The 72,089-nt window shown below is 41.7% G+C and overlaps 2 protein-coding genes across 2 annotated transcripts; both read right to left on the bottom strand.

The window, feature by feature from the left end:
* Nucleotides 1-31,355: 31,355 nt before the first annotated feature.
* Nucleotides 31,356-52,894, bottom strand: pdgfra (platelet-derived growth factor receptor, alpha polypeptide). Its single transcript, XM_078259715.1, has 29 exons — nt 52,692-52,894; nt 50,228-50,303; nt 49,847-50,137; nt 48,988-49,248; nt 48,326-48,465; nt 47,090-47,252; nt 46,460-46,652; nt 45,827-45,942; nt 45,410-45,706; nt 44,835-45,101; nt 44,555-44,685; nt 44,263-44,431; nt 43,965-44,154; nt 43,700-43,815; nt 42,817-42,943; nt 42,494-42,690; nt 41,148-41,242; nt 40,663-40,795; nt 40,221-40,325; nt 38,782-38,892; nt 38,188-38,341; nt 36,716-36,864; nt 36,291-36,406; nt 35,598-35,720; nt 35,372-35,483; nt 35,183-35,282; nt 34,858-34,963; nt 33,037-33,272; nt 31,356-32,777 (listed from the first exon to the last, which is right to left on the bottom strand). The coding sequence occupies exons 2-29, from the start codon at nt 50,283-50,285 to the stop codon at nt 32,630-32,632; spliced, it is 4,404 nt and encodes a 1,467-aa protein (XP_078115841.1). The 5' UTR covers nt 50,286-50,303; nt 52,692-52,894; the 3' UTR covers nt 31,356-32,629.
* A 5,017-nt stretch (nt 52,895-57,911) lies between these two features.
* gsx2 (GS homeobox 2) lies at nt 57,912-59,295 on the bottom strand. The gene is made up of 2 exons (XM_078258210.1): nt 58,895-59,295; nt 57,912-58,682 (listed from the first exon to the last, which is right to left on the bottom strand). The coding sequence occupies exons 1-2, from the start codon at nt 59,262-59,264 to the stop codon at nt 58,342-58,344; spliced, it is 711 nt and encodes a 236-aa protein (XP_078114336.1). The 5' UTR covers nt 59,265-59,295; the 3' UTR covers nt 57,912-58,341.
* Nucleotides 59,296-72,089: the final 12,794 nt, after the last annotated feature.

Genomic DNA, 72,089 nt, shown 5'->3' on the forward strand with positions numbered 1-72,089 from the left:
CAATTAAAACTTTAAATAATGTTGCTTGAGGCTGCAGGGGATTTGCAATAGCTGCATGATATAACGCATATAGGGTTGTGTGTTGGTCGCTCTTGTAGCTGTTTGTGAAAAATGAGCAATAGATTGTGGCTGTGATGTGCTTCAGTCTGGCTACATTTCACTTTGTTTAAGTTGTTTTTTTATTGTAAGTATATGTCAGCTGTATGATAAAACAATATGTCAAGTGTTATGTGTGAAGCATTTGAACTCAAGGCAGATATCCCTCTGGGGACAATAAAGTTACACATGCAAAGTGGTCGCCATGATATGTAAAAATGAAAACGTCATCGTAGGACTATAGCAAACACATCGTTGGAAAGGTCTCAACCTGGAGAGTAACATATGTCAGTCTGAAGAAGATACATCCCTCCTGCTTTGAAATATTGACCTCTGAACCTTGAACCCAGTACATGTTTGAAGGCTCGTCATTTAGCAACAGAAGGTGCTACACACATAGCACCAGCTGTTTTCAATCAATCAATTTCTATGATTTTCATAATTGGATGTGGCCTTTTCTGTTGGTACATACAGGCAGAGTCCAATCCACATCCAATGTTTGGATGCACATGCAAATGACTTTAGCTGTTGGTGTGGCCTCAAACCAACCCCAGACCCAAACACTGTGTGTGAGTAATGTCATACTTGGTCTACAAACAACTTTGCGGTGACACTTTAAGCCAGAGGCCATGAATGTTACCACTAACTCATTTAAACAAATGTGAAATTTCAGATGCATTCTTTGGTAACTAGTAATCCCTCACTATCCAACAATGTGGCTCAAATGACACGGGCTGGATGCATGTACAGTAACTTCATGTGTGTTTTTAGCTAAACTACTAATCTGCTCAGTAAATACTTATTACCTGCTCATTCAGTATAGTTTATGTATATTTTGGTCATGAATGCTACAAGCACTTGAAGCACAGAAGCGCTGCAGGCTGCTGTACTAATATATTTATTTAACACAAGACTCCTGCCATCTGACAAGGTTTCCCTAGAGGAGAGTTTGAAATAACAAGCTCCTTTCATTCTGTGTGCAACAACTCAGTTTTGGACCCATACGCAGTACATTTGAAAAAAAACATGCTTGGTATAAAAATGTCTTAACACCATTGAAGGTATGAACAATCATTTCAAGCCTTAATAGATTCTTTCTGTCATTTAATATCTTCAACAATCATTTCTCATATAGCGTGAGTACCACGGACCACTCTTAAAGGCTCTAATGGCCTACACACTGAAACCAAATCTCTAATTTAACTTCCTCGAAGCATTAACTCCTGTAAAAGATCCGTCATTTATCACACATTGATTTTTCCATTCACGTAAATGTCTTTTAGGATAACAGAAAATGATTTTTGTCTGATCAACATGTGAAAATACATGTAACATTTGGACTTGTTGTCCAATCAATGAGAGCATGTTGTGAATCCGAAAGCCTGGTTATTGAATGGGGAACTTAAACCCCATATGATTTACAAGTTGCTTTCAAGATTCTCAACATAGATAATGCACAAAAACAAAGCTAAACTCTGTCTAGTTTCTCTTAAGCCAGAACACTATCTCTAAGCACAAAAAACATTGTTTTGTCTATTCTGTGCTCAGTCTCCTCTCTAAAACTCAATAACAATGTTTTTTACTATGTGTCTGTCCAAAACATTTCCTCTGATGGGTTTGGTGCAAAAGAGTAAGGGAAGGCAAGGGCATACTGGGAGACGGAAGTAGGAACACGATGCTTATCTTTATACTAAATCTGTGTGTTTTTAGTCCGTACCCGCCAACAGACTCTGCATGGTTACAGTACTGGCTGTCAGTTTTGATAAAATTGTCAGACAACTTTACTTTAACCACTTCTGTGACTGTGACATAAAGTTGCATGCAGACATATACATATCTACATAAGCACAAACAATGAGGCTTTTTTCTGGTAAAAACATTTTAAATATTTCTTTTCTTTTAAATGTGGAGATGTATACTGTAGATGTAGGGGTGATGCATGGAAGAGGGACTTGGTTACGGAGCCTTCAACTTCAGAGACTCTGACCCCAGCGCTCTTTGCTCCTTGTTTATAGGGTTAAAATAATAATACATTTTATTTATGGCCGCCTTTCTTGATATTCAAGGACACCTTACATGAACAAATAGTAAAAGATAAAAACAGATGCACAAGAAAGACCATACAGAATTACAAAGCAATGAACAACAGACAAATGCTCTGAAATTACACTGACTATGCCAGTTCAAATTCCGCCGGATGTCTTTTATTTTGGCCGGATGTCCATTACCTTCCGCTTTCTTTGTGTTTGTCGGTCGTTGGATCGATTCATTGCATTTGCATTTCTCTGAACTTGAACACCATTATACACATGACGCTGCTTACTCCTTGCAAGTCAAAGTATCTTCACAATGTCCTAAAAGTGAAGAAGTTTTACCAGGATTGGTCCCGGACTAGTCTATATCCACCATGATTCATTTCCATGATTGTTCCGGTGCCGCCGGAAGATCCCTCACCTTCCGGCTGATTTGTGAGGACTATGGTTAACTGCTCCTCAGATCTCTGCAGGGTAAATCCAGACAGCTAGCTAGACTATCTGTCCAATCTGAGTTTTCTGTGTGTGACCCATCAGAATGTTACTTTAGCTCCGTCTACCTGCTGCAAATCATTGTGACTTTGTGGGAAAAATCAAACCCGGGCAGAGGCCTTACTGAAAGCTATATAAAAATGGCGTTCTTTTCACTTTCAGTCTTGTTTGCTGTTACAAGTCATTTAAGATCATTGTATGAAAAATGACAGTTTCAGAATCATTAAAAAGTTACAAATAATCACTTTAATGTACCATTTGATTCTCTACTGTTTCTGTGTTGTTTTCCCTCATACCTTTTTAGATTTAGACAAAGTGCACTGGTTAGAGTTAGAAGTCACTTCTGATAAGCAAAAGGCACCGTGGAGGAATGCTTCTATGCTGCTCAAAATGGGCAACAAATTGCCAGAAGAGCTTAGACTTGAGACAATGCTGAATACTTTAAAAGTCTGGGCTAAAGACCCACCTTTTTACCATTGTTTTAAATTCATTTTCCATGTTTCTTTTTTTTCTGTGGGCATTTGACTGTTTCTTTTGTTTTGTTTTTGGATTTACTCTGTGTAATCAGTAAAAAGCAATGTGTTGCCTTTAGGTATGAAATGTGCTATATAAAAATGCTTTGCCTTCATGTGCTGCTTGATGTGTTTATTGACTGTTTGGAAATGTCGTGAATAAGGTGAACATTGTGCTCAATAATGCTTTTTGTCACGAATCTGAGGCAGAGCAGACAATAGACAAGCTGGTAAGAAGATAAGATTTTTTTTTCATGTAACAGGCAGGAATGATCAGATGGTGGCAGGGAGGAGTTTGGGCTGGAAAATAATATGCAATACACCCTTGAGGAATCAAAAACAAAATCATACCTGGGTACCCCAGGTCTCACATAACACATACTCAAATTCATACACACACACACACACACCTAAGGATAGGCTAACATTGTTTTCAGTCTGTGCTGAGGTGTTTGGGTTCATGATTTAGGTATGTGTTTACAGCGCCCACAATAACTTAAACTTAACACCTCCAGCATGAGTTTTAACACCGCTTCAGGAATGAAGGTATTTCAAGCCTTTTTTATGGTCTTGCCGAAGCCTACGTAAGTGGCCTGATGTTTAAACTTGTACGTTGGTGTGTGCGTCAAGCCAGCAAGTGTGTGTGTGTGGGGGGAGTGGGTGATAGAGGAGGGAGAAGTGAGAGAGTGATGGCTATTAGCTTCAGAGCAAGTAGCGACTCTAGAGTCATAGTGAGAGAAACAAAGTGTCTCTCCTGTTCTTTCTGACCACGGTGAAATCTGGAGCAGGAGAAGTTAACCCTCTCCTTGATTTCATGTTGTTGATGGAGAAGGAGAACCAGGAAATGAGTCGGGGGAAATGCAACGCTACCAAGCCACGTACATCGCTGCGACGTGTAGTTAAATTTTTGCAAGGTGCACGTCAGGCAACGGCGTAGGGTCCGGCGTAGGTCCATGTCTCCACGTAGCTATGTACGTAGCAACGTCATAGATTTTATGCATAAGTATAAGTTATTAAAGTCTCCCGAACTTACGAATAAAAGACCAATAGTTTACGACTACACAGATGTTTTGTTTGCAAGTTTTAAGTTTTGCTTGAATTAGTGATTTTTATTTGATACTTGTGAAGTTTTGCTTGAAATTAAATAATCCCATAGTTTTTATGGACCAGAATGATAACAATGATAAGCATTATTGCAAACATGTTAGAGGTCATTGTCAAATAAGTCTGTATACCAAAGTAGCTATTCTCACACAGGCTACGTCTCACAAATGCAATAATAGTGAATCATTGTTTTTTTTACTAGGGTAGTATTTTGGTGGTTGCCAAGACGACACAGACTCAGAGTGACTGCTGCTTTTAAAAAGAGTCCAGAATGAAATATGAGCTTTTATCACTTGAAGTACTCTATGGTGTAAATTGTCAACTTTGCACTTCCTTCAATTTTATGCATATGACATGAACTTGTTGCAACCCGTTCCCACTATAATGCTTTGTTTGTTATGAGCCATGAACCTATCAACGTGATGCCAATGAAACTCTGAGAGTTACAAGGGAGGAAGTAGCAGGTCTGACACAGCTATACTTTAATATTGTCTAGACTCCACTTGTACAGCGGGGAGGCCCAGCTGTCAGTTATCAGCCTGTGACATCAAATACAGTTTCCCAGAGAGGGAAGGCTGTTTTTTGCTTGAGTTGAGCAGTGCTGTAATGTAACGAAGTACAAATACTCCATTACTGCACTTTAAGTTGCAGTAGGTAAGTCTTATAAAACTACCTTTCTGTCATATTTGCTGAAACTGACCCTATGTTCCAGTAGAACTACATGAAGCAGGTCATTAAAACAATCCAGCTCCTCTGGCTCCACCTACAGCCTGGAGTGGGATTTGCAAAAATCCACTGCTCCCTGTTCAGATGGACCAATCAGGGCCAGGGAGGGGGGGCGGTGTCTAACTGCAAGTCAATCACTGCTCATGCACACGCATTCATTCTCCCTTGTGGGGGAGGGGCTTAGGGAGACCGTTTTGGGCTTTAGCGGAAAGGGGGGGGAGGGACTGAGAAGTTGTTCTTTTTGGCTAGGGTCCTGGATCTTCACAATCCTACCTACAGCACCTTAAAGTAGAATTTTCTCGTATCTGAACTTACTTTTTTTGAATTACTTCGTTATTTATATTATTGGAAACTTGTACTTTTACTCCACTATCTAATCTTTGCTCTCAGAGTACAACACTTACTTAACATGTAAAGAATAAAAACAGAAAGGACAGTAAGAAATATAAAAACAATACTGTTAAGTATAAAGTATAACAATACAATAGAATTTACAAATTTACAAGAAATATACAATAATAATTGAAGAGGGAAGGAATAGTGCAATATCAGTATAACCACAATAAAGTTCATTATCAAAGTTTTTCTTTACTTTCACTTTTACTTCTAATAGTTAAGTACATTTAATATAAGAACATTAGTTTTGATACTCAAGTACAGTAAATGTCAGACACTGTAAGACTTAATAGTAGTAATAGTCTAAAAGGTGACTTTAACTTCTACCAAAATCATTTTCTGGTAAGATATTTGTACTTTTACTCAAGTATTGCTTTCAAATACTTTATACAAGTCTGGATTTAAGACACATTTACGACATAGACATGACTGGATATTGCAGCTTTGAGAGAAAAGATGCTTTGGTAACACTTTACTTGAAGGTATCTACATGAGAGTGACATGACACTGTCATGAACACATGACACTGTTATGATACATGAACCCTAACCCCTAACCCCCTAACCCCCTAACCCCTAACCCCTAACCCCTAACTCTAACCCTAACCCTAACTTGTCATGACAAAAACCGAATGACACTGTCTGACAGAAGCATTACATCATAAACATTTATGACTTGTTTATAATGTTTATGACACGTTCATGACTGTGTCATGTCACTCGTATGTAGATACCTTCAAGTAAAGTGTAACCGGCGCTTTTATGTTAGCTTGATTTTTGACTCCACCAAGGTTGGTGAGATATTTTACTCAAGAAAGTTTGCTTGGATGTGAATCATAATTGGACAAAAATGTAATGTGAAAGATCTATTTGAGTTCTGGGTTTAAAGTCAGAATTCTGAGTTTACAGTTAGAATTCTGAGGAAGAAAAGTCAGCATTCTAAAATTAAAGTCAGAAAAAAATGAGTTTAAATCAGAATTCAGACTTTTTGGCCCCAATCCTCTTCCGCTAATTCCCTCCATAGCCATTTGTTTAAGTTTCTGTCTTTAATAGCACTTGTTCTGTCTTACCTGTGTCTCATTAAACCAGTCGTACACACAGTACTGTCCAACTTCTATCAGTGGACATGTTGCTGTGGTGTTTGCATGCACAAAATATAGTGTAATGCGTTGTTATCAACTGGTATTGCTAACAATGGCTAACCTGGCTAGAGCTAACATTCTGACTTGTTGTACTAGAATGCGATCAACTCGGGTGTGACATCATTCCCAGCTTCACGGCTTCCCACTCCCAAGGTAAATGGAATGCAGCATACAGTACATCTTGTAACACCTCGACTCCCCAGGGCCATACGCAAGGATCCTGTTTGTGGACTTTAGCTTGGTGTGCAACACCATCATCCCAGAAATCCTTCACACCAAACTCAGCCAGCTCACTGTCCCAACCTGTCCCAACCTGTCAGTGAATCACAGTCTTCCTGACGTTCCGGGGGCAACAGGTGAAGCTGGTGAACATCTCATCCAGCACCTGGACCATCCAGTTTTGGTACCCCCCAGGGATGTGTGCTCTCCCCATTGCTCTTCTCTCCTCTACACCAACAACTGCACCTCAGGAGACCCTGCCTCTTAAACTCCTCAAATTTGCAGACAGCTGACCCTCTGGTGTGGTCAGAACAAACTAGAGCTGAAATGCTCTCAAAACTGTTGAGATGACGGTGGACTTCAGGATGAGTCCCCCATCACTCATCACCGAGCTGGCTACTTCTGGTTTAGCAGTCTGCTAACTAATAATAATAATAATAATAGTAATTTATACTTTATTAATCCCGCAAGGGCAATTACAATGTTTTCACTCTGTTGTTATTATACACATTAAGGCGCTGACACACCAACCCGATAATCGGCCGTTGGACAGTCTGGCGAGGTCAGTGACTTGAGTCTGTTCGGTGTGTTCTGTGCCGTCATCCGTCCGAGGAGCTGTCGGCCTTCATTTGGGCCGATTTGACATGTTGGCGGGCAGTCGGACTCAATGACCAATCTGATTGGTGGAGTGCTAACCCTGAAATAACGAGCTGCATGAACCTGATGAACGCATCTCAAAACTGGACGAAAATCTTTTAAACTGACCTTTGTCGATCTGAAATGAACTGCACGGCCTATTTCTCGCTTAAAAGCCGCCATTATGGTCGCCATAACCACGTGATGCGTCCAATCAGCTGCCGGTTTTCATTTTTTGGGCGACAATACAGATTAGCGCCGCCTGCTGTTATGGAGACATATTAGGTGTCACGCACACGCAGAACGTGCGCTCAAGTCGGCGTCGCTTCGGTGTGTTCCGAGGAACTTTTTTGACCTACTCAGTCAGTCCAACTGCCTTTTCTGCCGAAGGTCAGTCGTCGGGTTGGTGTGTCAGAGCCTTTACACACAGGCCTGAATTACACACACATGCTCAGTACCTATACATGCACTAATGGAGAGATGGCAGAGTGGGGGGGCTGCCCACGGAAAGGCACCCTGAGCAGTTGGAGGTTCGGTGCCTTGCCCAAGAGCACATTGGCAGTGCCCAGGAGGTGAACTAGCATCTCTCCAGCGACCAGTCCACCACCATACTTTGGTCCAAATGGGGACTTGAACCAGCAACCCTCCAGTTCTCAACCCAAGTCCCGACGAACTGAGCTGCTGCCACCCCCACTTAAATTATTTTATCTAGACTTTTTGAATCTGACCGAGTGGATCAAATTCTGATGGTTAGACGAATCATTTTGGGGGGGTTAGATGAATCATTTTTTTAGCTTTTGAAGCTTTTCCATGGGAAAAAGTATTTTTCGGCCTGATGGCATCACGTGACAGAGACGGAAGAAGTTGTAATCCCACTGTTTGGCCGTTATGTAGAATTGCCTTTAAAGGCCGGTGCACTTCCTGGGGGACTGAGACACCATCAAGAAAAAGGCCCAGCAGAGGATGTGTGTTAGATTCCAGACTGTGGACTTGAATTTAAATTATTATCCTGACTCTACTAAATTGTGACTCTGCAAAAATTACTTCAATAATAACAAAGCTCTGAGAAAACACACCCCAAGGCAAGCAAGAAGGAACTTGTCTAAAGCAAACAGGATACAACAGACTACAACCTCATAAGTAAAAAAAATCTAATGCAAATGCAGTATCTATAAAACTATTTATTTCATGTTTGAATAGAAAAAAGACATGAAAGTCAGAAATAAAAAATAAAAACTTATTTACAGCTTGCAATTGTTAGTAACAGCCTGACTAGTAAATCACCGTGGATAATTACTGTAGATTCGATTTCTTGGTTTGGGGGGCAACATTCTTTTTCTCTTTGTCTTAAGTCTTTGTGATCTTAGGGGATATGAGTGTAAACTTTAAACCACATAAAAATCAGGGCGCCAGGTTCTTGTACACGTGACAGTAAGTTTGATGCATGCAGAAATTGTCCTTAGAACGTGATTCACAGTTGTATTTCTGTGTATTTACATTTCCAATTGCACCATGGGACATGTACCTATGCTTTGACAACTAACGTAGTTAACATAGCTATTCACAAAGCCATTATCCTAAATTATTAACCAGAAAAGCATGAGTCAAAAGTGCCAAAAAAAGTGTTTAAAGCGTTGAAAAAAAGAGTCATAGGGTCAAAGTGTTAAAAAAAACAAGCATTAAAAAAAGGCTTTAAATTAATTAAAGAACAGATTTAATTTCAGAAGAATACTAACTGAGCAGCTTTGTATGAGAGAGTTTTAAATAACTTTTACTGTTGATACAATTTGGATTTAATTACGGGACAAAGTCCGGGTAATGAGCTGCTGGTACTTGTTTGTTATGTGCGGGTGTGGGTGTGTAAAAACAAGTGTAGTAATTAAAGTGTGAAATATATTTATTGTCTAGTCATCCAGTTTGGCTGTATGTTGGATCTGTCATGTTTCATCCCTGTGTCAAGTTGTGGTTTTGAGTTTGTATTACATTTTCTGTTTTGTTGTCCACTTCCTGTTTTATCTTGAAGGTTTTCTGTTCTCACTGGCGTTGTCTTGTTTTACTTCCTGTTAGTTTTTTCCCGCTTATGTGATTACCTGTCCCCGCCCTAATGTGTTGCACCTGTGTCTAATTAGTTGTGTATTTAAGTTCGGTCTTCCCCTTTCCCCAGTGTGAGATTGTCTGGTTCCCATGTGTACAGAGTTTGAGTGGGTTTCCCATGTTCCTGTTGCGTGAGTATTTTTGGATTTCCTTGGATTTTGATCTTTGCCTGTTTTCTGGATTTTTCCCTTGCCTGTTGATTTTTGGACACTGTTGCTGAGTTTATTTAAATTGTTAAATAAAATATTTGTATTTTACATTTTTTGAGTCATGCTTTTGTGGGTCCATTATCTGTCAGCCTGATAGGATTGGTGAAATTGCAGTTTTTAAAAGATCTGTCCAACCAGCTGAGCAGCTCCTAATCCCTCCGTGATCCACAAACCGATTAGTTCCCCTCCCAAACACACATGTTTTCCTCATGCCCTATTGTAGAGTCTTTTACCAATCAAGCCATGAGGTGGGATCAGGGGAGAACTTGCTTGGATGCGTGTTCTGCTTGCCAATAGTCAATGTCCAAAATCTGTCTGCATTTTGGTGCTGTGACCCATTTATTCTCCTGACAGCCTGCTCACTGTCGCACACATATAAAAAAACAAAATGGTGTAATGGCTCCAACACCTATCTTGTACAAGGCAGCCATCACTGATATATGCCAGCAAGCATTCTGTGTTTTACAGCATTACACATGTTGCAGTTCAAGGGACGCTGGTCAACACATGTTTCCAATTTATGATTGATTTAGTACGATGAGATCACAGAGCCTAACTCTATAAACTGTAACAGATGGGGAAATATCACGGACATTACTGCCTTTATCAATAATGTGAATGATGGCTCTACAATAGGGAATGATGTCTTTAGTGTCCGTAAGCCAAAAAACTAATTTTTAAACATTTTTAAATATATTATTTATTAGTCTCAACATTCATTTTCACTACAAGATAGGTTCAACAGAGGTTCCAACAGTATTTTTTATACCTAGGTTGTTACACCTTGCCATCAAACCGTCTGTATGTCAATATTGGCTCGAGCAAACAAGGCCTGCAGGGACAGCTGCAGGAGTGCCGCTCAAGATTATTCTCAGTCTATATTTTTCACCTGCCTGCTTCCAAGTTTTAGTTTTGCTCAACTAAAACAAATGGCTATGGAGGGAATTTTAAGGAAGAGGATTAGGGCCACTTGTGAAACATTTATTTGAGTTCACAGTCTAACCCTCTTGTTGTCCTCCCAGGTCAAAACTCAAAATGAACACTTTTTTTTTTAATGCTTTTTTCAACATTTCCTTTGCTTTTTTTCACTACCATCAGTATACCGTGCACACCACTTACACCAACTTATTACCACTAGTTTTACACTTATTTTTTCAAATTCATGGTCAAAAAACCTGATTTATATGAAGGTACATCTAATTTTTGTGTTAGAAAAGCTAAAACTAATAGTTAAGATCAGAGGAAGAGTCAAAGTTTACTTTCAGGATACTGTTTAAACCATTTAAACTGCTTTTTTTTCTTCTTCAAATGCTATAAAATTGGAAGAGAGAAACGCCCATAATTCAATGAAAGTAGTTAACTGATCCTTATTTTTACATGCGAAGAGCATTGTATGGAACATCCATGTTATTTTTGGGCAATTTGGTTGAAAGAAACCCAAATTTATGACATAGGAACTTTGAAAACAGGGTCAAATTAGACTCGAGGACAACAGGAGGGTTAACCCTTGTGTTGTCTTTGGGTCAAATTCGACCCATTTTTAAAAGTTCTATACCAGAAATATGGGTTTCTTTTTAACTACCTAATTTTAATTGCCCAAAAATAACATGGATGATTCCATACAATGCGCTTCGCAGGTACAACAAATGATCAGATCTGTTTTTTCATTGAATATTGGGTGTTTTATTATTTATTTTTTTATGTTTCAAAACAGTATCCCGGCTGAATGTCGACATATACCAGTGTGTGATTATCCTTCCTTTAATATTAGTCTAAATTCATAATTTCTGCTTCTTTAACTCAAGGATTAGGTATAAGTTCCTATAAATTAGGTTTATTGACGACAACACCAGGGTTTAACTGTATATTACTACAGCTTTCGCTACTGTTGATGCACGGAGCAGCCATGTAGGATTGTGAGGTTGGCTTTGCTCAGGGTACTGTGAGATCAGAAATCAGAATTCAGGGGGGCGTACCATTTGAAATTTTTGATTTGGAACTAGGAAATTCAGACTGACTGAACACACCAGTAGTGCAGTCCTATGCCGACTGCGTGATCCACTGACCTGTTTGCCCGGTAGGCAAACTACAGGGGGTCCAGCAGGGGTCCTGTGATGTCCTTCACAGTCTTACCCCCGTTCTCAAGATGCTTCTCCAGAGCTGCTACACGTCGGCGCGGGAGAGCTGCAGCCCAGCGGTGGCGGCAACTCAACATTGTCATCATCACGGTCGTTGATGGCAGACAGTTCTATAAAAAAAATAACAAGACGACAGTGCTTTAAATAAATATTGTCCATTACACTTTACACACTGTTCTGTGATACTTTATACAATGAAATCACAGATAATACAATCCTAGCTAGCCACATTGCAAACACTGAAGTAAGAAATTAGAACCTCACTAAACAGCTAAGAAACATGCTAGGAACAAGTAAACTAATGTAAAAACAGAACTTACCAGGATCGGTGAAACTTTGCTGCAGTGAATCATCCACCATTGACTCGAGCATTATTGTTGCCGAGTTCAGCGCCCCGGTCACCTGGTATGCCGGCCTATCGCCGAGAACAGACTCGAGAACGTCGAAATGTGGGTTTCCGCTTCGACCGAGGTCCTTTTTTTGGTCCCTGTAGACCTTCTTTAGTTTTTTAGTTTGTTGCTTATCTGTATGAGGTTCCGGTCGAACCCCGCTACAGCCATCTCTTGCTGAATTTGCTGCAAAACTGGTTTCGTCTAACTTACTCTGGACTTCTGAAGAGGACCATAGTGCAAGAAAGTAGCTTATTTCCTCCTCTGACCACAGCTGTTTTTGTTTAGTCGCGTCCATCGTGTCTGCTAATTCAAAAATGGCGGTCACAAGTTTCTGTTTGTCTTGTTGGTCACGGTAACCCCGCCCCCAGCCGCTGACGTAAGCGGTTCTTACTTCTAGACCAGCAATGATTTGGTGCTACTTAAGAACCACTTTTACTGGTTCGGAGCTGGTGCTTTGGTCGAAAAACAAAGAACCGATTTGAAACTAGGCTCTGGCTCCGAACCAGCACCAGCTCTGCCTTGGTGGAAAAGGGGTACAGGTAGCTCAACACCAGCCTCTCAAAGGATTTCATGACATGTCAGTTAGGGGGGTGGCAGGAGGTGCAGATGGTTGTTTGATATCGGAGCGGGTGTGGGGTGTGAATGTAAGCGTATCAAACCTGCAGTAAAACCCATTAAGGTCGTCTACCAGTTGGTGGGTCTCTACACTGTGGGGGGATGGTCTCCTGTAGTTGGAGATGTACTGCAGGCAGCGCCACACAGACACAGAGTGTCGGCTGAGAACTTGTTTTCTAGCTTTTCAGAGTACCTTCTCTTTGCTACTCCTTTCTTTTTATATTGCTACAGCTTTCACTACTGTTGATGCACAGAGCAGCCATGTTGGATTTCAAGGTTGGCTTGCTCGGGGTACTGCAAGGTTCTCGGACTTCCCAAGTCGGAAATCCGACTTCAGGGGGGTGTGTTTTCCGACTTAGAACTTGGAAATTCTGACTTCCGAGTACAAATGGAATGCACCATCTGTCCCCACTTGTGCAGGCTATCTGAGTTTCACTGTGAACCAGTGATTACTGTGTGTTTTAGTTGGCGCACACATATCATGTCTTCACAAAAACTGACATAAGATGTCACAGTGTCAGTTAATCCACCCAGACCCATAACTGCAGCCTTAAAAACCCTTCAATCAGCAGTCAAAGCAGGCCTGTAACTCCAGCTTTGCTTCGTTGGTCCATCTCCTCACAGCCTTGACCACAGACTAGCAGATTTTAGTTTCTGCATGTATGTGGGGAGAAGATGAACCAAAATAGAAAAGAATAGAGAAAAATATAGTCATTGTACATGTACACAAAACGTTTTCATTTAAAAACAAATATATTTTGCTACGTTTATGCCTCTAGTCCACACTACTCCGGCGTTTCCGAGCCCCTAAACTGGAGCCTGTTTAAGTTTAAAAACGACACACGTCAGGTCTTATCGGTTAGGTAGGCTTACAAACCTGTCAGTAACAGTTCCACCTCGTCGTCGGTCGAAGCAAATAAATCCCTGGTTTTACTTTCCGCCATTGTTGTTCTTTCTCCAAAGTATTTTTCAGTATTTTCAATTTATACGTCCATGATTTTCAACCGCATAGTTACATCAGATAATCTGCTTCCTGTTTACACCGGCACGCACGTGCCCAGTGGATGCGAATGGTCAAGTGATATGTGTTGTCAGACGTGTTAATATGGACGGAGATAAGTTCCGCTACAGAGCTGAAACTGAAACTCAGTTTTGTTTCGAAATGCCATTTAAAAATGAAAACCTAGTAGTGTGGATGGAACACAGGTCTGAGGTGGGATGTACACATCCACCAGAATAAAGAAGGAAAACTCCCGCTGTGAGTGCATGGCTAGTACAGAATGTTTAGAATAACTTAATGTCCAATTATGTCTCGTGAGTCACTTGTAACTCACTCATTCGTGTACAACATATATACATATATACAAAAACTGAAATTGTGTGTCTGAAGTTTTACTTTGGTTAGTCGAAATAAACTTTTGACTGTATGTACCTAATTCCAGCAATAGTTGCAGTAAAGATCTGTAATGTAACTAGCCTGCAGTATACAGATTTACACATTTAGAGATCTGTAATTATATCTCTGTAGTAAGAATTTTAATTGTGAATTTGACCATAGTCAAAGTAGAGTATTTATGATTTTCTTTTCTGCTCATTCTAATTCTTTCTAATTCATTCATTCATATTCCAGCTTGAATTAAATGAAATGATGACAAGTAAGCCTGAATAATGTTATGAAAAGTTGTCCATTATCCTTCTGACAAGCCTCAACTGCTGGCAAATTGAAATCACACCACAGAGGTCTGAACAATTTCATGGAGTTTTCCACTGTAGCTGAACCATTATGATTGCTTCGGGCATCTGCAGATCTGCTGTTGCTGCTCTGTTAGTCATCGCAGATTTCTTCTCATACTGTATGGGTTATCACCGCTCATGTGGACAATAAGACAATTATGATTTGCAAAGACAGTCAGAGCAAAACAATCAATAGTTCAGCTGCAGCTGTGACCTGCCAATCGTTCATTTCAAAGGTTGCGATCCACACATGGAGTTGATTTGTGGTCGGTATTTTGAACGCTGAACCATGTTATGATGTATTTTGTTCAAACCAAAAGGTTTTTAACTGCCGTGGCCCTGAGTGGTCAACACACTGCAAGTTAGAAAACACAAGCAAATTGACAAACAAAGAACACATTTAGAAAAGGAACGCTGCAAGGGAAGAAAACTGGTTGGTTGTGTATTCTGTAGTAAACAAGAAACAGTAAATAGTTTTGTTCAAATCAGGCATCAACTTTTGCTTTTCTTTTTTTTACACTTTTCACAATTCATAGAAATATTCCCATTCCCCATTCCCAACGCATTCCCATGAAAGAGTTTGTATGATATCGCATGAAAACTAATGCACACCAATTCGTTTGATAGCCTACAAAAATGACGCGACCGTCGGCTGGTTACGTGACGACCGTCACATGACAGTTAAAGGTGCAGTAGGTAAGTCTTCTAAAACTACCTTTCTGTCATATTTGCTGAAACTGACCCTATGTTCCAGTAGAACTACATGAAGCAGGTCATTAAAAAAATAATCCAGCTCCTCTGGCTCCACCTACAGGCTGTAGTGGGATTTACAAAAATCCACCGCTCCCTGTTCAGATGGACCAATCAGGGCCAGGGAGGGGGGGGTGTCTAACTGTGTGTCAATCACTGCTCATGCACACGCATTCATTCTCCCTTGTGGGGGGAGGGGCTTAGGAGACTGTTTTGGGCTTTAGCGGAAAGGGGGGAGGGACTGAGAAGTTGTTGAAGTTCAATTGTTTTGGCTAAGTCCTGGATCTTCACAATCCTACCTACAGCACCTTTAAGTTTAGGTGTCTTTACAGTTAAATTAAGCAGAGAAAAAGTTACTGTGAGCTGGGTACCGGTCACCGTGAGTTGCCAGTCGTTTCAGAGGCCGAGGTAGTTGAGTTTAGCTGACATAATGTGACTGCATGCTGCGACAACAGTTAAGTTTAGGCACCAAAACAACTAGTTAAGATTAGAAAAAAAGATTGTGGTTTGCTTTAAAACGCTTGTCCCCTTTAGTAGTGCTTCTGTCCTGGGACACGACATGCGTTTCCTGTGTTTCCCAAGAACACAAACTCTGTTCCCCTGCTTGAAAGCCCCACACGTCTACCCCGACCTCCTCCCTACGCAGACCAAAGAAGCCAACCTGGAGCATACAGAAAATACCTGGAATACAGACAAATAGCAGTACATAACATTACTTTTCATAGCTTTATGTACGAATGGTTTATGAAAACAGCCTGCATAGAAATATTACATTTCACAATAAAAAACATTCCTTTATGAAATAACCACATTAAAGTTGGTGTCACTGTATACCCATCACCACTGGGAAATACAGGACCAAGAGCTGAGACTCCTTATTGTTAGAAAATGTTGAGAAATAAGACAGCCTCAGTGTGAGTGTGTTGTCTGCCAGTGTGTACAGCTGTATTAACTCTGATAGACCACTGCATGATTCAAACCATCTCCATAAGATCAGTTTGAAAATTGCCTTCAGCACATGAGACAAATATGTGTATTTATGGGTTTAGAATTCAAATATGTTTGCTATATTGTGGGCATTCTTTAAAACAGTTTGGGAGACAGATGGCCTTTGGTGACTTTAGAGAGTTTATTTCTATCAGTCTGGCATATAAAAAGAGTATATTTGTCCCAGATAAGCCTGAGGCTCCTACAGAGTACCAGCATAGCCCACTGTCACTGATCACATGAGTGGAAGGGTGTCATCCCCAGGCACAAAGGCCACAAGTCGCAAAGCACATGACTACTACATTTTCTCAGTAGCACGCAAGTGTACATGCACCCCACACACCAAAGCGCACACACACACACACACACACACACACACACACACACACACACACACACACACTCAGAAGACACTGTTAGATACAAAAACAGTTTTATGCAAAAACAAGCCCTTACAAGTTGCAAAAACAAGCTACACACACTGTTGCTTTGAGATACTGTAGCCTAAAACATGGTTGTATCCAGCCCAAGCAACAAGGCAGTGTTCCAGACCAAAAGCCATACAATAAAGAGGTGGGGGGAGGGGGTTAAGTGAAAAATAAAATCAAAATAAACAATAATCGCTCTGTGCAGAGTTTCCAACATGCCTGTGTGTGTTTCTGAGAGGAGAGGGAGTGGTTAGGGGGTGATGCAGATGCCACAGATGTTGTTGTTTGGAAGCAGCGGTCAGCGACAGTCTGAGGGTTTCAATAGTTTGGCTCAGGGGCAGACCATGCAAAGAGTTGGAAGTGGGAGTGGAGTGGAGTGGAATTATAATTATTCTGGAGTGTTGAGTTGATATAGACTAATAGTGGTCATACAATAGGGGTAGATGAGTTATCAAGTTTGATGGCAGCAGGCAGGAATGATTTCGATGTATAAAAAATAGGAAATAAAAGAAAAGAAAAGTTTCTTTCATTGACATTTTTTTTTTTATCTTGAACTTTCAGGGGGTTTTCACACCTACGTCATGTAGTTCCGGTTGATTCACACTTTATTTTTCTGTTTTCCCCCTTGGTGTAGTTTGTTTGGGCAGGTGCGAATGCAGCAATCTCGCACTCGGATGCATACCAAAAAGCTGAACAAGCGCATTGAGACCTGCTTGAAGAGGTGGGCATGGTACGCTTTCAAACAAACTCTAGAGCGGTTCATTTGTGGTGAGAATGTGTTCCCAACCTCGAACAGAGCCAACTGCTCGAAGAACTGCGCATTTTTGGAATAAACCATCCATCGTGGTCAGGCATTTTGGTTCATTTCACAAACTCATCAACTGATTCGGACCAGAGCGGTGGTGTGAAAAGGAACAAAAACGGCGGAAAAATGCTACAATGCAAAGTTGACTGCACTTGCTCCGGACCAAATGAACCCAACTACAGATGAGAAAGCACCGTCAGACTCAAGATAGAAGATGATATTTGCTTATTACTGATGATAGAACCATTTGAAATATTGTTCATGTACATCCCCAACTCCCCTGGCAAAATAAGAACATATGTAGAGTAGTCTAAGGAACAAGATAACTAAACAGAAGTTGGCTTAGTAACATAAAAGAATAGAAAGAATGTTTGGAGTCCTGTACTGTCCCAGCCTCCAGCGCTCTCATATGATTCCTGAAAGCAAACGTTCTTCACAGTCATGAGTTAGCATGTTTTCACGGCTTGCAGCAAGTTCCTGACAACAAGGGCTATTTGATTACAGCTATAAATCAGCTCTATGTTTTTTTTGTCTTCCTACCGCATAGGCTACAGTATAACGTAACCTCAACAAGGTTAGGCTAAAAGGACTGTTTATGTAATCTGAACGCTCTTTATTTTCCCATCATTGTGTGACAAATCAATGGCAGTATCTCTTACAGAGATGGTGTTTTAATCTAGATATGATCACCCCTGTTAAACAAAAAGCCTGGGAAGCACATGCCGGCCCCGCAGAGAAAAAGCTTGAAATGGGACACCGGCCTCGAGGACACGCGGGCTGCCAACAGACAAATCTATTTTACAGCAGATCAGTGTAAACCCTGGACCTGCTCTCCCGGAGGAGTCGAGGATGGAGACCGCACGGATGGCAACAAGGCATTGAGTTTCACGAAGGAGACTGATGTTACATATCAAACAAACCAAAGAGATCGCTAATCTAATTGTCTCACACTCACTCGTGCAGCCAAATATATCAAAATCAGATTCCCTCTCACTCTTGCAAAGTAAAACATGATGCAATCAAATTTCCCTCAATCTCTCTCATGATTTATGATCTGGCACGGTCTCACTGAGTCTTTCCATATTGTCAAAAGAGATCTTTGTGTCATTCTAAATCAAATTTAGTTGTCAGTTTGGTTTTCAGATGCATCAAATTGTTTGCGCCAAAAACTTGCTGTCCAGCCCTCCAGTCACAACTCCAAGAAATGACTTGCTCTTGTGAAAAGGCAGAGTCACCCAGAATCCAATCACATGACTTGTTGCATATGATGTGTTGTATGTTCTCAGCTGCAGGTGGATCACAGACTTCTTGTCTGACAGGAAGCAGCACGTGAAGCTGGGGAAACACGTCTCTGACGCAGATTTGCATTTCCAAGGATGGCGAAGGAATGTCCTGCCCTACTCTGCCTCTAATTGGCTAGTACTTGCTGCCTTTCTTGGTTGCATTAGTTAGGTTTAGGCATGAGAAGTGAGATTGGTTAGGTTTCGGATTAATGTATGGAACAGTTGCAGTGAAGAGATGAAATCATGTACAACAATGATAAAATTAATATATTGAATGGATACGAAAAGGACTGAAGGTGTTAGTATTGTATACTGACTGTATGGTTCCTAGGCTTATATACTAAGTCTAGTTCGGATGGGTTATTATTCGGTTTGATGTAGATAGAAGGAAAAGAATTAGATACATAGAAAAGAAAAAAATGTGTGTAAGTGTGTATGCATGTATGTATGCATGTGTGTCTATGTATATGCATGTGTATATGTGCGTGTAGGTAGACTGTACATGTATGTGTATGTAAACATACATAGCATCAAGTTGTTTTGTATTTAATTAAAGTATAAAAATAGAAAAGGGGGGGAGGCCAGAATTTTCTTCCTACTCCTTTTTGAACAATGGAATTCTGTCCCGTTTGTTAATGTCTGTTTCCTGTTTTATTTTGAAGTCTTGTTTTCCTCCCTAGTCTTGTCTAGTTTTACTTCCTGTCTTGTGTTTTCCCGCCTGTTCTGATTGTTCTGCCCCGCCCTGATGTGTTTCACCTGTTGTGTCACCTGTCCCTCGTTAGTCCTCGTTACCTGGTGTATTTGTCCCTGTTCTGTCTTTGTCTCTTGTCGGATCATTGTTTTTCTGTTGCATGCTGTTTCTGTTGTGTTCCCTGTCGTGAATTGCCTTGCCTTGTGGATAGTACTCCAAGTAAGTGTTTTCCTGTCTGAAATAAATCTCTTTAACTGCATTTGGGTCCAAACTTCGTCTACGTTCGCCTCAGCCCCTGACAAATTCCTTATTTGAATCATTTACAATCATTTTGAAAGATTGTGCCAAAATGTACATGCTCTTATTTTATCTTTTTTTTTTTTTTTTTAACATGTTCAAAATAAACTAAACTGAAACTTTAAGAATACAAGGGTAAGCTAATCAGAGGCAGAGTAAAGCAGAGTAGCGCAAGACATTCCTTCGCCGTCCAAGAACTCCAGGACCATTGGCACCGGTTCCCCTCAACAGCTGCACCTCCAGTCATCAAGCTGTCAAGCTCCTCAAGTTTTTAGACGACACCACCCTCATTGGACTCATCTCTGGTGGGGATGAGTCAGACTACAGGTGGGAGATTGACCACCTGGTTTCCTGGTGCAGTCAGAACAACTTTGAGCTCAATGCTCTGAAGACAGTGGAGATGGATGTGGATTTCTGGAAGAACACAGCCCCACCTGCCCCCATCACTCTGGGTGACTCCACAGTCAACAATGGGGAGTCCTTCTACTTCCTGAGCTCCATCATCTACCAGGTCCTCAAGTGGGAGATGTACATTAGATCCTTCATCAAAAAGGCAAAACCGTGGCTGTGAAAAAGACCATCGCTTTGAGCAGACTGAACCTCCTGTAGTAATACAGTCTCTCCCCCTGTCAGCATGTTTTCTCGCTTCACCTGGACTAATAACGTATCAGCATGCAGTAAGTTCATGCTCTGCCCTCCTTGGCTCGGATCACAGCGGCCTTGAGACCTCGGTTTCCTGTAGTTAGGTACAGTTTGTGGACATTAATGTGTGCGTGCATCAAAATAGCCACACCGTACTGTTGGAGCATTGAGCATGTGTTGATAGTGTGGCAATAAAGGATAATTAAAGTGACACTTGTTTGGTTCTTATCGGGGCCCCTTTAGTGGACCCAAATTCACATCGGTTATTGGTACTAGGGTAGCACCGTCCTGCATACGTATTTTCAGAGGATGTGTTTCCTGCGGCAGCTGAAGAAATTGAATGTGCCAAAGACTATGATGGTGCACTTCTATACTGCCAGCATCGAGTCCATCCTCACCTGCTCCATCACCATCTGGTACGCTGCCGCCACTGCCAAGGACAAGGGCAGACTGCAGCGTATCATCCGCTCTGATGAGAAGGTGATTGGCTGCAATCTCTCCAGGACCTGCATGCCTCCAGGACGCTGAGGCGGGCAGCAAAGATTGTGGCTGATCCCGGACACAAACTTTCTGAACCCCTCCCCTCTGGTAGGAGGCTGCGGTCCATCAGGACCAAAGCCTCATGCCATTAAAAACAGTTTCTTTCCGACTGCAGTGACAAAACCGTGGATGTGAAAAATCAACAAGGCCCGGGACCCCCACTGACAGTCTCTTACAGACTCTTTACTCTCCACTCTGTCACTACACGTTAAATTAAAGCACATCCTGGACTATTACGCATATTATATGCTGTGAACCTTTGCACAGCTCTGATCAATATTTTTGCTCACATGCAATAAACCGTACAGCCCTCCTCCCTTCCCTTTACTAAAACAGTTATAATCTATGCTATTTTGTGATAGTGTCTTTTTACACACTTTTTTATTGTAATATATCTATTCTGTATGTATGTTCTGCCCTGTAGCAGTACTTTGCCAAATTGTTTCTTCCCTTTTTAACATTTTAATGTATGCACCAAATACACCAAGGCAAATGCCTTGTAATTGGAAACTTACATTGGTAATAAATATGTTTCGGAGTCTGATTTCTGTGTGCGAACTTGTCCACCAGTAGTTTTTTGTACTCCGGTTTTGTTTGAGTGCCACACATTTTGACGGAGGCTAAAAACCCTGCAGGACACTAACTGTCCTCGGTGTCCCTTGGTGAAATGAAACAGCGTGAAGTGTATCAGCAGCACACCAAATCACTTAGTAAATAAACAAGTGTTGCTACAGTCAACAACGTGTGGCTTTGTTTCTCTCCTCTCAGCGAGATTCTTATCTTTTCACACTAGCATTTGTCATTAGGGGTTGATATTTGCTTTAACTGCAAATATGTGTATGTACAGTATCTCACAAAAGTGAGTACACCCCTCACATTTTAGTAAATATTTCATTATATCTTTTAATGGGACAACACTGAAGAAGTTACACTTTGCTACAATGTAAAGTATTAAGTGTACAGCTTGTATAACAGTGTAAATGTGCTGTCCCCTCAAAATAACTCAACACACAGCCATTAATGTCTAAACCACTGGCATTGGCTACTTTCCATAAGATCATCTCTCAATGCAAATCAAACCAGCGATTAGGATAACCGACATAAAACCATGCCAATCTCTAGGTATGGTAAAGGGTATGTGATGATGTGGGGGGGGGGGCTATTTTAATTCCAAAGGCCAAGGGAACTTTATCAGGATGCATAGTATCCTGGATCCATAAAATAACTGGCCTTTCAAAATAAACATCTGCCTGCCTCTATGGGAATTTAACATAGGGGTGTACTGACTTCTGTTGCCAGCGGTTTAGACATTAATGGCTGTGTGTATTTTGAGGGGACAGCACATTTACACAATATTGTACATAATATTATACAAGCTGTACACTTAATACTTTACATTGTAGCAAAGTGTAATTTCTTCAGTGTTGTCCCATTAAACGATATAATGAAATATTTACTAAAATGTGAGGGGTGTACTCACTTTTGTGAGATACTGTATGAGGCAATTTCTATCTGTCCGACTGAAATAAATCAACAACTCTCAGATGGATCGTCATTGAAATGTTGTGCAGACATTCATGTTCCCCAGAGGATGAACTCTAATGACTCTGGTGATCTCCTGTGTTTTCCTCTAGCACAGCAGGTACTGTAGGGTTAAGTCACTCATTTTGTGAAATATCTCAACATCTACTGGACAGATTGGCATTTGTGGTTTTGAGTGAAATGTCTCAACAACCTTTGACAGTGAATAACTTTACATCTGAAGCGTTTAAAGACTCTATTTGTCCGTTGTTTATTTCTAAAGAAACACGACAATGTATAAAAGGCTCCATTACCTTGTACCTCACGTTATGGCTCCGTAGCAGACGTTTTTGTAAAAATAGGCTAACAATTGTGTCATAACCACGTGACTTACTGTCTCATAGTAGAGGAATTACCGTATAGTACAGGAGAAGCTCACAGACAGTTTTGACTTACATTAGCTGTTTAATTACTAATGTTAACTAGCATTTTAGTGATCAATAATTAGCCTGTGTCTATGTTATCTCCTTACATATACCTACGCTCTCCATCTCTGCAAGATTGGGAATGATTGAGATTTCTCTTGGTGCAGCTACCAGAAGACTTCCAACTTTCAGACAGGTTGCTCACATTACATTTACGTCGTCTCTCTCAGTTGGAGGCTGCGCAGTAATGCTCAGCGCTCACCGGAAAAGTGCTTCTAATGGCCTTCACTGGTCTCCGTCCAGAGCAACGGGATCTGTTGGTCCATTCTTATATACTGTCTATGGTACAGAGAGTCTGCCACTCTCCATTGACAAGTGTTAACTTCCTTGAAGGCGGGTACTCCATTGGATCTGCCCAGAGCCACTCTGGTAGCCTGGCTCCGCCCTCCTACGTACGGTCTGGTAGGACCAGGCTAACAAGAGGGGAGACGACAACAACTATCGGCATAGCATCGCTAGCCTTAGCTAACTCCTTCACCACTAATGGAGCGAGCTGGAAAATCTAACTTCTCCCGAACCCCATGGGGAGGAGGGCCCCAACATCATGGCCACCAACAAAACTCAGCAAAGATTGTTCTTGCTCGGGCTTTAACGTCTGGATATTCGGCAGCATTGCCACAACGGACCACATCTTTCTCCACCGCCATTATGGAACTCGCCGAAGGTTACCGAACCTCAACGTCATCGTTCTCAGCCACTCCCTCTGTTCGCTGATTGGACTTGTTAAAATTTGATCGAGGGAAAACCCAAGAATATACCGCAAACCCAGAGGTAGTACTGAAGGAAAATGAAAATTGAGCAGAAGTACGTAGGAGGGCGGAGCCAGGCTAGGATGGATTACCCCAGTAATCCAAAAGTTACTTTGGTTCAGTGTTACTCAATGAGTAAAGCCTCACACGGTTTTACCAGGCTTTACTTGGTGGCACACTTGGAAGCTAATAAGTATACGACAATGCAGCCAATACACTTTCTAAAATACTCAAAACAGCTAGGTATTCATACATAAATACCAGTATGGGCTACAAACAGACCTACTCAGACCTACTTTAACTCACTATGGTCAGTGAGGTGTTGCTAGTTTGGAGGAAACTTTCGCCAATCTGGTAACACTGCTCACTCTCTCTTATAGTAGTTTTAGCTCAGCTAATGTCTCATGCTAGCTAACATGTAGTGTGTGAACATAAAAAATATGGATTTCTAAACAAACTCGCAAAGCAGATGAAGAGAGTATAGTAGGCCGACTACAAGTCAGAGTGAAGAAAAAGTAGTAAAGTAAAATGAAAAGTATGAGCCATAAAATATAAACAGAGGAAATTTCAAGACAAATGAACGGATGATGATTTTTATTCGTCCTTCACAGATTTAATATGCAACCAAACCCGCTCTATTAACGCAAAGTAACTTGGAGCATCATTTCTAAAAATCATGCACTGCTGCATTGCTGATGAGGAAGTTTTAGCATGCTAACAATTAAAAATGATTAACCAGAGTTCCATAGAGTTCCATTATGTTTTCTTACAACCAAAGCTGACCTTTGAATTTGTATAGAGGGAAATAGACTCTTATCAGATATGTTACATAGAAAAACATTTCCATAAAGGCAACCGTTCTGCCAAACCTATAGGTATTTCATTGCTGTAAGTTCACTTTGCATGCATGTTTCATGTCAAACAAAGTTCAAGGAATTTCATTTTTCTTGAGAACAAAGCCTTGTTTGGAATTGTTCTGGGCTCACTGGTACTATTTCAAATAAAAATACCACTTAAAATATCATTCTGGTGTATTGTGGGCTTTTTTTGTTTAATGTTATAGCCCATGCTCCATTTGCATGCCCCTGCTGACAGACCGCATGCAGTTCACGTCTGACATTGAGAGAAGTTTACTGAACCCCAGATGAGGGTTCATTTTAATTGTTTTGGCCCAGGTGCAAGTACATCATACATATATAATTTCCCTAGCTCTAGCAGTTCATTTATGTTGCAAAATAAACCACAACTGTTAGTTCTTAGCACATTGATGTGTTTACCATTAGCCTCAAGCACATCTTCACCTAGCTATCACAACATGTTCTGGCCAACTGCAGCTGCATTCAGACATATGTCTCATGTCTGGAGGACACAACCTGCTAGTGAAGCTTTTGGATATAATAATTGTTTGGGTTTGAGCCCTTTTTTTGTAGTTCCCCATTATTGTAGTAACTAAATGTATTATTATCTATATCAGGGGTCAGGGGTATATGAAAGAATAAGTAGAGACCACTAAAAGGTTTAATTACAGTGGTTTGGTTCAGTGGGTAGAGCAGGCGCACATATAAATAGAGGTTTATGCCTCGACGCAGAGGTCTAGGGTTCAAGTCCAACCCGTGATGATTTACTGCATGTCTTCCCCCCTCTCTCTCTCTCTCACCTAGCTGTCCTGTCCATTAATGGCAGAAAGCCCCAAAAAAATAATCTTTAAAAAAAAAGTTTAATTACAACTAAATTTGAGTTTACAGTGTAGCTATCACAACCTGTTGTTGCAAGATGCAGTAGCGCTTTGGAGCATATATTGACCCTACTTTTTAGCACCACCAGCGGTCTGGTCTTCAACACTTGCAAACAGAAGGAAAAAAAGGAAAATCATTAGAACACGACTGAATCAGTAAGATAAATAAGGGATACGTTGTTGTTGTAAAAGTTGTATAGCTCTGCAGATGTGGGGACAAAGTTATAAAATAAGTCTATAGGAGGGATCAAATGCATTCCTTCAGGGTGACCATTCTCTAGATACTACCTCCCTCTAGTGGGGCAAAATGGAAATGACAAGTCACTCTTACTGTTGTGAGCAAATGCTGTGGAGCTTTTCATTTTCAGGTCCATAATCGTATTTAGAGGTTATATCAGAATAGGTTTTGGTTTAATGGTTTACTAAAAATAAAAAAAATACACCATATATTTGTTGTACTGCACATTGCTGCAGCTCCTCTTTTCACCCTGTGTGTTGAGCTGTCTGTTTTAGCTACAGAGTGAGGCATCTCATTTCTGTTCCATCTTTGTTGGGAGTCGCAGAGTATGTGGGCCTGACAGCAGCTAGGTAAGGACTACTAGCCAGTCAGAAACAGAGTATGAGGGCGTGTCCTGACAGTACCTAAGTAGGACTACTAGCCAGTCAGAAGCAGAGTATGAGGGCGTGCCATGCTAGCAGCTAGGCGAGCATTATAACGTGTGTTCCAAAGTGACCACGTTTGTCTCTGAAGTAAAGGCTGGACTACAATAGAGCTGTTTGGAGCAGTTTGTGAACAGTGTTTTCTGTTGGAGATGGTAAGTCCCTTTGGGGTGGACTTTGGGCTTTTTCACTTTGTAAACCTATAACATGCACAAAAAATATATAAAAATAAAAAGCCAAAAAGCATAATATGAGCACTTTAAAGTTAAACCACACAAAGCACTGCCAAATCAGCGACACTGAGAGAACTGGGCAGCCTATTCCATGACTGGATGTAGGTGGCAGCCCAATAGTGAGATTATTGCCCTCTAAAGGCTGTCTTTCACATTGCATTTGTAATAGTGAGACAGTTTACTTTACATATTGCATGTATTTAGAGAATATTGATTTTGAAGTTTAAAATGTGTACGTCTCTGTTGAGTTTAAAAAAAACATAAAACATTTAAAATCTAAAATAATGAAGGGTTATGAAGTAATTTGATGAATATGTAAATTTACTAGGATTGTACTCAAGTATTTAGGTTCATTCAGTATTGTTTTATTTCTGGGTCTTTCTATGGGGATTATACAGTGGGATAGGCAACAATAAGCCTTGGCTTCAGCCTATTAGTTTTTCGGTTAGCTACTGTGGCAAATTGTGGGAATTAATTGTTTCTTTCATGTGTGTTAACTGAAATATAATTACGTATTATCATCTTCTTCATCATCATCATCATCATCATATTCAATAATATATTTTCTAAATTAAAATGTATTATTAGTATGATTGTTTATATGTTAGTTGTTTGCATGCATGGAAAGTAAATAAGTAAATGTACTGAAGTATTGTATTTAATTACAACTTTGAGATACTAGTACTTCACTCCACTTCATAAAGTCGGTGATGTTCTTGATCCCAATAATTATCGACCAATTTCAATCATCTGTTCTATTGCAAAAGTTTTCGAAAAAATTATTTATGATCAACTGTCCCATTATCTAGATAAGTGCAATATCTTATCGCCGTTTCAATCTGGCTTTCGATCAAATCATTCCACAATCACTGCATTATTAAAGCGATATTTTCTCTGCATCTAATAGCAGACAACTAGCTGGTGCAATTTTTATTGATTTAACAAAAGCATTCGACTTAGTTGATCATTACTTGGATACTGGATAAATTGTTCTCTGCTGGTCTGTCACGCAACGCACTACTCTGGTTCAATTCTTATCTCCATAACAGAAAACAATGTGTAATGATACAAGGATGCAAATCCGATATATTAATTCAGCAACGAGGTGTCCCTCAAGGTTCAACTCTTGGTCCACTTCTCTTTTCTATTTTTGTTAATGACCTCCCATCAATCTGCTCTGAATGTTGTGTTCAGCTTTATGCAGATGATACAGTATTATACACTTCCAAAACTAATTTATTACAAATCGAATCAGCTCTGCAGTCTGACTTTGATAGCCTACAACATTGGCTTATAAGAAATAAATTATTACTTAACAAAACCAAATCTCACATTATGATTTTTGGAACTCCACAGACCATCAAATCCAAATTAAAAGGTCACACATGTGTAATTACATGTTCTGATGGTAGTTCACTGCAAAAAGCTGAACACACCAAATACCTCGGACTTTGGCTAGACTCTGAGCTCTCATTTAAGTATCATATTGATTATATTTTAAAAAGAATCAATTTTGGTATTGGTGTTCTCTACCGATCCAGAAAATGTTTTTCTCTTACTGTTAGAAAGAAACTTGTGCAACAACTTATCTTACCAATTATGGACTATGCTGATGTTGCATATGAGGTTGCACCCAGCACTAATCTGCTCCCTCTCAATGTTGCTTACAATAGAATCTGTAGATTTGTTCTTGGATGTCCTTTTACTACTCATCATTGTATTATGTATGAAAAACTTGCTCTTCCATCACCCTCAATAAGAAGACGTCAGCATTGGTTGCTGTTTATTTACAAATGTATACATTGCAATTACCCTAGCCATCTTAAACAGCTTATGGTACCCTTTTCCTCTACCTAACACTTGAGACACTCTACATAACTTTTTTTTTTCTGTTTCTGCTGTACGTTTCTCAACAGCTAAGAAAGCCTTTAGGTTTAAAGCCCCCTCAGATTGGAATAATCTACCTGTAAATATTCAGTCCATTCTATCTCTCCCATCCTTTAAAAATGCCTTGTTTTCCTATTACAGTACCAACTGAGTAGTATCCAGTTTCATTCTTGCTTTGTCAAACTTGATTATGACTGACTGATTATGTTTTTTTTTTTGCTTGTCTGGTTCTGTTTTGTTAACTGTTGTGCCAATTATGATTGTGCTGTAGATTCAATTATTGTTAAGGACCCCCTCGAAAACGAGATGGTGCATCTCAAGGCGTTACTCCTAATAAAGAAATTTTCAACAACTTTAATGTTTCCATTTTACGCAACTTTATACATCTACTTAAGTGCATTTAAGAGGGAAATATTGTATTTTTGACTCCACTACAATCATCAAAGAATAGAAGAATATCAGTGTATTTTAATATTTTATAAGAAAAGCAGAGATTGGAGAAAAGTCTAAGAAACGACTAAAGCTTTGTTAGTCTTTTTCCTCTTTCTTGCCCCAAGTATTCATCTCACGGCCCCTCAGATTAATCTAATGACCCTTTGGAGGGACCAAACTACCTAACTGGATGTAAGGTAGTTCAAACTAGCTCCAGCTCCAACCAGCCACAACAGTTAAATGCTGCTTGTTTTCTCAAATGTCCACATATCTTCTTAAATTCACCTTTTAAGGTGATTTGCATATAACCTGATCCCCATGTGTTTTGTATGAAAATGTTCAGAACAAACTCAGCTTTCTGAACAGTGGGGCCCACATTTGCCATAGAGCAATGTGTAAAGAGATAATTTGGCTCTTAAGCTGAAAAGTTGATGTTCGCTTGGAGAAAAGTCTAAGAAATGAATTCTTTAATACTTTGCAACTTTAACCCTTGTGTTGTCTGCCATTCGACCATGCATGCAGGTCATCCCCGGTCAAAACTGAAAATCAACACTTTTCTGACATTTTTGTCTCTTTTTTTCGACACTTTCGCCTCTTTTTTTCAATGTTTTGGTGCTTTTTTTGACGTCTAACGCTTCTTTTCACTACCATGTATAAACACCACTAACAAACTTATTTCCACTAGTTTTACACTTAGTTTGGAATTCATGGTCAATAAACCTCATTTATAGGAAATGACCTAATTCTTGATTTAAAAAAAGCAGAAATTATGAATTATTTAGACTAATATTATAATATATAGAGGAAGGATAATCACAGACTTGTATATGTCAACGTTCAGTGAGGATACTGTTTCAAAACATTGAATAAAACACCCAAAATGTCCTCCCCCAGGGAAGTTTTGAGCGTCATTTGGATACGCCCCAATTTACGGTGGAAATGCCTTTATTTATTTTAAGAAAAACACAGATGACAATTCAAAATATGTCAGAAATATAATGGAAAGTATGTTGTTGCGTGTCATTGGACATTTTTTAAGTGGGTATATGGAAATCCTGGAGCTTTCTTAGTGGGTATACTGCGTATACCTGCGATTCACGTAGACCACACCACTGATAGTGGTACATTTTGCTTCTTACTTCTGTACATCTTATTATATTTGTACATTTACTTAAGTAAATGATCAAGATCTGGGTATTTCTTCCGCTGCTAGTCGTTTTGTGTGTCAGTGCTTGTGTGAAAATAACAATGCCCTTATAATATATATATAGAAGGCGTTTCCTTTCCCAGTCTTGTATTATTCATATTGATGTTATTAAGCAATATGTTATGTTGCCAAACATCTAAAATGAGAACCATTCATCCATGTTGTGTACAGTACACTTGTCCAGGAATGCTACATTATCTACTGCATCTAATATCCCTGTGGACAAATATGCAATTTTGGCCAAGGATTTATAGGGTGTATGTTGTGACATGCGCCTCATAAATCCTTTTCTATTGCTTACTGCCAAGGTGCTCTTGAGCAAGGCACCGAACCCCCAACTGCTCGGGGCGCCTTTCCATGGGCAGCCCCCCCCACTCTGACATCTCTCCATTAGTGCATGTATAGGTACTGAGCATGTGTGTGTAATTCAGGCCTGTGTGTAATATGTGTAATAACAACAGAGTGAAAAACATTGTAATTTCCCCTTGCGGGATTAATAAAGTATACGTTATTATTATGTTATTTCTGTTTGTTTGAGCATACTTTAAAACCACAATAAGTGAGAGAACATGTTTGTTTTGTTTTTTTCACATTATAAATCATTTATTGAAATATAAATCATCTGAATGTACATGATGTAACATAATGAAACATAGTATTAAATCATCCTACTGGGTGTGATTACCTATAATTACAGAAACTGTACCGTCGACAACACATCACTCACCAACATCATCATTCACATCCACACAGCTTTAAACAGCTAAAGCCAAAGCGAGACCGTTCTGTAGTAACTTTTTGTCTTTTCTTTTTTTTCTGCAACATACAAAACAAAATGGGAAAAAAAGAGGAAAGTGCAACAACTGATTGCAGATTATATCACAGTCAACAGGCAGAGGCAGTGGCAGTGGCACAGCTGGTACAGCAGCTAGAAGGTACAGAGGATTACACAGTCTACACATTACTGATGTACAACATCAGATCGACATGAATCTCTTGGTTTAACTAGAACCTGCTAATAGGCGTCCGGTAGGGCTGAACGATTCATCGTTTTTCAAATCAAAAAATCGCGATTTGAAAGAATGCGATTGGCTGATCGCGAAGACAGCGATTAATCACGAGTGAATTAATTAGTTGAATGTTTGGTGTAACGTTTGATTTAACATATTTTTATTCCTCTTTTTGTTGTTATAGTTACTGTTTTTTTCATAGGATAAATGCTGGAATAATGTTACAAATCACAGATTGTTTAAAGAAATGTCCTATTATCAGTGACTTTTTTCATTTATTTTTCATTACTTTACTTAACATGATCATAGAAGGTGCAATATGTAGCTAAAAAAAAACTAATCGCAAAAGCTGGCAAAAAAAAAAAAAATCGCAATTCGATTCCCCCCCCCCAAATCGTTCAGCCCTAACGTCTGGACAGTTGATCAAATGAGACTGGGGGACACAACCTGCTAGTGAAGCTTTTGGATATAATATGTATTTTTTTTTTTTTTTTTTTTTTTTTATTACTGACATGATAAACTGGGTTTGATCCCTTTTTTTGTTCCCCGTTATTATAGTAGCTAAATTGATTACTATCTATAACATACATTAAATCATACATTTCAAATCCACAAATATTGTCAATGCTGTCCACTATGAAATTAGTTTTATTTCCTTCTGTTGTAATGGATTCATCAAAAGAATTGGCTCCACCGTGGTGAATGAGGGTGCAGAAGCTTAATATGTGCTAACATAAAATACTGTTATCCTAATATGTCTCTCTCTTATAAAACAACTCTGGAGCTATTTACAATACAATCACACTTCGTTTTGTTTTTCCAAAGCCCACGTGACACATATGACTGGAGCCTTTAGGGCATGACGTTTGAGAACATCATGTTGTATTTGGGGCAAAAAAAAACGTGAGACGCCGCAAAGAAGCGAGCAACTCAAAAGCTCTGTTCTCCTAACCATTCAAACATATGGTTAACACCTACTCGGTATTCACAAACAATACATGTTTACACAATGATGAAGTAAAAAAATAACTTTGAATTACTGCACACATTTCACCATTGAAAACAGTATGTGGTCATAGATTATTAGACACAAAACATAGTCCAGATTTTGTGCTTTTCAAATGTGACTATTGCTACTGATTGTGCCAGCATCAGGCGCTTCTGTCGCAGCAGGTGAGTGTGGAGTGAGTTTACCTGCCAATGCTGTTGCTAGTATTGGACCTATGTAGTGTTGTGCATCTGTAGTGGTTAAATATAGATATATATATATATATATATATATCATATGAATGATATCCTGTGGTGTTCATTTAGAGCTGCTGACCAACATGTTTGAATTCGTCCCTTCTTGCTTATATTGCTGTTAAAAGAATGCCCGATACAATAAAGCTCTGCAAATAATAAAAAAAAGACTATCTTTTTTTATCTGTTTTATCGAGATAGGTCTCCGACACACAGGCTCGCTGGTTCTTTGAGTCCTTGATGTCACGTTTTCATCAATGCTCGCTGACTCCTCCAGCCCAACAGGGGCAGTGTCCAGGGAGGAGTCGAGGGGCGTACCGTCGCCACAGGCTCATCCAGACAGGGAAGTGGTTTTTGTTCTGTCCTCTGAATGGCCGGTCAAGGAGGAGGAATGGAGGGGGCTAGAGGGTTGGACAGAGTCTGGTTGATTTACAAGTTTTTCTCTAGTTCCCGGTGGCCTTTACACCCTGTTTTCCTTGCTGCTTCTGCTCTACAGGCTGGGTAGTTGTCACAGGAAGCTGTCCTCCCCCAGGTCGCTACAGTCTAGACACATCTCGTCCAGCAGCGTGATGTCCTCCAGAGTCTCGCCCTCGCGCTTCGCAAAAGTGGAGCTGCTAGAGCCCGTCTCGATGGCGCTCTCCTCGGACGTCTGAGAGCTGCAGGGGAGACACGAATAACACCGGTAAGCAGTGCCGTAACTAACCATTATTTACATTTACATTGTTGGTGCGCACCAGAAAGTTTCTCATGTGCACCAGAAAGTTTCTCATGTGCACCAGAAAGTTTCTCATGCGCACAAGAAAAAAAAGAGTCATCTCATGTCCCTTTAGGGGCTACGTAGTTTTTCCAAAGCCCAAGCTGACGTCCTCAAATGTCAAGATGGAGTAGTGGCGGTAAACGCTTGGTTCCATTTACCCGTGTCTGTTCCTCTTTCCATATTCGTCGTCAGATACAGGGTCCAGGTCGGGGAGGGGGATGATGTAGCCGCTATCGGAGCTCAGCCGCTGCTCGTCGAAGCCGCTCTCCCGGTCCTTCAGCTTGCCCTGGTTCTTGTAGGTGATGCCGATGTAGGCGTCGTCGTTCTCCACGCACACTCGAGTCACAGCGGGGTGGTCGCTCTTTAGGAACTCATGGTTCACCCTCTCATAATGCTGCACAAGACAGACAGATATATTAGAACACATGCTTACATTTAATATAATACACTAGGGATGGGATGAGATGCTTCGGTCCCGATTCGATTCTTTTCACGATACATGGGCGCCGAGTCGATTTGTGTTGCGATTTTCATTTGTAGCAATTCAATAAGTATTGCGATTCGATAGTATTGAGTATTGCCATTTTCTTTTCCTTCTTTAACAAAATCAAAAGTTGAATAAAACACTTCTAGAGACAATGTATCATGAGACATTTCTAAAAACGAATTGTTTTCTAAGAAGAATGCACGTCACATGTCAGTCAGTCAGTCTGACATTTATTTCATCTGTAAGAAGTACATGACACGGATTTTCTGCATATTCTGCTTCCGCTCTGTTTAACTAGAAACGGATATGATGTAGTCGCCGTCGGCGGTACCGTATAAAAAAAATCACGATTCTTAGGAAATGAATAGATTTAAAAATCGTCGCAAAAAACTCTCATACGATTTTTTTGATTTTTTTCCACCCCTACAATACAGTGGTGTGAGCCCAGAATGAATGAAGCTCTACAATGCCTTAGAAGAACTGTGGTACGAGTGTAATCACTGGGGATGTGTTGCCAGCTGGATGGTGCGATCTAAACTGAAAAATCACACATCCGATCCAAGGACGAGGTGCTAAGTCAAGAGTGGGTTCCTCCTCTGCCCCCAGCCATTAAAGCTCTGTGAAGGACGCAGAGGTAAAGCTGTTTGGATGTGCCATGTGCGGTGTGGAGTTTAATGGGGTAATTAAGGTCGGGTGGGTGGTGGAGGCGAGAACTGGGGCTGCGTCATTACCCAGTCTGAGGCCAGCCGCTCTGACATCCAGCTGCTGCATTTGTACTCTAATCACTTGTAGGTTCCTGTTTCACAGAAACACGGAGAGCCCGCACAAACACTCCTAATGCACTCTCAGAGGAAGTGGAAGGGGTTTTAAATGAACAACCTGCTACTTTAAGAGTGTGTTTACATTATTTAAAACCTGTACTTTGCTCGGCAACACACTTTGATGACTTTGGGACGATTCTTTCACGGTACGCGGGTGCTGATTCCATTTGTATTGCGATTTGTTTTCTCATTTGTAGCGATTCTAGATGCATTGCGATTCGATAGTATTGAGTATTGCGATTTTCGTTTCCTTCTTTAACAAAAACAAAAGTTAATTAATACACTTCTAGAGACAATATATCATGAGAGATTTCTAAAAACTTTAATTTCATAATTTATTTCATCTGTAAGAAGTACATAACATGGATTTTCTGCATTTTCTGTTTTCGCTCTGTTGTGTTGGAAATGGATATGATGTAGTTGCCGTCGGCGGTACTGTATACACAATTTTAAATTATTAATAATCATTGGTAATTTTTTTTCCCACCCCTTCTGATGACATCTAAAAAAAAAAAAAAAAAACACAATCAGCCAGAAAATGCCTAAAAAAGAGAGAGGAACAGAATGTGCAGGTCCAACCATAGGGTCAAGAATGAGAGGTGGTAAAATAGAAAGCAGATGTTAAGAATCCAAAGAGGTCTGGGGATGTGAGGGGTCACATGTAGACTCACCCTCTTGTAGCTGGAGGGCAGCAAAGAAGACACAGTTTCACTCAGACCCAGGAAAGTAGGCCTCTTCTCGGGCTCGCTGTTCCAGCATTTCATCATCATCTCATACCTGGAAAAAGCAAAAACAGGCCATGTTACCATAGAGAAGTGTACGATTGGCCCTGTACCTTATAATTTAGCCATGACTCATGTCAGCCACTGTATATCAAAGTTCAGAAACAAATTGTTCTGAGTTCACAGCCCAAAGCATTCCTCATCTGACAGGATGTTAGGAAAGCTTTATGTCATGCACAGCAGCAGTACAGTCAACGCGTGAATGATCACGTACAGGTCCTGGGGTGCATGCTCCGGTTTGGACATCCTGTATCCACTCTTGATCTTGTTGTAGAAGCTTGAATCCACAACCATCCCTGGGTATGGGGTGCCACCTTCAGACCAAAACAGATTCTCATGAGTTCATCATGTGACTCCAGTCTCAAGGATGTATTATCTCTAAGAGATGCTTGCAGGGGCTCACCTAAGGAGAAAATCTCCCAGAGCAGGATGCCGTAGGACCAAACATCACTGAGAGAGGTGTACATGTTGTCGAAAATACTCTCTGGCGCCATCCACTTCACTGGCAGGAAAGTCTGTGCCATGACAGAGAGGAAATGTTCAATCACACCTGCAAAACCACTATAGAAAAAACCGATAAAGCGATGTTTTAGGCATAAAGTGATAGTCATGTATGAACGGACACTTACGCTCCCTTTGGAGACATAGTTGTTGTCATGCATGATGTCTCGGGCCAGTCCGAAGTCACAGATCTTCACTATCTTGCCCTGAGAGAGGAGGACATTCCTGGCAGCGAGGTCCCGATGCACACACTGAAAAAAGTAAGCAAATGTGATAAGCAGCGCATAGCGTCATACACAAGTGTTTTCAATCCTCAGTTCCATCCATTCCCAAACCGGCACATTTTGCTCCCACAGCTATCCACTGCATCTATTTCTGTATGTATTTCATTTCAGCCGAGTTCATTTTTAATGCTGTTTCATATTGCTTTATAAAGCATGGTCTTTGTGTAAACATGCCAGTTGGAGGGATGGCTGTGACCACTGGATATTTAGGGATAATAACTATGAAGCTGAAGGAATAGCTTCTGGTTGCAACGTGTCCCTGCCCGGTAATTCTAGCCCTTGCTGTGCAGCGACTATATTCAGCCCCTGGTCTCTCTCCTGAGTGGGCTCAGCAGCCTTCATAAGACTGCTTATCACACAACTGCTGATTTCCTCAGTCCCCCCTTTGGCCGGCCCCGCTGTCACCCTATAGGACACAAAATCCACAACCCAGTGAGAAGCAGGGGATGTGGTATGCAAACCCCAGCTGCAAAAATGTCGAGAAAAAAAGTTAAAAATAGGATTTTCATTCCTTGTTGTTCTGGGGACAAAACTTACATTTTTGGAAGCTAGAAACTCCATGCCTTTGGCCACCTGGTAGGTAAAACTGAGCAGATCGGTGGTGGTGAGGCCCTCGTTCATGTTGTCTGACAGCAGGACGTCCATCTCGTCCTCTGGTTTAGAAAACACACACAGAAAACACCATGAGTATATGTTTATCATGTATTGTAAATATAGTACTGGCTGCCCAAACCTGGCTTTTACTAATGGCAGAGAGAAACAGGGCATTATTATGCGTCTGCTACAATTATCCTCTCCATGTAATTACAGGGCTGTACCAATCCTAAATTCTGACAAGGGTGTACCCCTCCACCAACACTGACTCAAACACAGCACTAAAGCCAAGCGAGTACACACCAATAACTCAGAGGAGAGAGTGAAAAGGAGGACAGAGAGGAGAGAAAGAAACTGTATATGCGTACCTTTTTGAGAGGGTGGGTGGTCATAATTAGACCTCTGGATGTCTGAGTACTTATGGGGGTTGCTCATCTCCAGCATGGGCACATACTGAGTGTCAGCCTGCTTCATATCCATGTAGTCTCCTTTGCTCTCGAAGGACAGGATCACATAACTGTGTGCAAAGACGACACAGACACAAAGGAGAAATGCTGTTAGTGATGAGGCGAGGACATGTGGGAATATTGAGCCATATAAAGAACAATGGTGAGAATACATCATGTTATACATGTCATTCAGTCCCCTAATGTGTGTATGTCCAGGGTTACCCCCAGTGTATTGCAAGCCTAGCGGCCCACTGGGTCTCAGTTGCCGCTCGGCTCGGTTGGAAACTTAGACGCAGTCATATTTTCAAATCTCCAGTTAGCCTTTAGCACTGACTTAATGTAGGGCCCTATGGAATCTGTCTTATAGCTTTTTTAGATTCTCAATTTCGCGATATCATCCATGATTCTGTTATCACAGAAACTATTGGGCTCTACATTAATGCCGCCATGAGTCTGTGACTTGCCACCGGGCTAAACAACTTTTCTGGGGGAAACACTGATGTCAATGTGTGTGTGGCCTAATCCTCTCCCTCCCTCCCTCTGGCTGGGGTTAGAGGAAGATGTGGTTGAACCTAACATGGTAGCCAGGATTAAATCATGTTATGGTCAATTCGAGGTGTGGTCCCTGTGAGTCATCCATCAACACAGATGAGCCTCGGAGAGAGAGAGAGAGAGAGAGAGAGAGAGAGAGAGAGAGAGAAGGAGAGAGAGAGAGAGAGAGAGAGAGGGAGAGAGAGAGAGAGGGAGAGAGAGAGAGAGAGAGAGAGAGAGAGAGAGAGAGAGAGAGGGAGAGAGAGAGAGAGAGAGAGGGAGAGAGAGAGAGAGAGAGAGAGAGAGAGAGAGAGAGAGAGAGAGAGGGAGAGAGAGAGAGAGAGAGAGAGAGAGAGAGAGAGAGAGAGAGAGAGAGAGAGAGAGAGGGAGAGAGAAAGAGAGAGAGAGAGAGGGAGAGCGAGAGAGAGAGAGAGGGAGAGAGAGAGAGAGAGAGCGCTGCTGTTTCATCGTGATCGTCTGGGCGGACAGAATTAACAGGTGCCTCCAACACAATGACATTAGGTTGAAAGCTGAGAGCACTTCAGACCGTGATTTGATTAGGTGAAGACGCCAGACAATCTCCTCCGCCACGGAGAAAATGGCGATAGAGTTACCGATTAGGGGTAGAGGAGAATGTGAGTGTGTGTTTGTGAGACAATTGTGAGACAATTGTGCAAATTGTTGTGACAATGGCTGCAATATTTGGGAGTGGCAAAAGGGAAGTGAAATGATGTAAAAAGGTTTGCGTTTTTGTCCTTAACATTTCCCGAACACAACATGTGTCTGAATTGCAAGGATTATTCAAGATTTTAAAAAAAGAGCACTTGAAATGTAAAAGCTTAGAAACGTATATGTGATACCTCCTGCTGCTCTCGTCTGAAGGGTTGATTCCAAAGATATCCAGCTCTTTTTTACTTTTCTCTGGAGTCAGGCTGAGGAAGTTCTCCCTGTTCTTGTGCAGGTAGTTGACCAGGTCCCCGTAGAAGCAGTACTCTGTGATAATGTAGATCGGGCCTGGGAACAACACAGCAGATAGAGTCGTGCATCGGCGTCAGTCGGCAGGCTAATCTTATCAGAGGCTCGTAAAGGCTAAAAGCACAGTCAAGAGGGCAAGCCTCCACTTTGCCATAAAAAGCCTATTAAAATACCACACCCACAGAGAGCTGAGACAGGGCTGTCACTCTTGTTTTGGCTGTTAGAGCTGTAGATGTGTACAAATGCCAAATCTGACTGAGTGTGTGTATGTGCGTGCAGGTTTTTGGCAGCATGAACGTGAGCGTTACTGTGTGTCTGTTTGTAAAGTGGTGACTAAATTGCAAGAGAAAGGCAACAATGGTTAAACTGTTATTATACAGTATATGTTTTCCTATGAAGGAGTGTGTGTGTGTGTGTGTGTGTGTGTGTGTGTGTGCGTGCGTGTCTTCGTATTTCCAATTTGTGTGTGTATTATTCACCTGACTTGGTGCATGCTCCCAGGAGGTTAACGATGTTGAGATGTGGTCCAAGATGAGTCATGATCTTCAGTTCAGACATCAGAGCCTGTTTCTCGCTGGAGCGCGCCGTCGCTGAAACGAAGACACAGCAACCGTGAGTATCATCGCACATAATCAAACTGTCAAACAAGCCAACCAACCACATTCAGCCAAGAGGCCTCTTTTATCTGAATCCCAGAACTAGTTACTTTATCTTCTTGTAAAAAAAAAAAAGTGTCTTTATTATCCTGCAGATTCTTTAGTATCTTCCTTTCTATCCCCTTTTCCCACGTCTCTACTGTTGCCTCGACAAGTACAAAGTTCTGCACCAGTTGAATAAAATCAGCTGTCTGGTGAGGTTGTTGCCACACTTTTGTTGGGTCTGTGTAAATTATAGCGTATGGTCTAGACCTACTCTATCTGTAAAGTGTCCGACGGTAACGTCTGTTATGATTTAGTCTATATTCACGACGTTCCACTTCCGGGATTGCTCCGTTGCCGACGGAAATTCCGCCGGATTTCACCCATTTAGGCCGGATATCTGTTGCCTTGGGCTTCCTTTGTGTTGGCATTTTAAACTCTGGTGGATTTCAGAGGACTATGGTTAACTGCTCCTCAGATCTCTGCAGGGTAAATCCAGACAGCTAGCTAGACTATCTGTCCAATCTGAGTTTTCTGTTGCACAAATAAAACTACTTTTGAACGTACACACGTTCCACCAAAACAAGTTCCTTCCAGAGGCAATTATGATTGGTTTAAAGAAATGCCAATAACCCAGAGCACACTTTTCTCCCATCCCGGAATGCTGTGTGGACTATCCAGACCCTCCTCCGCAGCGCTGTGGAGGAAGGTCTGCCACTGTTTATGTTATGATTTGACACTATAAATAAAATTAAATTGAGTTACACTTAAATCTTTCAGTTTTTTCAGTAACATTTTGGAATTAAATGGTTTAGCAGGTCTAATATTTTGTGCCGTTGATTGAATTTATTATTAATGTATGATAGCAGCTTTCAAACACTACCACCGTTTGGCACCATTAAAAAACTATTTGCAATTTACTCATAGCTGTATAGACAACTATCTGTTACTTTCATACTGAAGAAAATTAAAAACTGTGATGATTCAGCTGCACCTCACAGTTTGAAAATCTGTGATGAGCAAGACACTTAACAGCCCTAGTTGCTCCAGAGGCGTGCATCCTCTGACATATGTAGCAATTAAGTCGCTTTGGATAAAAGCGTCAGCTATATGACATGTAATGTAATATTTGAGTTGCAGTAGTAACAACAGGTGCCCTCACCTAACCTCACCCTATAACTAGTGAGCTTCACTGGTATAAAGAAACATATCAGATGACTTGTAGCAACATGGCTTCAATAGCTTGTAATTGTAATCTAACTTGTATCTGTTAAACTCACGTTTCAGCATCTTCACTGCCACCTTCATGACAGGTTGGGAGCGGCTGAGTCCGTAGGCAGTGCCTTCTACCACCTTCCCAAAGGCTCCAGAGCCCAGGATTCGACCTGAGAGAAACACAACATAAAAGCCATAGGATCAATTATCAACAAAGAAAAACAAAAGAGCCCGCACAAACACAGCCATACAAACACATCCATGCACTTCAGATGCCTCTGCTCCCTCATCTGTGACTCTTTCAGTGGCTGAATGTCCCCTTGATCACTGAGTCAAACCAAATCCCAGCCAGCAAACCCCTTCTGCCCAAGCAAGATAAGCTCATGGCAGCCTCACTTCAAAGACAGAGAGAGGCATCCTGACCGGAACATCCCTGCAGGGTGGCCACAGAGCCACTGGGACAGGACTACAGCTTTTTTGGCACATTGAAAATGACATTCAGCTCACCGAGCACAAGTCTGTCACGGGGGAACTCCCATCTGGAGTCGTAGGGAAGCTGCATGGGATCCACATAGATGTACTCATGGCCGTCTGGGCTCACAGACTCTATGACCCTCCAGCGGATCTCATATCGTGGTTTCTGGAAGACAAAACACATATAAGAGCTAATTAATTAACCTTAAGATTAATTAACATTAAGACTGGTGGATATGCTACTGTGTCTTATATTTGTCTTATGGGACAGTTTTACCATTCTCATTTTTTTTAACAAACAATTTTCTCCTTGCCTTGCAAAGTCTGCCCACAAATTGTCTTTCATTTATTAGCTGAGGAGACTTTTGCTTGTTTGGAATCATCAATGCTAATTGGTGGATGCCCAAAACATTGATTTTGGCAAGGCTAAGAAAAACAAGTTAAACAAGTGGGAGAGTAGAAGAACAGATGTGAGAGTGAATATGTGAAAAATGAATCGGAAATGGTGGCTACAGTACCTGTTTCCAGATAATAACCAAGACAATGAGTGAGATGATGACAATGACCAGGAGCACCAGCACAGCAGCAGCTACAGTCAGCTCTGGGTGAGGGCCTGTTCAGGAGGAGAGCCAGCAGTCACACATGTTAGATGGAGAGCACACTGATCACATGGATGCAACGTGCGTCGTGGCAACGTGAAATGCTTGCAACGAAAGTACGCGTTGCATAACAAATGTCGTCTGTCAGGGCTAAGAAACAATTATATCCATAGGGTGTCCAGATTACTAGGAGCAAAAGGTATGCTGGGATAAGATGTTATCAGGGCTAGAAAACGTGAAAGTAGTAGGGGGTGGGGGAGGGATCAAGGCACTTAGGCTTAGGGGGAGTGGGCATAGGGGTAGGGGGTGAGGATGGGGGTGTAAAGCTCATCTGGAAGGACCAAATGGCCTATTACCCATCAGAATAAAAGCCCTCTTCCTCTTAGCTAAAGCGCAGCCCCCTAACAGCTGTCTCACCACAAACACATCATCTGACAGCTGCTGTAACGCTGACAGCACTACCCCGGCCTTGAACACAGACCCTCACAAAGCCTGTCACACTCTGAGCGTCAGAAATGGAAGGAACTTAAGAGGAAACAAGGTGGAAACAACAACATCAAATGTCAATTTAAAAGCTGGTTAAAGAGAAAAGTTACTCCAAGGGTAGTCTAGGAGCATACGCTCCTGGATAGGAGAAAAAAACAGTCAGGGGTTGTTTGCATTTTGAAACCAATCACTATCGTCTTGGGCGGAGCTACATTTCGGACGCAGCGAGCGTGGCTCTTCAAAATAGTCTCGGGAAGGAACTTGTTTAGGTGGAACATTTGCACCCCGCAAAAGAAAATGGCACACGCAATATTTAATGAAGTTAACTGTTCACAAAATAAAGTAACGTGTGCTGTATAAATTAGCTGGTTAAACATCATTTGCTCTTACTAGTGTGTCGTTGAGTGTATTTTATCCATAGAAAATCCCCGCCAATAGGTCCCAAAACGTCCCAGTTGGAGAGTAAATGCAGTAAAAGTATTCTTTGTAAATCTCTACAATCATTCCCCAAACGAACCAAGCAGGCCTGCCTTGTGGCACGATCCAAATATTCCTAAGAACTTGCCATTTTCAGCGTGTAACGTTACTCATTGGTTCCGGTTAATGTTGCTCTATGCGACCGGAGTTTAAAGTTAACTCAAAGAAAAGAGGAAAGTGAGGGACATCCCATGGAACTATCCCGTAAATGAACCGTCGTCGATCCAGACTACTTCAGGGGAAACAAACATGGACAAAACATGTGTGTGTGTGTGTGTGTATGTGTGTTTGTGTGTTCGTACCATTGGACACCAGTTTGACCTCCCTGCTAACGATGGCCATTTCGTTCCTGGCCAGGCAGCGCACCGCCAGTGTGCTTTCCAGATGACCAAACATGACCTGGCTCTCCAGGTTACGTTCCTCGTCGATGTGCGAGTCCATTGTGACCTCTGTGGAGTTGGCTGGGAGGGGCACCCAGGCAGACGAGTCGTTGGCACAACTTAATGTCAAAAAACGGAAGAGAGATATACGATGCATTAGTGGTGGAGTGGACTGCATGTGTGCGCATTGAGAAGTCTAGAAGCACCTCTGTTGGCTGTTGAGCACTAAAGAAGACTGAACTTACTGTTTGATGTCCTTGCAGATGAACCACTCCACCACAGGAGTGGGCTGCCCTCTGGTAATGCACACCACAGACTGGCCTGTGGCTGAGCCATGGTGGATGTCCATTAGGTCCACAATGACTACAGGCACTGTAACATAGTCCGACAGAAAGGGGTTAAGCATGGCAAAGTGTGTGTAAATTAGGGCGGTATCAACATCACGGTATCAGCTTGCGCAATAAACACATTGTGAAAGGCTGCGACATATTGCGAATGACAAGATTTGTTGTCTTAGTTGAAAGAGAATAGCAGTAGAAAACACTCAAAACGTCATTCTTTATTTAGTGGTGCCTTTTATATTCAATTGAATGTATAATTTGTTCAATAAAATAATGTTGGAAATGATTTCCTTTCATGTGTTTTAAATTCAACAGGCATTTAGTTGTATTTTAGCAGAATACTGAAAGCAGCAGAAATGAGTACACTTTAATATCTATTTATGGCAAGCGATATAGTTATTAAATTTTCTAGGGTTGCACAATTAATCGCAATTTTAGCAAAATATGTGTCAAACCCTTCTGAATTAAGGACTGTGGTGCTGCAGAAACGTCCAGGCCTACAAATCGTATCCTACAGAAGAAAAAAATCTTTGTTTGGAACAGATCCTCGCAACAATCCCACTATAATCACTTACATTTTTAAAATGTTTAAATATTTCAATGAAAATGAGAATAATGATACAAAAATGATCATCGTGATCATCATTGCAATTAGATATTTTCCTCATATCGTGCAGCCCTAGTGTGAGTATGTGAGAAAAAGACAGACTGTAAGTGGGGCCAAAAGATTGAGGAGAGCAATATCTAAGAACATAAAGGTAATGAAGGGCTTAGGGCTCTCCCTCACCTTTGACTTCCAGGTTTAATCCAATGTCATGAATTTGGTCTCCATTTTCCACTCGCATGGTGTAGTTCCCGCTGTCCTCCTCCTTGGCCCGGATCAGGGTAAGAACACTCATGTAGCTAGACAGAGTAACAAAAACCAGAAACTGCAATAAATGCACAGTCATAGGAGTTCACAATAGCACTAAAACCCTAATGACAGGCCCGGTTAATGTGCAGGAATGTTAACTTTGAGCTTGTCATTAGTCGACCATGTATGGGAGCCTCACCTGGTCTCGCTGAGCTGCCGGAGGCTGGAGGAGATCTCCGCCGTCACGTCGCCGAGCGGGATGCCGTCTTTGAGCCAAGTGACATGAGCACTGGGGAAGGAGCTGATTTTGGCTCTGAACTCCCGGACCTCGTCCAGCTCTGCCGATTCATATTCTCCGAACTCCGGCCAGACAGACATAAACGCAGTTGCTGTTAGAAAAGAGGAGAGGCCGACAGACAATAAGCAATCATTCACTGCCACGGGAAAGAGAGGAATTTATGAAGTAATGCCAAGTCAACGAAATACAGCTTTCATACCAAACACTTGAACAGCTATCTCCTTTGTCTGGTCTTCATTACTAATAATATCAGTGATGGAGCAAGAGTAGATGCCGCTGTCTTTGGTCGAGGCCTGCGGGATCGTCAGGGTGTAAAGGATCTCCTGAGCCCTCTTGTTCTCATGCACTGTTTTGATAGCACGATTAGCCTGCCAAACAAAAAAAGAAACACCAGGAACTTTGAGTTGCAAATCAACCTTTGCGATAGGACTTTTGGGAAGACTTGACACCAAAACACCTAATCAGTTAGAATCGTTTTCGTGTGCCCTCACCAGTTTGCCAGGGTATTTCCAGTGGTCTTCCAGAATCTCAGATCCCCGTGCCAGACAGGTGACCGTGATGGTGTCTCCCACCAGCAGAGCCGTCCGTTTGGCTGTCAGCTCAACATGCAGCGCAGCGCCACCTGAAATACAACAAGTGACAGGGTAAAAATGTGTGAGGGCACAGATCCACCAAACAAAACATGTGAGTGATCAGATTTGAAAGGTTAAACATCTTTTATAAGTGACATTTACCACAGATTTAAACGTTCACAAACACGTGAGCACACACCTGTCCAGCCATGGACGATGTATTCCTCGCTGTAGTGTTCCTCTCCGTTTATGAGAGCCTTACAGATGTAGGTTCCAGCAGTGAATACTCCCAAAGCGCCCCTCTTGCTGTCATAAACACTGGGCACCGGCTGCTGGGTGTCGACATTAACCAGGGTCACGTTTGCACTGGGATCAGACACTCGACACTGAATCTCCATCTCCTCGTGGTCGGACAGGACGTGGTTGCCAAAAGGCACCAGTGATGGCACAAAGAGAACATCTGGGTCTGAAGTAGGGGTGTAAATCACATACAATAAGTAAATAAGATACAATATCATCATCTTCGGACAACGAGACGGTATTTGCTGATATCTTAAAGTCTGTCACGATGTGATTTCGATTCAATTCAGGGTCCTGCATTCGATATGAGATGATTTCATATGCCCATTTAACACAGTTACCTTTATATCAACTCCAAAAAAGCAACTAAAATATAATTTGACAATTTTATTACTAAGCTCTTCCAGACATTTAAATGAAAAAAAAAAACAACTACTCTTTTCCTAAAAACATAAACCCAAAGCTGCGGTGTACCTGGCACATAGATGTAGATGCTGCTGTCCTCTATATCCTCAGTGGTATTACGGCTGTAGGAGCATGCGTAGTAGCCGGTGTGCATTGCAGTGGCGCTGTCCACGGTGATGGTGGTGACAAACAGGCCGCTGTTGTCCTCCTGTGTTTGCTCGTGCACATCCAGCGGTGTCTGCCAGGCTAGTTTTGCCTCTCCCCGACAGGTCAAGGTGAAAGGAGTGTGGAGGGGCACCACCATCTCCTCTACCTGGGGCAGCAGCACAGGGGCTGAGGATGGTGGGAACATCATGGCGGCGGTGGCTGAAAGAAAGACATGTACAGCGCTCAGTCATAGGTCACAAATCAATCAATCAATCAATCTATCTATCTATCTATCTATTTATCTATCTATCTATCTATCGATCGATCTATCTATCTTACCTTTCACTTTGAGGGTAAAGGAGAACTGAGCCGTGCTAGAGCCACTGAGGGCCGTGATGGTATAATTCCCGTTGTCTTTCTCCAGAGGCTGCCGTAATGTCAGAATGCTTTGATACCTGTGAGAAGAAAATGATCATTTCATCATTTAAAAAGGAGTTGTTGACGATTGACAATTTGGGAAATCTGCTTATCTAAGCTTAGCTTAGCATAAAGACTGGAAAAAGGGGGAAACAGCTAGCCAGGCAATGTCCAAAGGTAACAAAAAACATCTACCAGCATCTCACTGATGTTATTTATTTGAAGGTTTTAAAATGATACATTGTGGTTTTGCAGGGGGATTAAGTGCCAGACTATTCCTTCAGGAAATTACTGCTCCCGACCAAGAAATAGTCCGACACATAACTGCCCTTAAAACAACAATTTGTCATTTTGGTTTTTGTACAGATTCAACACACAGGATATAGCTTGTTAATTAGTGAGTTTTGTGTCTATTTTGTTACCTCAACTCTTGGCAAGGAAGCAGATAAGTGTATTTCCCAAAATGTCAAACTATTCCTTAAACTTACTAACTGCTGTCAGAACTGAAAATGAAAAGCCTCACTCATTATTATATTAACAAATCTTTATTCTCACCGATTCCCTTCGAGGTGGCTAGTTTTAGTAAGGATGTAGTAGTTCTGTGGTATGGCTGTGCCGTCTTTCAGCCAGGTCACTTTGGGGGCCGGGTAGGCATCAATGAGGATGGTAAACTCTGTCTCCTCTAAAAGGCTGACAAACTCCGTAGCTTGAATCCCGCTGTGGTCCAGTGCCACAAAGGAATTCTCCTCTGGAGAGATAAACAGAAAATAAGAGAAGAATGAGCAGGTAATCGTGGATGAAAATGGGTAAAGAAATGGATTCAGTGAGTAAAAACAGCAGAGCGAAGATTGAGATGAAGACGGAGTGACAGAGAGGTGAATTGAAGGCCTGACACACATCTGCTGGAGCAATCCCATAAAACACCGCAGCTGATGTTGAAAGCAGAGGTGAAGCTCTACAGTCGGATGGTAGAAAATGACTTCCACACACCACTAAAAGCACCATATGCACACATGTGAAACCCCGACAAATTTAACTGAATGATGATGTGAATATTACATTTGGATTAAGTGCGTGTAAACCAGTGGTGTGAGCACTTATTCCCGTTATTACAGTTTGGCTGAAAACTCATTAAAAAAAGGATTCCAGTATCCAGGAAATGTTTCTGACCAGACAAAGACTTACCAAAGACAGTGACAGCCACGCTGCTGACTCGGACCTCTCCGCTGATATGCTGGGTGACGGAGCACTCGTAGGTGCCGCTGTCCTGAGAGGTGGCTTGTTGGATACTAAGGATGTAGATGACCCGGTCAGGAAAAGTCTGTTTCATCTGAACTGCATCCACAGCCTATAAGTACAGGAGAACAATATGGGTTTGAGATCCTACTCAATGGAATAAAAAAAAAAAGAAGATCTTGGTAATAAGATATTAGATTTTTTTGGTTTTTTACTCTCAGTGTTTTTCCGTTTTACAGGTACAATCGGTGCGTCTGTCGTGCTGCTGAAGGCTAATGGCTAAAACACTTGCTAAGCCACAGGAGATAAATCAGGATCACAGAGCCTTTTAAAAGCCTGTAATTGCAACTGAGACCAAAACCAGGAGTCAGGACTCCAGAGTTCCTACGCTCCCTGTCTCTGGAAAAGGGCTTAGAGGAATCCCATGCAGAAAAACAGACGATGTGCTATATAGATTAGGAATCTGAATATAAATATAAACAAACGTAAATTGCAGAGGAAACTCTTTCGGATCCTTTTAGCCAACACTTCAAAAGCATTAAATGTTCAGCTGGCTGTCATGTGCAGACAGCATCTGTCCTGCATGTTTCAGGGTCTATGGGGTCAAGGATTTACTATCCTTTTTACTTTGTTTGAACTGCCCTCTCCCCTCGAGCCATTTGTCCTGAACTTCCCGTCAGCGTGTTGCGTACGGGGTTAACTGCAGCAGGAGCTGTTTGGCTGACGTCGTCATAATGAAGACGCAACATTCGGTTGCTGCTTTCCTAACACATACTTTGTAACCACCAAGGGCCGTCCTCAGAGCTATATTCCACTTGCCGCTGCTACAGTAAGCTTAAGTCCAAAACCATTATTGACTAATTTAAGGCTCAGTGCTGCTGGGTAGGAAACAATTTCATCATAACCTTTATTTAAGAATCGCTGAAATCATTGAGGTTTCCCTCATTTTCAATGATGCCGAGATACAAGACACATAAAACATAAAGCACAAAACAAGTAAATAATACTCAATGAAAACAATCGCGCACACAGTGTGCTCATGTGATGTGATCTGAAATATGACAAGGGGTTGAAGGAAAAAGGGCAAGAAGGCTGAGAAGTTAAAGCTGATTATGGATGAAACCATAGAGGAGACTAAATTGAAATTCAAAAGAAAACACAGAAAGGAAAAGGGCTGCATCTTGCCTGTTTTTTAGGATGGAGCCACTGCTGCTGAAAGCCCAGTCCAGGCGGAGCGACACACGTGATGTTCAAAGGCTGCCCACCTCTCACCGTCTCCCCACTGGCTTTTACTTCCACGTCGAAATCCTCTGTGTCCGAAGGGGCTAGAGGGACCACCAGAGAGCAGATATCAGCACTGTCATCTCACAGGGCCCAAGATAGTGACAAGTTGATTAGCATGAGCTAATTCATCACCGAGTGGTGGCTCAGTAGGTCGTTATTACTCACACACGCGCACACACACACACACACACACACACACACACACACACACACAGTGAAAACAGATGTGTTAAGTCATCTCCCTCTGTGATAATGACATAATGTCATGGCTCTCATGCAGTGAGATCACCCTGCAGCCCTCTCATGGTAAAAAGACTTGGGGAGTGATTCCAGCTGTGCAGTTTTTAAACCCTTATCCTATTACTTACTTGTGCTTTTTGAAAATACATACACAATAATAACTTGACTCTTGCTCATTCTATGTTGTTCATTTCATTAAAAAACGTAATCTTAATCAGGAGGCGATATCCAGATATACTCAGTGATGTTTTTTTATAGCACCAAATCTATGAAATGTCCCTTTTTTTCTCAACACTCCATGGTCTCTATTAGTCTTGACTTACCCTCAGTCTCCACAGTATAAATGGCACTTCTCATGGTCTGGCTGTTCACTATGGTTTCACACTGGTACTGCCCGGGCAAGAGGCTTCCGAAGAAGCCCATCTTGTTGTCGTAGTAGGCAGGCATATCCTCTCCACTGGGGACACTCCTCAGGATGACATGGGAGGAGGGGTCAGACACACGGCAGGAGATGAGGACCCCAGGTGTGTCCATGGGGACTACCAAGTTGTCAGGGGTCTCGGGGACAAATGGAGCCTGGGGATCTGGGTGTTCAAGCAGAGGAATGAGGTCACACTGTGTAAGGGGATTTGGTTGAATTGAAAAGCATCATTGTGATCCATGAAGCTTCTTTTTCATACTTAATTTAATTTTACTGAAAATGTACAGTACACTCAATTACTTTAAAGTGAGACTCTGCAACTTTTAAAAGAAGTGTATAACGCATGATATACTTCTCCTTCTATACATAGTTCTCATACAAATGAAAAGTTGAATTCATGAGTATTAAAAGGCACCCTTGCTCAACTTAATACACTTAAGGGTTTTGCTGCTACAGCCTTAGCTTGGTCTATTGCAAAATACATCCATGGTCTGGTATGGCCATTGACTAATGTTAGCTTCTGTTAGCTAACTTTGGATAATGCTAACTGATATGACTAAGCTAGCAACCTAGTTCTCTGATTTTGTGATTCTCTACTTGTACTGCTGTTACTCTGTTATTTAACATGTACTATCATCCCAATTACTGTTAGCCTATGTGTGGCTAGTTACCTAGTCTCACTTTAAATGTCCATACACAGTAAACCCATGACTATTAGCACTGACTGTTGTTGGCACCTTGTTAAAAAAAAACATATTCACCTGGGACAAAGACATATATTCCCGCCTCATTGTCTTCCTCCGGTTCAACATCCAGGTCACCCTCCGGGGTTTCATAGTTACACATGTAATAGCCGGTGTTTTCTACAGTTGCGTTGTAAATGAAAAGCGTCGCCGTGTAGTATCCTGGGTACACGAAGGTGTTTTTCGGCAGGGGTTCAGCCCAAACGACGTTTCGTTTACCGGTACAGCTAATGTTGAACACGGAATTGGGCTGCAGGATGAACTCTTCTTCATTGGACACAATGGTAGGCGGCAACAGTCCAAAGGTAACTGAAAGATAGTTTTGAAACCATTAGAGGTACTGTCAAAAAAAGGAGGGGGAAAAAAAACATCAATATTATGTATATATTTAGGCCCTACCTGAAACCAGCACCACCAGGATACCCCAAAAGACAACATACGTCTTTACCCCATCCATGACTATGGATGTTCTAGCCTGTAAAGACAGAACAACGACTTATTTAGTCAACTAGTAAAGCAAACACTTTTTTTTTTTTATTACTTTGTCCTTCCTGATAATATGTGATACCACTGTCTCCACATTCTAAACAATTCGATAACATTTCGATTTAAATCAATGTCTTTATTGACTTCTTAATGTTCCGTCAAGCCCAGTCTATGTGCAGTTCAGTTCCACTGACTCCGGTAACATGCTCTTGCTGTAATAAACCCACAGTGATTTATAGAGGGCTTAAGGGAACTTGGCAGCAACACTTGTGGTCTCCCACATCACTTCAGTACTGAAAAAAGTAACAGTCTAAAATGTAACACAGGATTACATGAGTTATTTTTCGTAAGATGAGGGTGAGGATAACAAGACTGTAAATTCCAATGCGTTAGAAGGAGGCTGGTGGACGGGATGAAGAGGCGAGACTCCAAGTGAAAGTGAGGGCCGCCACTAGAGGGCGACACAGTCCGCCTTTTGAGGGCACTCGGGACCTCCGGGAATCTCATCATCTCCAGTTTGCCCAGTCGCCTTTCTCGAGTTTTTTTCTTTTCGCCTGATTGAAGAAAATGTCCGATTTTCGTTGCTTTGTCTTCAATCTGTTATTGCTAGACCTATGCATATCTAAATTGCATTTTTCTTGTTTAATCTAACCGTATTTATTAGGCTAAACGAAATGTCTAAAGGACCCCTAATTAAGACATTCTCAAGTTTATTCCAGACTCCTCTCAACTCATCTCACAGATCCTGTCAGGTTTAGTTTTGTCACGGACATTCCCCTGGTCTGTCTGTCGGTCTGTCTGTCTGTCTGTCTGTCTGTCTGATTTTGAATCAGGGGCCACACAGTTTGAGAGGCGCTCACTAAAACAAAACGCGTTTAATTTCCATAGCTGTTCTTTCTAAAAAAATCACCATCCAAACCATCTCTGCTTCAGGAGTTATTTATCTTAAAATATAGATAGCATATGTGTTTGACCTGTAACTCTTTTATTTCTATTTCTAGCGTCCAGGAGCCATTCTGCATCTTCATTGTCCCCAAACAATAAAAAGTTTGGCCCTGGCAAAGCTTCCTGTGGCTGGCCGCTCTGGCTCATCCGAAACGGCCTAAATTATCCATGGGTAACCTGGGTTTCTTAAACTCTATAATTAACGGACCCACTCCGCACAAAAGTACATAGGCTACCCGCGTGGGAATCAGCTGGCAAAAAAAAGCCTAATGCATTTTGACGTGTTTATGCACACGCCTTGTCTCAAACAATTTCAATAAGGGATTCCTGCCTTGGCTTTGGCCAGGATCCTGCAGCCACTGCGCGTAAATCTAACTTAAGCCTGGAGTGGCAGTCAGACTGCTTGAATGTCCTGCTCCTCTTTTATTCCCCCCTGCTCCCACCGAGCAACAAATGTGGCAGATAGCAAATGCATCGCTCTGCTGGGCTGGATACATTTGAGCAACAGCTGATAAAAGGCTTGTCTCAACTTTCTGCCCTCCACGGACGGTGGCGATAGGGTTCAGTTCAATCCGCGCGTCAAAAAGTTTGATTTCCATGGAAAAGATTTTGAAAAGAACTGTCTAAAAACGACCACTGTGCAAAAAGCATGAAAAAAAAAACATTTAAGCAACTTTGATCCCTATTAGTGTTTCTATGCAAAATCCCTTGGTGACACAGCAGAGTAGGGGGTTAATGAAGAATGCGTAATGGCTCCAAAACACACTCCGTTTTTCTTTTTTCCCCCTCTTGAATCAATTCAGCTGCAGCTCTGTAGCCTCGATCAGTCGGACTCATTCCAGTGCCTCCAGTGCCGATTTTCCGTTTTAATTCCTCACATTCCACGACCAGACGAGAAAACAATGCGATGTACAATTTCCAATGTGTTCCCCATTACATGCCAGGCAGCATCCCACAATGGTGCCTTCAGTCTTCGAGGTGACACCTCCAGCTGTGAGGCCGAAACCGAGCGCCTTCACCCAGCAGAGTAAGCGAAATCTCCCTGCTCGGCGTCAGGGGTGGTGGGGGGGGGGGGGGGGGACCATATGTTGCACGGGGAACAGAAATCAAATCTAAAAGAATATAATGCGTTGCCCAATGCACAAGTTGCATACAACTTGCATTCCAGCAGTGCATTCCCATATAAGTGAATACAACTTTTTAAGATTTTTTTTCCAGAACGATTCCTGAAGATAATCTAATTGGATAAACTAATTAAGTCTGCAATTAAATTCCTGATAGACTCATAGTGTATTATTCTATCTTACATCCCTCAAGATTTATTCGATAAAAAAAAAAAAAAACACCCCAAACTTTTCTTTTCTTAAAAAGAAAAAAGACTAAGAAAAATAAGTTTGAATTATCTTTTGGATCCCAGCAACCTTTCAATTACCTTTTAGTAACCCCCTCTTTATATTCCTTTCGTGTAAGTATATCCACAGTGAATTGTTCGCTCCAAAAGGCGCAGTAAGGGTCCTTTACAGCGGCTGTAATCCTCAGAGGTCCTGCGCTGTGAGAGCATATGTGCGACCCTCTGTTCGCATCCGCGACCGTCCGCACAACTGCGCTCCAGCTAAGCGACCTGTAACTGATTCAATGTTACAGTCCTCCCTCCTCCCTCCGAAAAAAAAAAAAAAGTAATCATCTGGCACAAAGTAAATAACTCTCAGGAAATGACACCCCCCTCTCCTCCCTTCGAGCGCTGAACCCCTTTTCAAAGTAAGAGTCTTTTTAGGGGAGAAATGCAGACAAATATCCCCGGCGAAATGAGGGCAGGAATGGCATTTTCATGGGTTTTTATTTGGATGCGAAATCGTTTGGAGGACAGAAGAAGGTCTGTTGTGTTTTTTTAGTAACTTGTGTTGCATCTGATTATGTTTCACTGTCTGTGCATGCGCACAAATGTTCTCGTTTTGTGAGTACAATTATTAGCTGTTCACCTTCACCAAGCGTTACCACTATTACAATACAAAGTTGCACTTGTTTTACTTCCTTTTGCATGATGCATGTCAATGGAGTTCTTGTGCATCAGTCACAAAGCGGGGACAGTGGATTGCTGAACTCATAGAGGGCGCTCCAACACCATCATATCATAAGCCACATCAGAGCCTCTGTTTCTCTCTCTGTCTCTGTCTCTCTCTCTCTCTCTCTCTCTCTCTCTCTCTCTCTCTCTCTCACACACACACACACACACACACACACACACACACACACACACACGCACACACACATCGCCCTTTGCACATTTAATTGAAATAAATGACACCATCAGGGTAGTTCTTCTTTTCCACAGAAAACTACTGTGACTCCTGTTTACTGGCACACATGCGTCAGCTGGTAACCGAGTCCTAAAGCACAGCCATTCTTTTTCTTTATTTTCTTTACCCCTGCCCCCCTTACCCCCGGGCTCTCCTGACGGGCAACAAGAGAATAATGGGCCGCTATGAATCGCCCATCTCTGGGCAGAAGAGGGGCATCAGACCGGTGTCTTTGCATGGAGCAGAGCCCCGGGGCCGATGATCACCCCCCCCTCCCAGCTCCACGCAGCCGTTTGGCGCAATTACTTCCACATGTTGCCGACAAGAACAGTGCCCTTGTTCTCCAAACAAAGGGTCTCAACTTCGGCAGACCAAGCTTACCTCAAATCGGGTTGAGCTTCTCAATTTTACGGATTTTTTAAAAAACACTTAAAACATTTTTTTTTTTTTTTTATTACATTCAGGTTAATACGATTATAGAGGCGGTTTTTATGCAGACATTTACTAAAACAACATTTTTAAATTTTCATAAATCCAACAGTGATAAAAGGCAAATATCTGCCTTCACCAAAACTTACTTACTTAAATACCACTTCCGCAACATAAACAGCCATAAACAAGTCCCCAGTCAGCACTGTCTTTTACAAGTCATTCCAAATACCACCGAGAGGTTCGCTGAGTAATAACAGAAGCGTTCTTCACTAGGTTACATAAGATATAAGATAACTTAAAGATGGAACTGAATGGAGGCGGAAATCTCAGAAGCTTAAAAATCCACACGTTAACACATCATCGCTCAAGCAGTCAGGGGCGCCGCTCTTACCAACATTACTCATCTTCTTTATGGTGACTTGCCCCCGACTGTCCACCAGGGGGCTTTGTGAAAATAGCAATATGTGTCTAAGTATACTGTAACCTACGTTCAAAGGGGACTTATCCAATATAAATCATCATACATTAAACAAACTGAGCACTTTTTGCTGATCATTTCGACACACGCTCCTTTCCTGTGCCAAAAGAGAACTATCCCTAAAATCCCAAAGTAACAACACTGGCGTTTGAAAGCATCCGTTTTTAGGCTACTCTTTAAGCATTTGGAGCTCATTCTGGTCCTGACGTATCGACTTTGTTGTTGTCTAAAAGTCGGGTCAAATACCAGGACAAACGAATGCATGTCACTCCGACTTCCATGTCTGTGATCAAGAGTACATACAACACAACAGGACTGAGTACACGTGGACATCCAACAGTCCTGCGGTCATCCAGATGTGAGTGTTTGAAGATGACTCCACACACAGAGTGTCGCTGGCCTTCGGGCGGCGGTCCCTGTGGGAGCTGTCCAGCGTGCTGAAATTAGTCTTGGCGCCTCTCAGCCAAAGTACTGACTCTATCGATTTATCTATAAATAAATAATAAATAAATACATCTGTAGAAATTTTTTTTTTCCAGCAGCGTTGACCTCTCTGAAGCAGTAGACTGCAAAGAGACTCAAAGGCCTTGATCTCTCAAGGTTTGAGGTGAGTTTTTTATAAATCAGAAGAAAAACGACACAACATCTTACATGTCAAAACAATAAATGAATACAAACAGAAAACAGAGGAATTAAGTCAAAATGCAATGATATATATTTTATTTTTTTTCACAGTAACACTGCACCAACCGATTTAGTCACGTATCACATGTGTACTGTGTGCATACATACAGATAACAGATTTTTAATGATTTAACCACTAAGAGAAATGGAAGTCATTTTACAGCCAGAAAGCACATTTATAGACCAAATCCTATAAAGAACAAGCAAATCAATAATTAACCGAACTCAAATGATAATGAAAAAAAAATGAATAGTGTTTCACATGGCGCTGCCTCTTTCTGTTTACCCACTTGGCTTTTACTTTGAAACTGTCACCATTATGATATACTCTTACACACACACACACACACACACACACACACACACACACACACACACACACACAGACTAGCCTTTTAACACTGTGACAGGATGTTACCCCCCCCCCATTATTTACAAAATAGCCTACCAAATCTAACAGCCAACATGTCATACATTTTCATTACAAATCTGTGTCTTGATAACAGCAGGCCACCACCGTCGTTTAACTGTACAACACGTGTGCAAGAGGTGTAAAAGGTTCTTTGCTCCCAGACAATGCAGTTAATGCATCAGCTGTGATGATTTCCACGATTCAGAAGAAAGATCTTCCTTTTCCAGATCTCACCACACTCTCCGATGTCAGCCATCAGGCTTATCCATACAGGCCGCATTTAGGGAGGATTATATTGCACTGCGGATTCATTAGTAAAGTAGACGTCTCTTCGGGAAAAGACAACGCTGCTCTCATTTTTTCCACACCGGCACTTCAGATTCTGCTAGTCTCCATCTCTCCGCATGAGACAGCAGCTGCAACTGGCTGAAAAGCGCTCTTATTAATTGTCTTTTGTCATGCGTAATTGCCACATTTTCAATGGTGGCAAGGGCCCGACGTCTTTGGAGTAGCCTCGTTTCTCTGTAAAGTGGTAGGTATAGTCTCTTTCATCTGAAATGTACACTCCGCAGACTCTGCTTGGCATTGTTTTCAACATTTAGTTTGATGCATGTGATCAAAACGTTTTAGGGAGTGTGACAGTTTTATCCATTTGACCTGGACAAATAGAGCCACTGTCAGAATGAGATTCATAGTGGCCTTCCAGTCAGCAGGTCACGTCCTGTGGGGCTGAAAACGGGGGGGAGTTTTTCTCCAAAACTGCGGTTTATTCCATTGTGAATCGCTTTAAATGCTGCATTGGTCTTTCACACCTGCAAGGGAACTCTAATTCGATTAATAGGAACTTCATTAGGTGGCTTTCCCCCAATAATATATGATCTCCAGCGGGACGTGAAAGGGGACCATTTATTCGCGCTCTGAATGGGTCTGCGTGGGACCAAAACTTCACCTGCTTCCCCTCTCAATTAGGAATGTATCCCAAACTCTGACAGAACCGAGTTAAATTAGGCGTCAGCTAATTTCCAATGTCCCAATCCCCCCTCACAGTCTTTCCATTTGAGCGTGCCCCCTTTAATTCACCATAAGTTGAAAGGTTCAAATAGTGCCTAATGAAACAGTGACTAAATCGTTCTCTGTCGCTCGGAGGAACCCTGTAGCTGTCTCTCAAAGCTCTCTGAGCACACAGCCGTCGGGGGTCTCCGGCTAAATGCGAGTCCCAAGGCAGGACAATCTAACCTGTCAAAGCCTTTGGCCACTTCTATATATCCTTGTTCTGTGGGTTCAAGCAATAGCAGCATAATCAACCAACGTGGGACCGAAAACGCAATTAAACTCGCTTTGGACAACCCAAAATCTTTTCAAAAGTGAACATTAATGGACTATTGGCTGCTCCCCAGGGGCGTTATCGGGTACCCTTTTGTGGTCAGATCTAAGGAGAAATTACAGCTACACTTTCATATAGCTCACTCCATCCATTTAGAATGAAATAGATTGTATCATCGTATGGAGTTGTGCTACTTATTGTTTCAAAAAATTAAAAATAAAATAAAACGCACCGTGAACGTTGGCTCTACTATATTAAACATAGCAGCAAAGGTAATGTCAGGTATAGTTGTCGATTGATAGAAAAGAGTTGGAAAGGTTGTAAAACTGTAGTGGGAAAAAAACTGCACTCATATTTAATGTGCAGAACTCTTTAGCTTTTACGCACGAGTGGCCAGAAAAGTAGAAACGTGATCTAATGTATTAAAATGCAAAAAGGAACTCCCTCTGTGAAATCTGGATTTTTGTTTTTGTTTTCGGGGAAATTTATCCAACTTTTATTTATTTTTTAAAGATGGAGTTAGTGGTGGTGTTTTACTGGATTCAATTGTCCTGAAAGGCGTTTCAAATATGTTGTCCACTCATATTATGAACCCCTAATGTATGGGATACATCTCTGCACTTCATTATACAGGGGATACTAATTTTCATCACAAGTATAGGACCAGTGCTTCCCGGTTATCAATGTGTCGATAAATTGATAATAATCATAATATAATAATAATAATAATGCATCATAGTTTATGCAGAGTATTTATATTCATTTTAAAATGCAATAATGAAGGACATTTATTTCTGTCGCCCATTATAATTGGAGATGTCTCAAGTTGCATTCATGCATAAACACATTTCTTTTCTTCAAACTCTTAAAAATAATTAATATATATATATATATATATATATATATATATATATATTTTTTCATTATTAGGTCCTTCATTTTTATACCTGAACACAGCATTGATTACAATCAACACACTGACAACTTCTTAGGTCAACTCGTCATGTTTATTACAATAAATACACATATACATAGTTTACAAATTGTTGCGTACAGGTTCCACACGGGGCAGGCCTAAAGGGCTTTCATTACCACACAACCTCGCCGACAGTAATGGGATGTCAGGCAGTAGTTGAAAACATGTACTGGGGATAGTAAACTAGACCTGGGTATGTAGGTGGGGACTCTGAAGGGATCAAAATTACATCATCATTACGACACACATAGCCTAGGTCATGATTCCCATTATTTCACCACAGGGGTAAAACATGTATTCACATTGTTCCTTTAATTTAAAAGCAGGATAAACATGAAGTGAAGAAAACAACACTTTTAACACTTTCTCAGACTTCATGCAAGAGGTTTTTGGCCAAGAGGTTGCGAAATGCTGTAACCCATAGCTACAGCAGGGCAGATAGAAGTGTCAGCAGTGGGATCTGGAGAGTCGCGTTTCTCTCAGATGGGTGACACCTCTTTCTCTTCCGAAGCAGAGGCCGGAGACAGAGACTCCTCGTCCTCTGACCTCGAATAGTCTGTGTGGCCGGTTGCGCACTTGCAACCGCTGTGCGCGCTCCTTTGCGTGGCTTTCCCCTCCTTCTTGTGCTTCACCCTGCGGTTCTGAAACCAGATTTTCACCTGCTTCTCTGACAGGCTCAAATACGTGGCGATTTCGATTCTCCTGAGTCTTGAAAGATACATGTTCGTGGAAAACTCCCTTTCAAGTTCCAGGAGTTGCGTGCTTGTGAAAGCCGTGCGCATCCTCTTGCCATTCTGTATGTGGCTGTTCTCGGAGGCGCCTGTTGGAGAAAAACAAATGTATGTCAGACGTTTAGCTTTTTTTTAGTAACTCAATCGCAGATGCAAATGGCGCAAAAACATCGCGCGTAAATCATTGTGCGTAAAAGCCAAGCATCCATCTAACTGAAAGGGCATCACGAAGTGTAGGAAGACTGCCAAACAGGTGGCGAACAGTGCTGTGAGTGGAGAGTGGAGCAAACAGGTGGCTTACCAATAGAAAGACAGTGGTATCTCCTGGGATCTGTGACGCTGAAGGTGGGCGTGCAGACAGGTGTATGTCCCGGGTGCGCGAGTGCAGAAGACTGATGATGCGCTATTCTCTGACAGTACTGTGCCTCCGCTCCTGGAAACTGACTCTTCAGCATGGGAATGCGGGAAGAGTGGATGTGGGACGAGACGCACAGCGGGCAAACACAGAAAGTCCCAGTTTTCCTGGATGGACACACCGGAGCGGTGACCGTCATGACGCTCGGAGAATGCATGCTGATGGGAATAAGGAAGTCTTGTCCTGGATGCTCAACCGGTCCAGGTCGAACCGTATCCTTGATTATTAAAGAATCGACGTAAAAAGACCTCGACATGGCTGCGCTGCTGATAACTGATCTCTCTGTGCACAGGATGAAAGCTGTTTCTCATCTGAACCCCTTGGGATCTCCAAAGGTGCTTATGTTTGATGGTTTAACAAAAGGGACCCCGAAGAGGGTTGGCCCTGCAGCGTCACCCACGTGCGCACCCGGTTCCAAAGGTTTATACTGTCAGCGACCCAAACCACGTGACGTCTCCCCGGGCGTCCAATCACAACTTGCAGATTTCCTTTTTTTTTTTAATCCCCGAATTTAGAAAAGTCTTGGGCACTAGAATACCATAACCAGCCACATTAAAAATATATACATATTTTTTTTTTTTTTTTATATTTTCTTATGAACTATAAGTTCTTCACTGCAGGGCTTTCTTCAGCAGACCTAAATGATCCAATAAGCATAATTTTGAAACAATGTTACAAAAGTATCAAGCTTGCGAAATATGTTTTCACACACTTGCTGCTAATTTTTTTTATAGGATTTTTAGGAACTGGTCAGATAGAAATCTGGAATTGTAAAATGTAATTTGGATTTGCATAAAATAAGTCAGATGAAACAGCTGAAAGATGAACCTGTAGGAGCAGGTGCAGTGGGTGGGCAGTTATTCCAATTGTCTCTTCAAAGTTCTCTTTTTTTAAAATTCATTACATGACTGTGATGAAGTCTGGCATAGCAAAGCTATATAATGGACTCTATCCAGACCTACTTTTATTCCATAGTCGATTTATTTCCCTGCAGTCTAATCATACTTTGAATCCGGTTGGTCCAAGTTTCACTTCCAGCAATTAAAGAATGATGAAGTAATGGCGAGTCTGGGCTGCAGCGGTTATTCGATGGCGATTAGGATTCAATTAGAAAGTGTTTATAATGGTCGGTCTGTGCGGGTGTAAACAGGCAGCTATTTCAGAAATGCGTTAATCCCTCATCTTGTGACAATAATTAGCGAGTTTGATCCCCGGGCGGGTCACCGGTAGGTTTAGCTTCTGCTTTCATCTGCCAAGTAACGCCTCGGCCCTTCAGACAGAGGCGGCCGTCAGCAGGTCCATGGTGCAGCTCCAACACAACGTGTGTTAGTTTCTCCTCTGACCTCACAGAATAACATGGAACTGGCCTGTTGGGAGTGGCTCCCACGTTTTTAATAAGTGGCTTTTTTTTTTTATTGTTTACATTGCCGCCCTTTTTTTTTTCTTAAATAAAAACTCCTCATTATGGAGCAAATGCATGATTAGAGCAAACTGGAGCACTTATTGAAGCATGAGTTAAAATGCAGTCTTTGAAAGAATTAGAAAGTCTTTAAAATCCAACCGCAGTTAGGATCCAAACAAACGTGTCTGTCTGTCACACAGACAGTAATTGCTCTAATAAAGTGAATCCAGCGCTTGACAAGGAAGACACAGAGTTGTTATGGTACAGATAGCAGTCTGAAACGAGAGAGAGAGAGAGAGAGAGAGAGAGAGAGAGAGCAAACCAGGCGGAATGATGCGTGGCGCGCGCCCTCAACACACCATGCGAGCTCTAATATTATTTTTCCATAATTCTGCACGATAAAATTTCATTGTCTATTAAGTAATCCCACAAATGAGATCCTTTATGAGGCTATAATGAGGCCTAATTGCCAGGACTAGTGGAGCCACGTGGAAGGATTTAGGAAGCATTAAGCCGTCGGGTACTGAGCACAGGCTGTTACCTAGCCATTACTTTCATAATTCAAGGAGAAAATTAGTCCATTTAAGGGAAAAATCCTTTGATTCCCTTTTATTCTGCTCGGGGTGACAGGGCTGCAGTTTTTTTTTGTCTGCTTGGTTACAAGAAGCCTGTGCAACCAATGGGGCTGTGCTATATCACTAGCTCTTTAAACGTTAGATTATATATACCAACAAAAATGAGAAATGTGTACAGCTCTCAGGGCCCCACCTCTCTCTCTCTCTCTCTCTTGCCTCTTCTTTCTCTCCAATGTTGTGCGCCTTTTACTTTAAAGTGCAGCAGTTGCCCTCCACTATTCACCCCCCCCTTTTCAAATCATGCTCATGGGCAATTAATCACTGGCCCATTCAATAACATGGAAATTCAATTTAAATAGGGGATTTAAAACAAGTTGGTTCTCTTCAGAGGTTGGGTTAGTCTTAAGTTAATTCCCCCTGAGTGACAAACAACATTTCAGGTATGAGAGTGTGTGCAAGTGCATCAAAGAGAGGGGAAAAAGGTGTGTGTGTGTGTGTGTGTGTGTGTGTGTGTGTGTGTGTGTGTGTAACAGGACTCCTCCCAGTACTAAAAACACACAAACTTTGTAAAAGTGAGCTGCTAAAGTTACCTCCTTTCATTCACATCGCATCCCATGCCATATTATAGCGTGAAGAAGTCCATTAATGTTTTGTTGAACAAGCGTCATTAACTTGTTTCAACGCCTTTTTACAAACCTTGCATTGTTGTGTCTGCGGCCCATCTTGGCCAATACAGTGGATGATTTGCCCCTTTATTAGTTACCAGGCAACAGATCCTGAATACCAAAACTCAAAGGAAACACTCTGGTCCTCCATATAGATCTCAACGGCGATGGGGGAAAATGAACAATGATCCTGTGGACAACATAATGCCACGCAATGACTTTTCATCAACAATTATCTGGTTGATGTGAATAGCAGCTGCAGTGGCTGCTCTCCATCTCATGGTTTGCAGAGAAAAGAGGGAGAAAGAGGCTTGCCAGTGAATAGCATCCTGCAGGAGTTTAGGGGGTTCATGGTCTCCATGAATGTGGAATCTAATTTATATCTCTGTGAATAATTAGGTTTCTATGCAAAAATGAGTCCGAAATAATTACATTTTAAAACGCCGTGACAAGTTAGCCGGAGAAACAAAGCAAAGCAGTCCCTTTTAACGTCTCACAGCAGGAGTTTGTCAAGATCAATAAGCTAACGTTTAAATGTTTAGTGCAAAAATGGATCAGGAGGCAACTAGGGCAGGGACTTTTTTCATTGCAATTCGATAGTATTGAGTATTGCGATTTTCTTTTCCTTCTTTAACAAAAACAAAAGTGGAAGAAAACACTTCTAGAGACAATATATCCTGAGACATTCCTAAAAATGAATTGTTTTCTAAAAAGAATGCACGTCAGTCTGACATTAATTTGTAGAGAAGTACATAACATGGATTTTCTGCATTTTCTGCTTTCGCTCTGTTTCGCTGGAAACGGATATGATGTAGTCGGCGGTACCGTATAAATATTTAGGTGAATCATTGGTAAAAATAAATAAATATCAAACCTGGGGAAAAGAACCGATTTTAAAAAAACGTCGGAAAAATATCACCATCCATACATGAATCGATATTTCTTTTTCCCCACCCTTGGAAATTACATCTGTTTCAATAGGGGAGTGTTGTGTTGCAGCTCACGTCGTTTTTACACAAACGGTTTCTGTGATTGGAAAAAAGACAACAACACTGTTAGGGAGCACGGCCCTCACTCCTATAGAAAAAATAAAGTGACAGCTTCAGTGTAAGAAGAGGCTGCTGGACAAAGCCAGCGAGGGCCCTGTCGATGGCCTATAGAGATGTCCTGCACCAGGCTCCCTCTAATTAGAGAGACGCTTCTCAGTCTCGCTGAGCTGCTCAGACCAGACACTCCAGACTGAAGTGTGCCCCTGCGCCAACGAGTGTGTCTGCGCTGCGGCATGTGTATGCGTCTGCGCACACAATTAACGAGCCTCGGAAATGAGATAAACGCCGACTGATAGTGACGCCGATCACGGTTAAGTTCCCAGAGAAACATCTTTATTAAAGCTCATTGTTCGAGCCCTGATTTGTCCCTCTGCCTCCTCTGTTGTTTCCAAAAGACTAAGCAAATGCCATTACAGAGGCAGCACACACAGCCGCCCTTATTTCAATCTCTTCTTGCTTGAGTTGTCAAACAGTCCTGAAATTCTATCCTTTTTGTAATAGGGAGCTATTCCATTGTTGGTCACTTTGTAGTGCATGTTCTCCCTGCAGGAGTGATCAGCTGTAAGGACTCATTATTGTGCTCCTCGCTGGTTTTCCAGGAAGATCAAGATGCTGTTGTATTTGTTGACTTCATCTGAACACATGCTCATCTCTGCACAGCACAACTCCACCATGGATACAAATTCTTACTCAGATTCGCAAATTAAAAGCAACTGTGGTTATAGATGGAGACCAATCGCGTCCTCCCTGAACAGCCTCAGCCAAACCTGAGAGGTTCCCACCCCTCCTCTGCTCATGAACAGAGAGATCCTGACTTCCCCTGAAGCCCAAATCAGGAAATGTTTCAAAGAAGTGAATGACAGGAGTTCCTCCACCCGGTTACCCCGACCAGTCTCTCCCTCAATCTAAAGGAGGTGATATTGTAGCCCTTTTTCTCCCTTTCTGAAAGGGGAAATCCCTGGGATTGAGCTTGTGTGCTGGAGCGGAAGCAGGCTGGAATGTGTGTCCGGGCCGCTTCTTTTGTCGCCTGGCGGTGCCATGAATAGGCACAGGCCGCAATCTCTCTGTCCTCTTGTTTATCAGATTGTGAAGAAGCAAACAATCCCAAATGTTTCTTCTGCATGTTATCGGCACCTTATACCTGTCAATCACTTCTTTATTTCCTTTTTTTTAATTTTTTTTTACCCCCACTGAATTACATCTTTAATCCAATCAGCACGCAGCAAATGAATCCAGGAACCTGCAGCTTTTGTTTTAAATAGCATCCTCTTTGCTGTTCCCCATTCATGCTAAATGTAGCCAAAGAGGACAGATCAAGGGACTTTATTTTTAGATAAGTAATATTTCTGATTTATTTTCCTATGTGTAATCGCTCCAGATTTAATATTGATCTAGAAAAGTGTCATGTTGAGTAGATTTTGTCGTCACGTTGATTCTCATTGTTGCCTGTTAGCGTCAGCTTGCCGCTCTACACTCGTCATATAGATGAGGTCAAATAGAGGCTTTTCAAACAAATGGGAAAGCTTTCACATTTCTCAATTGAGATGATGGCCGTATTTCCCCATCTATTATTACGAATATAGTGTGATTTATTTGAAGATGTGCAGAAGTTTAAAGGAAGGTCGAGAGTGAGCTGTCAGGACTCTGAGACATTTTCCGGCTCATTTGGGATGAAAGCCTCGATCAGATTTTTTCCTCTGTTCTGTTGTCTTCTTCATCGTTACAGCTGTCGGCATTTTAGTGTGTATTTATATCCATTCCACTGTTCGTATTTTAGAGCGATGAATGTGTTCCTTCCCGCCAGTGCATGTGATTCTTTTTATAAGCGGATTATCAGATTTATACGTGTTAATTGGCAGTAGGCAGCCACAGACACTCATTTACTGTCTTGAGTTATTCTCAGATACAGCTTTTCAAAACCTGAAAGAGGAAAATTTCACTTCAACACTTGTCGGCTACTGTATCAGTTTAGCTTCATATGTTGAAGATCCTGTTTAAGGAGTAAAGAGTATATGGGATTTCAAACTAAATGTAACTGAATATTCTGATAAAAGCGTTGACTTAGATCATGACTAAATTACTAATGAGAAATGATCTGTGAAACTGCCAAAGTGTTTTTTTCCCCTAATTTTTCTTTAGAAATTGTGAGAGCAGTCCACTGTGAATTGGCAGATTTAGTTTTTGCATCCACCCAACAGTAGGCGTCTTTCGAGAGCATCACAAGGTTTGATAGCAAAAAAACTCATACAGTGTTTTGAAGCCCAGCAGAGCTTATTACACACAACAGGCAGCTAATTGTGCAGCGGGCCGTTGGGGGGCATCACATGAACTGGCTGGAGTTTGGTGGACCGCTGCATCCAACCTCCAGCTCAGTGAGTCAGCACAGGGACACAGAGCACAGCCTGCAGGGCTGTTTGTTTTCTCTGTGCCATATTATTTTAGAAGTCATGTGATTCAGTTCAAAAGTGCAAAACTCTAATCAGAACATGCTGTAATGCCATTTTGAGCTATTTGGCATTGTCTTGACCGTTTCTAATACAACACTGAACACTGAATAAAGCTGTTTGAAGTGGTTACTGTCACATTAGGACGTCTGCAGTCTTGAATAAATAGAAAACCCTCCAAATTCTGTGTTGGACTCGGAGGCAGCTTCCCCTCATTTCAATTTCAGAAATGTTTATTACACAGACGTCTGCTTCTTCTTTGTGGAAGATTACGGAAGAAGATTAGGGCCACATGTGAAAAATGTTGTTACAATGTTTGAGTTTTCGGTTTAAAGTCCGAATAAAATAAAAGTAAGAATTCTGAGAATAAAGTCAGAACTCAAATAAAAAAATGTTCACATGTGGCCCTAATCTTCTTCCGTAGAATATAAATCCTTTAGAAACAAAACATACTGTACACCTATACATTAATACAATTGAAAAAATGAAACAGGTGTTTAAAAAATCTAATCCAAAAAGTGACCTTAATATTAAATTGATATAGTGAATGGATTCAATCATTTCCACATTTCCGACATGTTTCTGTACACATTTTAGGACAAATCTCTAAATTAAAGAAAGATTTTGGCTCAGTAATGCGTGCCTTAAACCAACAACTTGTAAGTATATTTACTTCAGTACTGTACTTAAGTACAATTTTAAGGTACTTGTACTAGACTTAAAATGTCAATTTTAATGTTAATTTATACTTTTAATTTATACTTTTAGTTAGCTCGTTACTTTTCAAATTAAGTTTCTTTCAAAATATACAATCACTTTATGAAATATGATGTAATGCCATAAATAACAACCTGACAAAAAACCTTGAAAACATTAAAAAACACATCAGTAATGATATTTCAATAATATATAGGCTATGATAAATATAACCAGACATATATACATAGATGTCTATGTATATATGTCTATGAATATAACACTATGTGCGGGGCCACTGTGTGTAAATGGTGCTGATGATACTTGAAATGTGTTTTACTGATAATACTTGATTAGAAAACTTCAGTTTCACCACAAAACACAAAAAAAGTTATATTTTGTAAAGATGAATGTTCAGCATACAGTAACCCTTTCTCTACTGCACAGTGATGTACGGTGGACACAAGCTCAGATTTTTACTGTAACCCATAAACACCACGCAGCCTTTCTACCTTTTAGGTAGTGAATTAATAAGCAGCTTTGTTGCAGTGAGTCCACAATAATAAATGCATAAATGTAAATTGTACATAAAGGTGCTGGGATGGAGGGGATGTGGGTGCTAGAAGAAATAAGGTTATGATTTAGAGTTTACTTTGAATGTCTGCTCCAGAGCAGGCCCTAACTAATTTTATTCCGCTTTTTTAAACGTCTGTGTCACTTTTTTAGAATGTTTTGGTGGTTTTTTTTTCCCCGTTTCCCCCCCCCCCCCATGCTTTTTGAAATTGTTGATGCTTATTTTTTATGTTTTTAGCATTTTTGTTCAACGTTTTTGTTGTTTTTCTGACGTTGTAGTCGTTTTTTTTTGTTTTTTTTACTGCCTAAGCTGCGGGCCGGCCCTGGTCAGTACTCACACCTAGCTCTTAGTAAAATGATTCTCCAACAGAAAATCTGCACCATTCCTTGTCATAATCAGCCATTCATTGCACTATCCCCGGTCTTTTTTTCTTTGAAAAGCTAATTCATAGAAATTTAACAAGTGTTTTGCTCCACACTGTTTGCATTTCCAAGTGCAGTGGGCTTCCCTTTCACCGTATCTAGACAGTGGAGGTCAGGAGCTCCTGTCTGCACCGTCCCAGCTCTGTGCCAGCCAGATAAATGGATGGAGTGTTTGTAAGCTGTCTGAGCTTTGTGTTTGCACTGAGTCACAACTTTGTATGGGGTTGAGGGGGATGTCGGGGCAGCTCCTAAGATTTGTATGCAGACCGCATCGCTCCAACTCCCCCCTGGTCCACTCTATGTCCTCTCACCTGCCTGGTGCAGTAAATCATAGAGCCATCAAGTGAAGCGTGTTCATGGGAGCTGCACGTGCAAGAGCTTTGCTGCACCTGTCGTGTGTGTGTGTGTGTGTGTGTGTTTGTTTTGTGAGTAAGTAAAGAAAGGTCTTTGCAAATGTTTTAACTGTTTCTGTGATTCTTCATGCAGGCCTTGGGCTCAGCGATAAGACTTTTGGAGATCTGCCTAATGGTTTGGTGTGTGTGTGTGTGTGTGTGTGTGTGTGTGTGTGTGTGTGTGTGTGTGTGTGTCTCTGTGTGCGCACAGCTCTCTGTGGATGTAGGGATGGAAATGGAGGTATAGCTGGGTGTCAAACAGGAGGTCTGCAGATGCCTGTCCGGCTGAGAGCTGCGACGTCCCTCCCTTTGACAGAGTATCCATTCAGAGTCAATGAGCTGGGTCAAAGCCTGCACGTCAGGCTGCAGCTCGGCCTAGCACTGGGGCGGTCCAAGAGGTCAGTCTTATTCACATGGCGCTGTCATGCAAATGAACCCATCCACGCTTAAACAACTCTTGGAATTTTTATGTCTGCTCCTCAGGCCTTTTTTTTCCTCTATTCCCCCTTTTTTCCTGCTTTCCTCACTCGCTCTCTCCCTCTTCTCCTCTCCAAATCTCTCTCCCCTGTATTCACAAAGTCATTGACGAGACATTCAAAGGTTTTCAAATTGGCCAGCTTCATTGTGCCTGCACTAAAGTGGGGGGGGATGGAGAGAGTGAGAGTGTAAATAGGAGTGGGCTTAAATATACTCCGGTCTGAAAGTAGTTAGATCATGTTCTTTTCATGGTCCGATTAGAATCAAATCGATCCCCCCGCCCCTCGTGACACTCCAAGGTTTGAAGAGGAGCGGCCAAACAAAGATTTCTTGGCGGAGACAGGGGGAATGAATGACCAAACCTGAATGCTAAACACACTCTTAAAAAGTCTCATTCTGAAGCATGACAATGCCCAAGAGAGTAAATTTGTTTTAAGTGTGAGTGAGAGATGTTTGTGTGGATGGAAGAAAAAAAACCCGATATCTCTACAGTGAGGATACTGTAGGAGCATCTTTGGACCAGACCTGATCTACATATAAATCAGAAAAAAACACAGACCTCAGTGAAGGATCTTCTCGAAAAAAACGAAAAAGAAAGCCTTGTGATGATAAAGTAGAGGATGTTAGAGAAAGGTACTTCATCACAAAGACGTATGTGTTTGTTTAATCCATAATAAGTTTTCTTCAGGAGCAAGGTTACATATACAAAGAATAAAGAAGTGGGCTGGGTGTGAGGAGGCGGAAGGCTGGAGGTTGGGCCCGTGGCGTCCGATGACAGAGGACGACCGCTGGACACCGTGACTCTCCTCCAGGGTGGCGACTGTTTAAAGAGAGGCCAGGGAGGGACGGGTGGAAGGATTTGAACTTGGTGACACCCCTACTGCACCTGCAGCTTTGATTATCATCAGCTTATTCTTTTCACTAAAGTGCAATAACTCTTTAACATTTTATTGGCTTCTTCTGTTGTTATAGCAAACACCTAATACACTATTTAGACTAAGTTTGGAGATTCGGGTTTTCACTGAACAGCACTGAGGAAAAATACAAAAATGAAAATGTTACCAAAAAATTCATTAAACGATTAAAACCCATTAAAAACAGTGTGCGTTCTCCATAGCTTTAACTACATTACTACAATAACTAACACGCACAGACACCATGTTACACCTTTTAACCAATGGGAAGCCAGAACTCACTGCAGTCATTATTAAGGACTGTGCAATCAAACTATAGAGCTGAATATATATTTAGCAAATTAAATACTACAACATTACAAAAAAAAGTACATTTCTTTTTATGATATGTATACTGGCATGGCTTTTTAAAGTAAAGTTTTACTAAAACGTTGTCATGAAATGTATCTTTAATTTGTGTTATGCTGCTCCTGCATTATTTTTTATATGCATAGCTCCACCTCATCCGTTCATTCAACCAAGCAGCATCCTGTCAAACTCATGCCTGCAGCCAACACTCTCACTGTTCTAGTGGATGTCCTAAAGTTTCCAAAGATGCCAAATCAAGTGCTGAATTTGGGAAAAATGTGTATAGAAGGCTGCACGAGACATCTCGAATATTTTCACCCTGAAGGAATGGCTATACGTAACCAGCTATGTAAACAGTCTGTGGTTTGAATCTTTCACTCAGTGTAAACATAGAGCAGTTATACAGAATATACAGTAAATTAATCTGGCAGACATAGTTTATTGAGCTGATTTTTTCCCCATCTTATAGCTACTTCAGGGGGAATCCTCTCTACCTCTCCCGATGTGAGTCGAGTGCAGATGTGAGTTGCCCATGCTCAGATTTAAACGGTTTACGGCATAACGCCAAGAGATCCAGATCCGGCAAACGTTTTAGCTATCTATGACTGTTTGATTGCTAACGTTAGCTCAAAACGCCATTCAGGTGACAGCCTTTGTTGTGTTTGATTGCTAACTTGTAGCCAGCAGTGAACCAACTTCGTTTTGTAGGTCCATTTGTATTGTATTGACATTACAGAAGTCTCTCGTTAGCAGGTTCTCGTAGGCTACTTCAGCCTCTAATCTAGAACTGACATCATGTTGCACATGAATATGTGATGCCTTGGCTAACAGCAATTGCCTCAAAGTGACGCATGCGCAACTCACATCTGCACACCCTTCTCTGTGCACAGTCTGTCTGTCAGTGGTGTTACAGGAACAGTCTGCTCCCATAGCACGTAGCATGAAGTTGTTTGTGAAGCCAAACACTCTAGAGGTGGAGGGACGGAGGGGTGGGACCACCATGCAGCTGCCCCCTTCTCCTACTCTCACTCCCACCTCATCCCTTCATTCCCTCTCCTATTCATCCTGCAGCTGCAGTCTTGTGCCTCTCTCTCTATCTCTCTCTCTCTCACTCTCTCTCCTCTCCCTCTATCTCTCTCTCTCTATTTGTCCCCGAGACACAAAGATGGATGGAGAAGCTCCTGGAATGGGGCGCACAATAGGTTTTGCCACAAGGTGAGCAGCCTCAGCTGCATACGGCCTAGTGCTGCCTTTTTTTTAGCTCCTGCGGCTCCTTACCCAACTTGAGTATGTGTGTGTGTGTGTGTGTTAAGGGGGGTCTGAGCGGCACAGTATGGCAACAGATGCTTTTGTTCGGCCAAAAGTCTGAAAGGGGCCTTGGGTTGGGGGGCTTAGCAGTGTCAGAGCACAGAGTCATTTTTCTCTCCTTTTTCTCTCACTCTGCCTCTCTTTCTCTGTGTCTCCCCTCTCCCCAGCTGTGCCTGCCATAGCGGCTGAGCAAGAGGAAATGTGAGGGCAACGGCGTGATGGAATACGTAAGTGGGGCGCGCGGTTTTGGCCTGTTTTGTGGGCGACTTCATTAAAGGGTCGTTTATCTGGCCTGTGATCCCATTGTCCGGGGCCTTCTTTATCAGCCCCGGTGTGTCAGGGGGGCGTAATTGGCCGATTGGCCACGGTCTGCGCATGCTGAGGTGATTTATAAAGCTGTGAATGGAGCTGACTCCTCTCCGGGCAGCGCTCCCTCTCCCACATAGGAGACACTGCACCGCAGAATAACACTGACTAAATGCAGAAGAAATGTGAAAAGGATGAAACGTCCCCAAAGCTCTTTGTGCCAGTGTGAAATCAGAGGCTTGAATAAAAGGGCTCTAGAATCACTCATTCCCTTGTCATCTATTTTCTCCACCTTTATACTCTATCTGACTCTGTCGTTTCACCTCTTTAGACTCTTCACTCGCTTTTCATCTTTTTTTTTGGAATTTTCACTTCCTCTATATTTCATCCTATGAAGCATGGTCAGAGTGTAACCTTTTTTATACCTTCCAGCCAATCACATAGCTACACGTTGTTTCCAGTCGTGATGAAATGTAGAAAAAGGAACCGTTTTTATATTTACCTATACTGCTCAAACATTTTTATTCGTATACTGAATAAAAAGACTATATTGGTAAAGCCAAGCATGTTTTTTTAATTTTTTTATATATATCACAAGACGTACAGTGTGCAGCGTTGTGGAGTAGTCAGCTGTGTTAGAATGAAAGCCGGAGTGCAGATTTTGTGATTGCAGGTGGGAGTGAGAGCTGGCTTTATGTGCTCCCATGGTGTGTTGAGGTTGGCTCTTAATGACCTCCTAATTAAAGCAGGCCCTCCTCTCAATGGGCTGATCATGTAGTAGGGATCAGAGGTCATTTACAGGGCTGCTGGTGGCCAGAGTTCCTGCTCCATGCTAATTGCCCTCCAATATACACAAGTTAACACAACATAGTCATTCTGGCAGGTAAACGTTAACGGTGTAGCATGTGCTTCCTCGTAGCATCGGCAGAATAATAACTTGTGTACCAAACTGAATGTTCTGTGGCAACAGGTTCAGGACGAATACCATCACACCTCAAGAGACAAATGCTCTTTTTGAAATGTTATTTTTCACATCCACAAGGCAGTGATGGAGTACTCGAGTCCGACTCGAGTTGCTATTCTCTGGACTTGTGACTCGACATGGACTTGCGCTCTAATGACTTGGACTCAAGGATTTATGAAATCGCACTTGAGCATTAATAAAAATAGGACTCGGTAGTTGGATGAAGTTTCTGACTACTGTTATGTGTAATAGGCAGTGATGGAGTACTCAAGTCCTGGACTCTGACTCAAGTCAGACTCGAGTCACTATTATCTGGACTCGTGACTCAACTCAGATTTGTACTCTGGTAATGGTGACTCGACTCAGACTCTTCCATGGTGACTCGGACTAGGACTCTGACTCACTGGGGACTTGAGACTTGGCAGAATAGTGTTTTTTTTACTGTAACTTAAGGCTGGGCAATATATCAATATTATATCGGCATCGATATATGTGGCTAGATATCCTCTTAGTGTTGTCTTTTCCTGGTTTTGCAGGCTTCATTA

The sequence above is a fragment of the Sander vitreus genome, chromosome 9 (genome assembly GCF_031162955.1).
Source record: "Sander vitreus isolate 19-12246 chromosome 9, sanVit1, whole genome shotgun sequence".
Taxonomy (NCBI): domain Eukaryota; kingdom Metazoa; phylum Chordata; class Actinopteri; order Perciformes; family Percidae; genus Sander; species Sander vitreus.

Bases quoted from the DNA above. Each gene is read 5' to 3' on its own strand.
- pdgfra (XM_078259715.1), bottom strand. From the start codon at position 50,285: ATGGATGGGGTAAAGACGTATGTTGTCTTTTGGGGTATCCTGGTGGTG. The intron at 50,138-50,227 runs GTAGGGCCTAAA...ACTATCTTTCAG, and splicing joins CCTGGTGGTGCTGGTTTCAG to TTACCTTTGGACTGTTGCCG. The intron at 45,707-45,826 runs GTAAGATAGATA...TCTTTCTTTCAG, and splicing joins CTTTACCCTCAAAGTGAAAG to CCACCGCCGCCATGATGTTC.
- gsx2 (XM_078258210.1), bottom strand. From the start codon at position 59,264: ATGTCGAGGTCTTTTTACGTCGATTCTTTAATAATCAAGGATACGGTT. The intron at 58,683-58,894 runs GTAAGCCACCTG...TTTCTCCAACAG, and splicing joins ATACCACTGTCTTTCTATTG to GCGCCTCCGAGAACAGCCAC.